The sequence below is a fragment of the Saccoglossus kowalevskii genome, chromosome 6 (assembly GCF_978046115.1).
Source record: "Saccoglossus kowalevskii chromosome 6, keSacKowa6.1, whole genome shotgun sequence".
In the NCBI taxonomy this organism is placed as follows: Eukaryota; Metazoa; Hemichordata; class Enteropneusta; family Harrimaniidae; genus Saccoglossus; species Saccoglossus kowalevskii.
Genome location: NC_140646.1, coordinates 34,240,796 through 34,312,884, shown reverse-complemented (window position 1 = coordinate 34,312,884; position 72,089 = coordinate 34,240,796). Strand labels below are relative to the sequence as shown.

The window sequence follows — 72,089 nt, the reverse complement described above, 5'->3', positions numbered from 1 at the left end:
CTACTTTAAACTTTCAAGATTGGTACATAATTTAACACACGCTTAGTTTGGCTTATAAGAGCACGTCTATTTCATAACATTTGGGCACTTCAATACAACTATTTACCGATTTTGAAAATTATATTGCGGCGCTGATTTACTCATAAAAATATAAATTCAAATTGTCAACATTCTTAAAACCACTTCCTGTCATCATTTTACTGAATACAGTGACTGAGGTGTGTTTTGATTCCAGCTGGTGTTACGGTACATTTATACAACTATTGTTTTATTTATTGCAGAACTATTTACAATTATATTTGTGATGGAGCTTCAAGAGTTAGATGAAGATCAGGATACTCACCTTTGCCTGAATTGTAAAACAACCATTCCTGGCTTGTTAAACTATGTGAAACACAAACAACAAGAGTGCTCATCGCTAAAGAAGGCACTCGTTTCCTTAAGCATGGATGGACCGACAATTGTTAGTAAAAATGTCTCTGAAAATGCAGAGTTCAGTCACTTTGGAAAGAAGAAATCCGAAAAAGCAAAGACTACTATTCAGCTTTACCCGCCAAGTACAAGTCTCACTGAAGTTGGGAATATTTTTGAATCCAGCTCTGATGAAGAGGTCTGGGGAATGAATGTTGACTATGTGGATGATGCAGAGGAGGAAAGGCGTAGCTATGGTGATTCATGTGATGTTAGGACAGGGAAGAATAGAGACATTCTGGAGTTTGTAACCAAGAACACAACAGGAAAGAAAGCTACTGAACAAAATGAAATAGTAGAAGATTCAACAAACCTGCGGAACTGTTTAAAAATAGAGGAGGATACTGTTTCAGACTTGTGTCAAAATTCCAAGGGAGAACCATTGACACTGCAGTATACAGACATGCATTGTGCAACACATACAGGACTAATTAAAAGAAAACAAGACAAGCCAATGAAGAGAAAGAGGAATAAAAGCAAGCGTCACAGGTTTAAAATTTCACAGAAATTTGTCAACTCTATTCATGATGATCCTGAATCTTGTAAGAAATCCCCCAAATCTGGCTTGTTTAAACAAAAACCAAAACAAATGCAGAAAAAGATTACAACCGCTAAAGACCCTTTCAAATGTGAATACTGTACCCAGTCATTTATTGATATGGCTGGCTATATGAAACACAAGGAAAATGAACACCTTGACGAGGTGGAGAATGGACGAAGCTATGGGGGTATGAAATTGCGGAGATTGAAAAAGAAGATTAACAAAATGGATGAATTAACTTCAGTGGTTTATGAAAGCGAAGCGATGCGAGAGAGGGACACGCCTGGCAGTGATCAAGAGACCTCTGCCTATATGGGAGCACTGGGATTACAGTCGTCAAAGACACAAGAAAAAACACAAACATCTCCGAAAAGCAACAAGTCAGAGGATAACAAGTTGGTGGAAGATATTTCTAAGTCTATTGATGAGCAGAACCCCGAAAATGAAGAATCTGAAATGGAAGTTGGGACAACACAAGTTGGTGGAAAAATCTCTTCGTTGATTCACTGTAGTGAATGTGAATACTCGTCAGAGAGTATATACAGCGTACAAAATCATATAAAGGAGAAACACGATGATGATCAAATGGACAGTCTGTTGCAGTGGCGTCAAAACGAGGACGTCTCAAAATGCGATGTATGCAATTCTTTAATCTTGTCGTGTCGTTTGCAGCATCATTACAAAAGTAAAATACACCGAAAACGGGTGTTGAAGCAAAGCGGTGCAGGTCCTCTGGAGAAATGCACGACTTGTTCGAAGGCGTTCTATTTACCTGAGGATGTGACAATACACATGAAACAGCATGTCGGTAAAAATGTAATAAAATGTCTCATCTGTAAGATGAAGTTTCGCAACAAGGATGAGTTGAGTACTCATCAAGCGACTGATGATCACATCCAGTTGCAGAAATGGGAGGCAAAATCACATGAATTGCAGGTGACCAGTAGGAAAGAGTGTATGAACAAAGTTACCAAGCTGGTGATGGTTGATGGTAAATGCCGATATCGATGTAACATATGTCAGAGTGTTTTGGGATCCAAAGGCGTGCAAGCGCACATTTACTCACACACAGGTGATAGACCCTTTAAGTGCCCTATGTGTGAGCAGACGTACAAACTGCGAGAGGATCTTAACTTGCATATTAAGTGCCATTTAGGGATAAAAGAAAAAAAATGCCCACACTGCGATTTCAGCACAGTGCGATCAGGCTGTTTGAAGCGGCATATTGACGCCATACACAATAAGGGACAGGAAAAAAATTTCATATGCGAGATTTGTGGGGCACGTTTTTATTCAAGTTCGCTTCTGAAAACTCATACACAAAGCCACACAGGTGTTAGGCCGTTCACTTGTCCGTACAAAGGCTGTATATATGCTGGTCGTCATAAAGTTGAACTTCGTTACCATATGGATACTCACACTGGGGAACGTTTGTTTCTATGTGATATGTGTGGTTATGGCGGTAAGACGAAACACGCGCTAACAAAACACAGGAGGACACATAGTGGTGAAAAACCATTCAAATGTGACTTCACCGGTTGCGACTATGCAAGTACTGTGTGTTCGCATCTGAAGCGTCATAAGCGCAAGCACATGGGATCCAAACCATACAAGTGTCCCTACTGTGACCATCGCACAGCGAATATTGAAAACATGCATAAGCATATAAGTAAGACGAACAAGCACCAGGGCAAGAAACTTTTCAATTGTCCGTACTGTAAGGAATACTCTACAAACGTGTCTGTGGAGTTTAGGTCACATGTGCACTGGAATCATAAACCCATTTGTACGACTGATGTTATGTCTATCATAGCAGGGATATACAACCCAGAAGATGATTGTCTTCCTTCTGAGAACAGTACGGTTACAGCAGAGAAAATGAAACAGTCTAAAGTCAGACAAGATGCATCACCGAGTGCTGCCAGCAACAAAGAGGTGGCATTTGTACCGCCAAACGTGATGGAAACTGATGCAGCTACAGCATCTTCTGGAGTGCGGGATATTTCTGGGGACCGAGTAAACGATAAAAATTCTCTTCCTGTAACAGTTTTCAAAACCGTTGAAGTGGTGACAGAAAATGATCATCAAAGCAATGTTGAGAATGACGACTACAGCATGTGCAGTCAGGAAATGACGCGTCCAGATGCACTATGTAACGGTGACGGTTTCCAAACCAAAGAACAAATGGCCTTTTTAGAAATAATGCAGCTCACCACTTCAACCCAACCGACAACCACAAGTACCAGTAACTTGAGCATTAGCAATCCGAATGTAACAGTGCAAAATCTCCCAACTGTCACTTTGAGCACGTTGAACAGAGTTGAAAACTCTTGTTACATGTCACTACCTTCTTCACACACTGGAGACGATGAAGTTTCTGTCATTCAAGAATTACATGCCAACGTACCGCCAATTGTACACACAATGAAAGAGTCAACACGGGTTAACCAACAGCAGTCCTTGTCGCAAAATGATAGATTAAACCAGACACAGATCACAGTGGATGATGATGATAATGATTTATTTCTTTCACCATTTACAATGACTCCTGAGAAATAACCCACTTAAATTTAGTGACAAATAACTAAAATTCCTGGTGAGAAATAACCACTAAAACTCAAGTGAGAAATAACTCGCTAAAACCCTTGTGAGAAATAACTCCTAGTTTACAGCCAGCATTATGTAATTATGATGAAGTATTATTTTTCCTTTTGAAGCCCAGATTATTAAAATAACTTAAAAGTACCCTGATAGTTACAATTAGTAACGCTCCCTGTGTTAAAAGGCACATTTGTGATGCAGCCCACATTTGTATTTTATGTGAACACATAATAAAATTTAACATGCACTGTATAAGTTGCAGAGGACTACTATCAAACACAACTTGTTCAATAACTTGGGCACTTTAAGCCATGGAGCTGCAATCTCTCTGTACTACTGCATGATGGGATAAATAATTTGACATTGACAGTGTATGCGGACATTACCTGATATGGTTGCTAAACATCTTACGAACACCTGCGTCTGCCTTGAAAGGACACATTGTCACAAAAAAAATTGGACTAATAATTCGAATGCATCTATGATTGACAGATAATTTGAAGACTTCCTTGATCGTTTAAATTGTGTCTTCTCGTCAACTTTTAGATGAGAATTATGCTTAAATTACGCATGATTGTATATGACAGAAAAATACATTATTCTATGGATACTTAGATATTTTCTGGAGCACTCTGACCACATGCATCACTCTATAGTCTGATTTGCCTATTGAAATCTGGCTGTTATCTTTGCATACACCATCACCTTAGTTTGGCACATTGATGACCTTAACGCTGTATGCTGCCCAAATTACGTGGAGTATAATTTGTGTACCGCTCAATTGATGTTTATTCACACAATTTTGAGAAACTGGAAAATTCAGTCTGTTGGATTGCAGAAATGAAAAACCAATCACCATTTTCCCCCCGAAGCTTGAACCTTGAAGATACTTGCACTACTGATAATGAGATGTTAGTAGTGTACTTGCCCTTCCTTTTTCCAATCTAGCTACATGTATTATTTTATGTTAATGCACTATTATTTGAGAACTTTTATACAATTCATGTTACTGTAAAATACTTTATTTTTTATTGGGAATTCATTTTTGCTGAAGGATTAGGTAGAAATTTACGTCAAAAATCAGTGAAAATAAAATTCATATAAAACACCCAAAAGTCTTTTCAGCGAAAATTAACTCCTGCAGAAATGAAGTATCTTACAGTAACATGAATTGTATAAAGATTATTGCAGTAAATGTATTAATTGAAGAACACATTGGCTAGTATTTTCCTTGGATATGTTGCTGTACTATTACTTTTTTATGAACTTTTATATTATATTCTATAAGAGACATTTAGATTAATACACTACATTTTTATTAGTAAAACATGAATATTAATTTTTTAGTAATTATGACTTTGGTTAAAAAAGTTCACCCCTGAAGTCGGCCAATATTTTTCGCACTGTCGACTTTGTCGAGCGAAGTTTATTATGAGTGATTGCCCGTTGTTCGTTTCAACTTTTTACTTTTTCGACTTCTTCTTGAAAACTACAACTTTTATTAAATTGATACTTGGTTTATATGTACTTTGGGCAGACCTCTCTTAGATTTGTTAATTTCATAATACCTTCAATACTCTAATTTTGATAAATATTTTTGGTAAAAAGTGATATTTTCAACTTCTTGTTGAAAACTGCAAGTCAGATTGCTTTGATAATATATATATATATATATAGGTACTACATGTGGACCTCTCTCAGATTTGTTCATTTCAATATATCTTCAATTCTCTAATTTTGATGAATATTTTTGTCATTTTTTGTAAAAAGTGATATTTTCGAATTCTTGTTAAAAACCGCAAGTCCAATTGCTTTGATATTACATATATAGGTACTACATGTGGACCTCTTTCAGATTTGTTAATTTCGTGGTGATATCTTCAATTATCTAATTTTGATGATTATTTTTGATGAAAAGTGATATTTTTGAATCCTTGTTGAAAATAGCAAGTCCCATTGCTTTGATACTATACATATTGTTCATTTTCTAATGATATCTTCTGTTCTTAAATTGAAATGTGCATTGCTAACAGCGGAGCTATCTCAGCCGACCGACAGCTTGTTAACATTTTTAATATTTTTCATGATATTTTCTCTCAACTTCTGAGGATTGCTGAAATTTATCTCTGGTGATAGAAAATTTATTTAAAAATTTTTGGTAAAAAGTGATATTTTCAACTTCTTGTTGAAAACTGCAAGTTCGATTGCTTTGATAATATATATATATATAGGTACTACATGTGGACCTCTCTCAGATTTGTTCATTTCAATATATCTTCAATTCTCTAATTTTGATGAATATTTTTGTCATTTTTTGTAAAAAGTGATATTTTCGAATTCTTGTTAAAAACGATCAAGTCCGATTGCTTGATACTATAGGTACCTCAGGTAGTCCTCTCTCAGATAAGTTCCATTTCTAATGATATCTCATGTGTTCAATACATCATGATTTATCTTTTTTTGTGTTCAATACATCATGGTTTATCCCTTAATGTGTTCAATACATCATGGTTTATCCCTTTATGTATTCAATACATCATGGTTTATCTTTATGTGTTCAATACATCATGGTTTATCTTTATGTGTTCAATACATCATGGTTTATCTTCTTTATGTATTCAATACATCATGGTTTATCTCATGGTTTATCTCCTTTATGTGTTCAATACATCATGGTTTATCCCTTAATGTGTTCAATACATCATGGTTTATCTCCTTTATGTATTCAATACATCATGGTTTATCTTTGTGTTCAATACATCATGGTTTATCTCATGGTTTATCTCCTTTATGTGTTCAATACATCATGGTTTATCTTTATGTGTTCAATACATCATGGTTTATCCCTTAATGTGTTCAATACATCATGGTTTAACTCTTTTATGTGTTCAATACATCATGGTTTATCCCTTAATGTGTTCAATACATCATGGTTTATCTCCTTTATGTGTTCAATACATCATGGTTTATCCCTTAATGTGTTCAATACATCATGGTTTATCTCTTTTTATGTCTTCAATATATCATGGTTTATCCCTTAATGTGTTCAATACATCATGGTTTATCTTCTTTATGTGTTCAATACATCATGGTTTATCTTCTTTATGTGTTCAATACATCATGGTTTATCCCTTAATGTGTTCAATACATCATGGTTTATCCCTTAATGTGTTCAATACATCATGGTTTATCCCTTAATGTGTTCAATACATCATGGTTTATTTCCTTTATGTGTTCAATACATCATGGTTTATCCCTTAATGTGTTCAATACATCATGGTTTATCCCTTAATGTGTTCAATACATCATGGTTTATCTCTTTTTATGTCTTCAATATATCATGGTTTATCCCTTAATGTGTTCAATACATCATGGTTTATCTTCTTTATGTGTTCAATACATCATGGTTTATCTTCTTTATGTGTTCAATACATCATGGTTTATCCCTCAATGTGTTCAATACATCATGGTTTATCCCTTAATGTGTTCAATACATCATGGTTTATCTCCTTTATGTGTTCAATACATCATGGTTTATCTCTTTTATGTGTTCAATACATCATGGTTTATCTTCTTTATGTGTTCAATACATCATGGTTTATCTTCTTTATGTGTTCAATACATCATGGTTTATCCCTCAATGTGTTCAATACATCATGGTTTATCCCTTAATGTGTTCAATACATCATGGTTTATCTTTGTGTTCAATACATCATGGTTTATCTCATGGTTTATCTCCTTTATGTGTTCAATACATCATGGTTTATCTTTATGTGTTCAATACATCATGGTTTATCCCTTAATGTGTTCAATACATCATGGTTTAACTCTTTTATGTGTTCAATACATCATGGTTTATCCCTTAATGTGTTCAATACATCATGGTTTATCTCCTTTATGTGTTCAATACATCATGGTTTATCCCTTAATGTGTTCAATACATCATGGTTTATCTCTTTTTATGTCTTCAATATATCATGGTTTATCCCTTAATGTGTTCAATACATCATGGTTTATCTTCTTTATGTGTTCAATACATCATGGTTTATCCCTTAATGTGTTCAATACATCATGGTTTATCCCTTAATGTGTTCAATACATCATGGTTTATCCCTTAATGTGTTCAATACATCATGGTTTATTTCCTTTATGTGTTCAATACATCATGGTTTATCCCTTAATGTGTTCAATACATCATGGTTTATCCCTTAATGTGTTCAATACATCATGGTTTATCTCTTTTTATGTCTTCAATATATCATGGTTTATCCCTTAATGTGTTCAATACATCATGGTTTATCTTCTTTATGTGTTCAATACATCATGGTTTATCTTCTTTATGTGTTCAATACATCATGGTTTATCCCTCAATGTGTTCAATACATCATGGTTTCTTCCTTAATGTGTTCAATACATCATGGTTTATCCCTTAATGTGTTCAATACATCATGGTTTATCTTCTTTATGTGTTCAATACATCATGGTTTATCCTTTAATGTGTTCAATACATCATGGTTTACCCCTTAATGTGTTCAATACATCATGGTTTATCTTCTTTATGTGTTCAATACATCATGGTTTATCCTTTAATGTGTTCAATACATCATGGTTTACCCCTTAATGTGTTCAATACATCATGGTTTATCTTCTTTATGTGTTCAATACATCATGGTTTATCCTTTAATGTGTTCAATACATCATGGTTTACCCCTTAATGTGTTCAATACATCATGGTTTATCCCTTAATGTGTTCAATACATCATGGTTTATCCCTTAATGTGTTCAATACATCATGGTTTATCCCTTAATGTGTTCAATACATCATGGTTTATCCCTTAATGTGTTCAATACATCATGGTTTATCCCTTAATGTATTCAATACATCATGGTTTATCCCTTAATGTGTTCAATACATCATGGTTTATTTCCTTTATGTGTTCAATACATCATGGTTTATCCCTTAATGTGTTCAATACATCATGGTTTATCCTTTAATGTGTTCAATACATCATGGTTTACCCCTTAATGTGTTCAATACATCATGGTTTATCTTCTTTATGTGTTCAATACATCATGGTTTATCCTTTAATGTGTTCAATACATCATGGTTTACCCCTTAATGTGTTCAATACATCATGGTTTATCCCTTAATGTGTTCAATACATCATGGTTTATCCCTTAATGTGTTCAATACATCATGGTTTATCCCTTAATGTGTTCAATACATCATGGTTTATCCCTTAATGTGTTCAATACATCATGGTTTATCCCTTAATGTATTCAATACATCATGGTTTATCCCTTAATGTGTTCAATACATCATGGTTTATTTCCTTTATGTGTTCAATACATCATGGTTTATCCCTTAATGTGTTCAATACATCATGGTTTATCCCTTAATGTGTTCAATACATCATGGTTTATCTCCTTTATGTATTCAATACATCGTGGTTTATCCCTTAATGTGTTCAATACATCATGGTTTATTTCCTTTATGTGTTCAATACATCATGGTTTATCCCTTAATGTGTTCAATACATCATGGTTTATCCCTTAATGTGTTCAATACATCATGGTTTATCCCTTAATGTGTTCAATACATCATTGTTTATCCCTTAATGTATTCAATATATCATGGTTTATCCCTTAATGTGTTCAATACATCATGGTTTATCCCTTAATGTGTTCAATACATCATGGTTTATCCCTTAATGTGTTCAATACATCATGGTTTATCTCTTAATGTATTCAATATATCATGGTTTATCCCTTAATGTGTTCAATACATCATGGTTTATCCCTTAATGTATTCAATATATCATGGTTTATCCCTTAATGTGTTCAATACATCATGGTTTATTTCCTTTATGTGTTCACTACATCATGGTTTATCCCTTAATGTGTTCAATACATCATGGTTTATCTACTTTATGTGTTCAATACATCATGGTTTATCTCCTTTATGTGTTCAATACATCATGGTTTATCTCCTTTATGTGTTCAATACATCATGGTTTATCTCTTTTATGTGTTCACTACATCATGGTTTATCCCTTAATGTGTTCAATACATCATGGTTTATCTTCTTCATGTGTTCAATACATCATGGTTTATCCCTTAATGTGTTCAATACATCATAGTTTATCTCTTTTATGTGTTCAATACATCATGGTTTATCCCTTTATGTGTTCAATACATCATAGTTTATCTCTTTTATGTGTTCAATACATCATGGTTTATCCCTTTATGTGTTCAATACATCATAGTTTATCTTTATGTGTTCAATGCATTGTGATTTATCTTTTAATCTGCATTCTCCACAAATAGATATGAAGAATAATTTTACTGATTTACTAGTGAAATTAAAGTAATTATCTTTCTATGTTCTCAGAAAAATGTTTGTGTGTATACATTGTAAAGATGTAAAGTAAAGATGTAAAGTGTTATTTTTGGGGAAGATTTCTGGGAAATCAAACTAAAACTGCACCAGGAAATCCAAATTCCATTAAAAATCAATGGATGCATACACACAACCAATATCCATGGCATAGAGCGCATATACTTTCATACACGGGCATAGACCAAGGGTGATAGTTATTTCAGTATTAAGGACGGTCGTGCCGCTTCAGTTGGGTACCACTTGTCACATTACTAAGTATCCAATTACCATTTCCTACACGCATTCTAGTTGCCGGTACGTGCCTTCTGTTGATGAATTCTGGAAGTTGTCTTGATACGTTCACAAAGTGTGTAAAATATCTTGCATTATAGCATGTGCAATATTTGTTCTTCTCACCTCAAAAGCTAAGCCGGACAAATGCAGAAAAAAACTGGTATGGTAAGAAACTCCGTATTTGCAGCTAAATTAGCCATTTATGCACATCTTAGCTCGTTCAGACTCAACACTTTGATATCTTTCTCTCCATTCATGCCAATGGAACTACCACCCTGTTTACGGTGTAAATATAGTTTGTTCTCTTAATTTACAAAAATCATCTATATTCTCTGAGAGGGCAGATCTTTAGTCGGTATGATCTGTAGGACGCCCTCTATAGGCATCATTATGTGATTCTTGCATTTGCCGCATGATCCGTACAGGTTTCGAAACTTTTTTATGTTTCGTATAAACCAGCGTAGTCCATTCCAAAATTGTGATAATCTGCGCCGCCATCGGGGATATTGTTGGAAATTTGTGGCAAAACGCGGGAATTTCTGTTTCATTTAGCCATATGTGTTGCTGATGCCGTTGCCATAGCAAACCCGTCGAACATTAGACCACTTCGACACTTCTATGCGTTTGTCCCATAGAACGAAAAAGTTGCACATTTTTCGAATGCCAGCCGTGCAACAACCATCGCCCTTTGATAATCCCTTTAAACAGTTCTTGAAGTAATATGATGGTAGAATTTAGTTTCATGTAAATACCAATCTGATTAAAATTTGATGTAGTGCACGGGATTTAATTATTTTGGCTATAAACTTATTTTAATTTTAATTTTTATCACTTTTGTATTTTATTATTTTACTTTGATTTTGATTTTGTATTTTTTTTTAATTTCGCCCTACATACATCTGACGTATGTAGGGCGGAATTGAAAAAAAAATCACAAAATCAAATTCAAAGTAAAATAATAAAATAAAAAGGCATTAATAACAAAAGTAATAAACAAATAAAATTAAAATAAGTTTATAGCCAAAATAATTAAAGCCCGTGCACTACATAAGATTTTAATCAGATTGATGTAAATACATATTGAAATAACTCGTTTTAGTTCATATTATTCTTTATCTATTTACTGCATCATTCTATCATTCTATCATTAGTGACGTACATTTAGTGTTTGTAACCTATACCATCAGTTCGGCAAGAATGTTTAAAGGGCGGTGGTCGTCGCGCTGCGCAAATGCGACATTTGTGTTGATCATCAGTGATTTTCCCACAATCAAATGCGCTCTTCTAATGAAATCACAAGTATGAGGTTTGACCTGGGCGCGACTTGCCCTTATTACTGACAATGACTCCTTCGACACCTTCCAATCACCTAAAAAATACATAATTAAATCTTTGTAGAGTCTCAGTTTGTACTCGGTGATCTGCGCAACAGTCAAAAAGGCCATCTTTTTTAGATGAGACCCATATATATCGCGCATGCGCGGCGCGACAACTACCGCCCTTTAAGTATAGTAAATTTGTGTTGCTAAAGGTGGCGCTCTTCAGCCTTACATTCTCAATGCCGCTTCGAAGGGGAGCCGGGAAGCAGTGAACGTCGAAGGCTGGCATGCCGGTCACGCAGTTGTCACCTTGGGTTATTCCCCCGGGTCATTTCCCGCAGACCACGTAATAATACGGTGTCCCAAGGCTACTATAATTTGTTGAGTTTTTTTCCGAAACATTTCTGAAATTAACAATACACACAAGCAAACCATTATCATCATAGATTGCCACCGTGATTATGACATCAAGAAATATAATAAGCTGTGTTGGTTACAACATAATAATGAGAGGTGTTACGCTCCCATTGATTGTAGATCAAACAATTGCCACCTTCGTACGCACGTGCTGATTGTGTTGTATTGTGCGTTTATTTATTAGTCAGTAGAAGTTTTAGTAGAAATCCTCGTTGGAAGGCAGTGGTAGCTGTGATATTAGTTGTAAGCTTTGGACAAGTTCAAAATTTTTCAAATAAAACTAAAACGAACAATTCGAGGACGATGACATCGGATGCAGTTTTGTAACTTGAAAGAGCTGGAAACACGTGAAACTAGACGTTTATCGCCAGTGGTTTCCAACCCAGTACCTGAGCATGCGAGTACTCTTTTCTCTACCCACGCTCATAGCTGTGTTTTCCAATGAGGATGGTTATTATGGATTATTAAACAGCATTTATTATAAAGCCACATGTGACAGAGACAGCTGGGACTGTGATGAGAGATTTTGGAGCCATTGCTTGCTCAAGTTATTCGGTTACTCGTCAACTGTCACCTATAAAGGGTACCACCACTACAACTAACACCGACATAATAATATTACTGGTACAGGTGGCGTCTATAATACCGTATGTTTTTGTCTGACTGTACAAGTTTATCTGTCACCCCTTCTTGTTAACGTTTTAACAGCACACGATAAAAAGTGAGAGCACAGCTGCGGGGGGACGCGTCACGACTGTGAATGGCACTCCTGTAACGAACCAAAGGTTCGTCCAATGGCCGGCAAGAATGTTAAATGGCAAACAGTCCCGAAATTTACGGTCGGTAATAAATAACAGCTCCATTCAATGACATTTGCTAAATTAAGTTGTCATGTTGAACACTCGCTGATCGTGTTTTGAATATGCAACTCAGTCCTGCGAGGTTTTTGACGGGGACGTGTGATTTGATCTGTCACTTCACGTAAATCCAGACACGATCAAAGGCAGTGCAGCGGGAGAATGTGATCGACACGGGGCATACTAAATCATTGTCTTCAGCTTAATGAATTGTCTCTGACTGGTGAGTGTATTCTGACTTATGGTCCCGGGTGACGACTCAAACTAACCCGGAATAAATCGCGGTTAAACGGGCCGCGTTATTTTGTGTATGCTAAATCGATGCATATTATAAGAATGCAATAGACTGTGAGAGAAGAGAAAACCGCTATAATCAAGTAATAGAGCAAAAAGTATACCCACGACGCAGTGTTTGTTTGTCGTATGTTTCCACAACTGTATTCGATGGCTTAATGTCAGCCTGTATAACGATTTGCTTACTTAAAAACGTATTTTAGAAGAAATGACATATATGCGTATTATTGATCGACAAACTCGTCACGAAATTTGTGAATAAACGGACGAAACCAATACCGCTGTCGGTGATGATAGCTTATACCAGGGGGTGCTCTTACCCAGATCGCATGATGCAAAAAGTATGCGTTTTTAGCGTGGGTGGGTGGTTGTTTGGTTGATTAATTTATAGTAAATATATGCGACAAGGACACGCATGTGCAAATCCCCAGGAACGTAGGAATGACGAGAAGAATCGGCTAAAATTTAAATCAACACGACCTTGCCCCCAGACCAATGCCAAGAACCTCTACAATATTCTATTATGTGTTAATATTTAATTATTTTGTTCTGTAGTAAAAAAAATGAATTAAATTAATACATAATGTATTGTAATTTTATATTAATGACAATCCGCTATATAACCCACGGAAGGACGTTCAGAGCCAGGTATAGCCCGAGATTTAAGGAGTTTTATCAGATATATCAGGAATTAGCAAGTTTAGCCACGTATACCCAGAGATTAAGACGAGCATCGCTAAATATATCGGGGATATAACAACTGTAGGCAGATATAAAGAAAATTCCAGTCATTCATATCTGATTTTTATACATATACGTGTATATATTACTAGTATACACTGCGTACACCACTTAGTTATATCATGGCTATATCATCATAGAATCCTGTGTTCTATCTTATAATCAGCTGTCTGATTGATTGTCCCGTACAGCTGGTGTCAATAAAATTACAAAAGATGTCAGCATATTTATCTCAAATGTGAATTCTAGACAATTGCCAACTGGGTTACATCTGGAGGTTACATAGAGAAGTTTACATGATCTGTGTAACGCTTTATTGAGGCACGCACGAACGCAGACACGACGTAACGCACAGACACACCGCGGGGGTCTACACTAAACTCAACGTGTATCCAGGTGTATTTGAAAAAAATGTTTCCGCTCATCAAAAAAAGATTTTCAAATTTATTTTCAAATACTCGTTTTACTGTGATGATGCGACCCCCCCCCCCCATAATCACGCCACGTAATATTCAGCAGATTCGATTTTTGGCATAAGCATGATTGCAACTCGCGACAGGGCAGCTGACGTAGGTAGAATATTTGCAAAATTTCGCAACTTGAGCTCGTAGAAGCAACGCTAACGGTGTAAACGATGAGCAGCATTTCCTCTTAAAATAAATATACATAATATATTTGCCCTCTCGTCCACTGGGAGTGGGGGGGGGATAACTATTAAAAGACAAATGTCAACCGGAACTTTCTTTTTACAATGTACATTTTGTCGTGTATTTGTGAAGGGCACAGCGACAAATTGATATAAATCATATGTGTATATACAGTATACAGTGAAGGACACAATACTGTGGTCGTTACATTTTACATATACATTTCCATAAAACAAAATGGATGTTAGTATTCAAATTGACCAATCCAGAAATGTTGTCGTGACATCATCGTTAATATTAATGAGATAGTACCACATTATCCAATTAGCAAGCGCCTCATTTTGAATACTTGGCAGCCGCAGTTGCTATGTCACGCAAAAACAAGCGCGCGCATTATGGGTACGGGGTAGAAAATGTTCAGCTTTTAAATGGTACAGAGGGTATAATCACTATTAAATATTTGAATGTAAATGAAGGCCGATGATCGGCATTTACACTATTATATGTATGCTTACATGTAATTCTCAGTTATTTATGATGGCTTACAAGTGTTCGATACATGTAACTCAGTTATATATGGTGGCTTACAAGTGTTCGATACATGTAACTCAGTTATATATGGTGGCTTACAAGTGTTCGATACATGTAACTCAGTTATGTATGGTGGCTTACAAGTGTTCGATACATGTAACTCAGTTATGTATGGTGGCTTACAAGTGTTCGATACATGTAACTCAGATATGTATGGTGGCTTACAAGTGTTCGATACATGTAACTCAGTTATGTATGGTGGCTTACAAGTGTTCGATACATGTAACTCTCAATTATTTATGATGGCTTACAAGTGTTCGATACATGTAACTCAGTTATATATGGTGGCTTACAAGTGTTCGATACATGTAACTCAGTTATATATGGTGGCTTACAAGTGTTCGATACATGTAACTCAGATATGTATGGTGGCTTACAAGTGTTCAATACATGTAACTCAGTTATGTAAGGTGGCTTACAAGTGTTCGATACATGTAACTCTCAGTTATGTATGGTGGCTTACTTGTGTTCGATACATGTAACTATCAGTTATATATGGTGGCTTACAAGTGTACAGTGGAGTGTGAGAAGGATACTGAGACAGTGATGTGTGAGAAAGAACTGGAGACAGTGGTGTGTGACAAAAATACTGATACAGTGGTGTGTGAGAAAGAACCTGAGACAGTGGTGTGTGAGAATGAATCTGAGACAGTGGTGTGTGAGAAAGAAACCGAGACATCGGTGTGTGATAAAGATACTGATACAATGGTGTGTGAGAAGGATATTGAAATATTGATGTGTGAAAAAGATACAGATTAGAAAATGAACAAACTGCAACTAAGTTTCACGATTCAAAAGAAAAAATCCCAGTATCTAGGAAAATATTAGCAAAAGTGGTAAATAATACAGCTCAGGACATTACGATAATTTGTGGAATTGAGCACACTGATTAATTTCCATCGGTGTTCAACGTTTGCAAACCCACTCCGCCGTGGTGCGGGTTTCCCGACAGTCACAGTTGTGTTCAGTGGTCGTTAGTTGTCGGACATTATTAGCATTGAATAAGTTTGCAGTGACTTATTGAAATTATACTTGTTGTCTGAATATTATGTGAGCTCGGAGAATGTGTATCGATACAGAGTTTAACGAAGAGTGACGTAAACTTTTTCAATAAGGCAATTGCATGTATAATCCGTCCATCACTGTCATGGTGTGTGGTCAGTATGTTACATTCGTTGAACAGTGTGCCATACGTACGTATTTGTACATAATGTAATATAGTGAGTATAAACAACCCAAGCATGACATGCAATCGCAATACACATGGGTGAAAGACGATTGGGTCTACGGTGAACTATAGACGCACTCAACTAAAACATATGATGACCCAGATAATCATGAACCAGCGATAACAATCTAGTTAGATCTTCAAACTAATTCAACAGTGGTGTGAGAAAATACAGAAAAGCGTCCGTAATATTAGGCCATTATTAAAAGGGTCGTGCGGCAGTCTTCTGTTTACAGCATTCAGTTATAAGATCAGCGATATGTTGCACTTTGGTATTGAGTGTGGATTATTTCCCTGATCACGGTGCTCGAAAAACTATACTACCCATAGTATAATACCTCAATGATCATATATAATATATATTTACATATATCTGGCCCTCTGGTCAAATCCGGGGTCAAATCGCATGGCATTTGGACTACCACGGGCCCGGAGAGGCATTGACCATCGATGTTCAGTCGTAGACTAGAGGTTGTCGCCTAGCAACCTGAGCTATCTATCATCTGAGAGTAGTGAGTGGTGTTAAGCGTCTTGTGCTCGTCTCGCACCAAGGATCGACATCAACACCGGGCTGTTCAGTCAACGGTATAAATAATATTATCAACCTAATATGTTGGTTCTATTGAAAGGGACGTGTGTTTAAAGAGTAAGATGTGCCCGTGGAATAAATATCTCCAATCTATAATATGGGTTTTACACTGGGTCGGGCCTACCTTATGGGATTTCTAGAATGAGTAGCGTATTCCAGCCACAACTATATAAACTACGTTCCTTCTGCCAGTATTCACGCGCGGATTTATGGGGAGGCGCGCCGTGCCAAGAAAAAAATGACAAATCAATTGACAAACCCAGCCCACCGGAGGTCAACTTCGGCCACGTCAATAGGAGCGCCCCCCTTACCGAATGTCTGGATCCGCTAGTGGTATTTACTAAAACTCATGATGAGTTTACTAAAGATTACATTAATATGTAGATCGAAAACGAATAGCATTTCTGGCTTTCTTTTCCTTATTTTGAAGTTTGTTAACACGCAGTAAAATAAGAGAGGGTCCAGACTGTGATAAGAATTCCTCGTACATTTATGATGGATACATTGAATTTTATATAGTTTTAGTAGTGTTACTGAGTTCCGTGTTTGCCATCTTGACCATCACTGTGACACTGATTACTTCAAACGACTGCACACTAGGACAGAATTATGTCCAGGTAGCAGGTTGCTTAAAAAAATCGGGAGCTTAATCACTTAGATTCCAGAAAACTATTGTTTTGTTTATACAGTGTACGTTTATTACATTGTCTCGTAGCAAGCTACATCAAATGCCAACAACATTGTCGCAAATAGACTTAATTGCAGTCTGTTGCGATTCCGATGAAACATTCTTGAAAAATAAATATAAATTGCGCAAACGAGGGGTGAACCGCATAGAAACTGATGAGTTATAGAAAATGTGGTTGAAAAATACATGAACTAACAAATGAATTTTCGGACAGTGACCTACACACCTACATCCGCCAAACACATCCACTAAACAGATTCAAGAAATTAGCTAGGTGATATAACAAAAAGCAATAAACTGATGGCCAATCTCTTGATATTCAACTTGACAAGGTTTCATAATTTTCACTAGCACCGCTGTTCATATTTTGCGAAAATAATTGTTGGATTCAACAACGATTTTCTCGATATATCAGACTGTTCCATTTTTAGGTACTAATTGTACGATGAAAATTACAAATGCTGTTGCATTAATAATTCCGTTGATAAACATATTTTTGGTGGTTACGTATTACGACAAAACTCTTGATATTGGGTTGCACCTAGCACACGTTGTGAACTATAAATAATATGATGGTAGATTATTTGATAATCATTCTGATATTAGTATAAACCGATGTTTCAAGAACAAGTTTTACGTCAAATGGGTGAATGCAAAAATGTAAATCAGCGTATCAATGTTTGTATCCGCTGTTACGAGATACGGCGCTCAACATTTTTCTTCACATTTTTTACATTACATTACAATTAAACGTAATAAAGACAATACAATAATGTGGGTGAAGATTGGTTCCAACTACTAAACACTATCTATTGTGGCGTTTATAGGTAAACTTGCGCGCTTTCGCGCAGTTCGAAAATTGAACGAGAACTAAATATTCAACGGTTCCATTGGTAAATAATGTGTCTGCAAATATAATGTAACTATCATTTCCAAATCAAATACATGACAAGATGAGTTCTATAAAAACAAATAAATTTGAATTGAAGTTGGTGAATAGCCAAAATATTACCTTATTAATGTTAATAATGAGTGCACGTAAATTTTGTCCAGCCTCAGGCTTTCTACTACCCGATGGGAACTTGCAAATTTGAAAGTGCTGTTGTAGCATGGCAATATGCACTGTAAATCACCATGTTGTCGTGTACCAACATGTCGCACTTATGGGCATCTGTGAATTGAACCTACACAAATACCATCCTGATTTAAGAGCATTTATACAACTTCTTGGTTATAATTAAGTGTTGAATGTGCTGAGTACGTTGTCGCGAATACGTTGCGTTACAAGACACATTACAATTATCGCTTATATTTTGGTACTTATAATAATGTGTGTTCATCTGAAGCGTACGTGAGAATTATTGTTTTCATTGTACCCGCATCTTATCCCTTTTTTGTCAAACTGGTAAACTCAAAATATGTACCATGGGCATGAAAGAGAATGCTCACCACGCCACGCCCTCAACGATTGAAACGACGGATTTTCAGCGCTCTTCTTTCCCGTGATGCTTCTGTCCGCCATAATGGTTGTGGTCGAGACCAGACGTTTGTTTCTCAACAGTTACCATTTGTGACCGCTCAACTTGATCCGTGAACTATAGGTTTTATAATCACCGGCGATTACCAATGGCCTGATCCTAATAATGCCTCGACGTAAACAGCAGAGTCCAAAACGTTTGAAAAGTAAGTACCCACGATCCCCAAATCGTCCGATCGTGTCTTGCTTGTTTTGTGTTTGTGTGTGTGACAACTTTGCCACTTTACTACCACTGAGATCATTCGTCGCATTGTCTTCTGTCCCGGCAAAGTGTCTCCGAATTGCTTCCCACACCATGTGATTCGGCGGTTTGTTACAGGCATGTGTACACCAGTGTCTCGTATACGTGTTATTTCGAAGATGACAAGGGGAAATCCGTTGTTTTTGGCGAGTCGTAAAAATGGAATAGACCTCGTTTTAGTAGTTACAAGCCGCACGATCTAGTTACTTCAACAGAATCCTCACCCTTACCCCATATTCTTGTAACTTGTATTATTTCAAAGCTTTATTTCTTGACCTTTTCATAGGTGACCATAGGGAAAACAAATTGAGTACCTTATGTTCATTTAACCCGGGGAAAATTCGATTTTCGTCGGTGCCCTTTGATGTTCAGACGCGGAAGTAAAGGGGTGATTTACATGTAAACAGAGCGCTCGCCTGTGAGTCTGTATAGGGTTCTTGAAGGTGAACTTCACGTGGTCCCTAAAACTGGGTCTCATCGGCGGGGGGAAGCGGGGAATCGAGAATTCCTTTGTCTGACGCAGCAACTGGGCGGAATTTTCCAGGGGCAGTCAGTCAGACATCTGCCTGTAAAACAAATGACGTTTCATGAGAGCCGTCACATCACCACTGATAGATTGATGTGGCGAACTGCGTGTGATTGATGGCTATTGACGAAGCTAGCATTTATGGATGCAAGGCCTGCCAGTTTGACAAATGGCTTGCTCGTTAAATGTGACAGTTTCATGCTCCCACCTATCTTTCCAGTGGCCCTGTTTCAGGAATATATTTGAAAAAAAAACTTGAATTCCGTTTTTTGTCTTCCAGTAGTAAATATGTGAAAGGCTGGGACTGACTTTACGTGACATGTCAATTCAATCACATGCTCCAAAGAAGATGGAGCCTACGTTTGTCATTGGGCTGATATTATTTAAATCACTGACAATTTATTCTGACCTGTCTGCCCTCTGTACAGGCTGCAAATGACATTTATCATAGTGGCTACTCTAATATTCACCATGTACCTCTGATGTTTTTGACCCTTGGTGTCAAGTCTGTGTATCATTATTCTGGGTACCCAAAATGAATGTTTTCTATTTTGTGAAACTTCCTGCTCGTATATCTTGTTTACTGACTTTTTTAAAACTGAATTATTTACACTGCGTCTTGGAGAACTGTCCTTTCCTTTCTTGATTGATGGCTCATGATAAGTTCATCCTGTTAAAAAAAAAGATTGACCTTTCTTTAGTTTAAAAGGATAGGGTCACAGATTTTTCATTGGCAGGATGTGTAAAAAAAACAAATTATTTTACTTTTTTTTTTGACAATTGACACACTTCAGATTGATATTCTTCAGGTCATCGTCTGGAGGGTGAGGGGGTACTTGAGGTCGTGTCCAGATAGCATCCTTGGTCAGTAATGGTCCCATTGTAAACATCTTGAATGATTGATTTTTTTCATTGGTTAAACTATTTGCTCTTTTTTTTTCTTTCTGTTAAAATACAAAACCAACTATACTAACTGACCCTCCTCCCAAATGGGTCGTCGTCATTGCAAAAACTATTGAGAATCAGATAGGTAGTAAATTCCAGGTTTCGCAACATTGTATTAAGGTATCAGTCAACCTCATCAGTTCTGCTGAAGGGATGATTTATTTATGCGACAACACAGACTGACAGGCGCTTTTTGAAAAAAAAAGCTTTCCTTTTATGGTATTAGACTGAGAAACTGAGTATATTTGATCCCTATCAGGACTGTACAGGCTGATGGATAGCTTCGTAATTAGTAAAATGAGCTATTGGCTACTGTGTATGGCTGGTTTAATAAGTAAAAGCCATCTGTCTTAGGCGTTGCTTTTCATGTCAATTTTCCTCTCCATGGCAGTGCCTGGCACAATTATTATTCAAACAATGTATGCCAATCAATCACCAATGCACCTGTCAATCAATCCCACTTTAATAAAAAATGAACAAAAAAAAAGGCAGTTGATACTTCGGCTGCATCTGTGCTTTTTTTCCCATGTAATGCCACATTTGCACGAACAAAAACAAAAATGTATTCAAATGTAAAGTTGTCAATCACAAAATCAGGTGTCAATCATCTTCAGCAGATCTGAGAGCTTAAATAAAAATAAATTAAATACATTATTTGACCTTATGCTGGAGCCCAGTACATGTTTCATGGATTGTTGAAAACATTTAAATTTTTTTTTGGGTATTATTTGGCTTAATATTTCAAGATTAATTTTTATACTGGTTGCTATTAATATATCATTGATTGACATTTTGGATGTAAATATATCGTAAATACTTTTCAATTTCTACAATTTGTAGATATGCAAATAATAATCTTGTTTTTGTTTGAGTTATATTTATTAAGCACAAACAATATTCTTGGTGGGAAAAAAAAATGTTTTTGACTCTCATTGCATGATAATGAATCATAGTTTTATTATTCAATACTGGGGGATATCTTTACCATATTGCGTAGACAAATATTCACTTCCAATTCCCGTTACCGTAGTTAAAATCGTAAATCCTTCTGTATTTGCAATTTGTTAAAGCAGTCCTTGAATACTATTTTAATGTTATTTAAGTGTCTTAGTGCTGAATAAAAAAAAAAATTAAATTAAATGTGACTGGAGTGTTTTGACAGGTGGTGGAACCATTCAGATCTATTAAACAATTATGCACTGACTGCCGGCTGCTTGTGTGTAGAACAAAGCATCATGGTATAGAACTCTGTGAACGGTTTGTTTATATGTCTGTGATTTTTCAGTACTGATTTGTTTATAATAATTGGGTCATTATATTTCTTTCAAGGTTAATAATTTGATGTACTTGCACTTGACAACAAGTGGTTCAGAATCTAATGATGCATGCTATGTAAATAATTCTTGAACAATCCCCTGGCTGATTGTTTGTCAAGAGAACATTGTGTAAATCAGTAAATTTTGGCTGCTAAAAATGTTTGTCTTTTGATAATTTTGATAGGAGAAGATAACATTTAATGAAAGTAGCTGTGACTCCCTAGGACCCTGGTGAAAATCACTGTGATCCTTTGTTTTAAGTGAGGGGTTGTGTATTAGAAAATTTTCAGTTGATTTTCTTTTTGGATTAAAAATACAATGCGAAAGACCCTTGTCTAATCTTCACTCCTATTCTTAAATTTTGTCTTACATTTCTATCTTGACTTGCAGAATTTGTGAATTTCTTGTGAAAATTAGTTCGTTTTCAGTACAAATGTTTCCACCAGAAAAGAAAAAATTTGGGTATGCAGCATCCTTTCAAATAAAAGACGTGAATGCGCTGTCAAAATACTGTTACATACTGTAGTATTATTACTGTTCAAGTGTACCTATTGTTGACCTTTCACCAGTGAACTTGAACTTGAGTATTAAAGTTCAATGGCTTTTGAAATTCTTGACCTCTGTGCTATAAATCTAGGTCACTTTGTCAGTTTAACAGTGCAAGCTTTAGAACATGAGTAGATGTGAATAAAATATTCTTTTTATGAAAGTTTTGATTTAATTACTTGCAGGAATATATTTGTCCTGACTTTGAAACCTTATGGCCTTTTGTTAACTCAATTTACAATTCTTGTTCAACTCTTGATACCTGAGCAGATTTCTTGGCCAATTAAAAAATATCTTTCAAGTGGGATTTCATTTGTACATTTTAATGTCAGAAGACAGAAATGAATTGAAATCCCTTGCAGCCTTTCTTTTTCATTCCCTAAAATTACTTTATGAAATTTATAAACACAGTGTGTGACATTATTATTAGTATTTTGGACCACAGGCCTTTGATTGCAATAAAGACATTATATTATAAAAATTATACATTTTTCCATGCAGGTGTGTCAAGCCATTTGATTGGTTACTGGTTTTGTTTTTGTGGCTTCCATGATCAGTCACTGAATGTGCCACCAAAAAAATTATAATAATAATTATAAATAAATAACATAAAATAAGATAAATAACAAAAATAACATTTGATTAATATTGAAGGTTCCTTAGATATTGACCACAGTATTCTTCTGCAATATGAAATACCACAGATGTCTTTAATTATTAAGGAATGTCAGTAAAAATGAAGTAGACCATTCAGAATCTTTAATGCATGAACTTTTGAGAACAGTCTATTTCAATATCATAATAAAATTAGTGGTCACCAGTCTTGGGTGTGTCCCTAAAGTTCACCGTTTGACCCAGTTTTGTACAAAGTGGCCACTTTTTCTGGCATAGCCATATTTGTGCTTAGCATAGAAAACTTAGTGCTCATAGGAATAAATCTGGCTACCCCTTGAAAACTAATTTGTAGTCTGTACAAAATGGCAGGAAAAATTAAGCTTAGAAATAATTTATTTTGTGAATGTTACAGTGTTCGGTTCAGCAAAAGGATGGTTGGTTGGGTGGGTGGGTGTGTATTATTTACATGTATGAAACAAACATACTTTGAATTAAACCTTATTCCCTGTGATTAGCTGTTTGAAAGTTTGAAGGAAAAAAACTTATTAATTTTATGACCTATTTTCAATTCAGAAGTCCACAAGAGTACTTTTTAATGTTATAGAGTAATCGCAAAGCATAAGTTTGGGTACCCCCAATTTTTATTTGCTTTTTGTCATTCAATTGATGCAACATATCACTCACTGACGAGTTTACGATGATTTCTATTGCATTATGGTTGTGGACGAGATGTGGAATGATGTCAAAACAGTGAATGCACCTCGAGTTCAGGTTCATGCACATGCCAGGTGAATGAAAACTTCAATTCAACAAAAATGTTTGGCTGTTCAATGATTTACTTTTGAGTCGAGTTTTTACGCACCATGCCATGCTTGTCTGTCGTTTGTAGTAATGTACACTATGAATGGTGCTGTATTACTACTGACGTAACATACACAAGCTGTGCCTTATTTGTTTTACTGACAATCCCTAAAAGTCACACATGGTCGTGGTAATTTTTTTTATTTAGGCAAATTCAGTATGTCCCTAAAACTGCATGTAGTTGTCATTGATGTTTATAAATCATAGCCATAATAATATAAGTGTCCTTAATAATGTCCTTAACAGTGTCAGAATGTGTGACCTTGGAGAAGGGGAGGGGGGTCCATGCATAAGGCCTATAGAAACACTAATGTAGGCTACAAAACAGATATTTTGTAAGCTAGGGTCATCAAAAACATTTTAACATGTCATCAATCATTTCTCTGGCATGCCTGGGTTGATTTCATTTAAAACTATGTATTAATACCACTCAAGGTTAGTACACAATTTGTTTCATGATGGCTGACTGGTGGCCATTTTGGTGTTTACTCCTGTTTTCCTGGACATTTTTTGGTTTAAATTTTTCTACAGAGGTTTCCAAATACATGTCAATTTTTGTTTGATTTCGACAGACTTTAAACTTCATTTTTAAGAATCACAAAACAGATAAGAATGAATGATTTTCACACTTCAACTGTGATTGTTCCAAGAAAAATAACGTCCAGGAGCTCGCTGCCAAAGTCAACTTTTGTCCCCCTTTGCATAGTAAATGCATAATTTAAAAAAAAAAAAATCTTAGACTGTTGTAATTTATATCCATTTAGTTCAAATTAATAAACAAATTATAGAAAAATACATAAACATGTGAAAAATTTAAAACTGGGGCAATCAGAAACGGCAACAGGTGGATAATTTAGTCGGCTGTTCATATTCCCAAATGACAGGTTCAGCCACCTACTTTTCCAAAATCTCTGAGTTAAAATAATTTTACTACCTAAAGTAGAACAACACCCCTCTTTCCCATGCTGGATATGTGACAGCATACATTTTCCTGTATATGTTAGATGATTGTTAATAACATAGAACGCTATACAAATAGGTTTTGAAACAAAATTGAAGTAAGTTCAGAAAGAAAAAGCCTTCTTTGATAAAGACAAAGATTAATTGTTTACAAAATATCCTTAAATTATTCCTGAATATTAAAAAAAATAAGAAACTGTTTGGCAACTAATGTCGTTTTTGTAACTTGCATGGCATCAATTATGTAGCTGTCAATCATACCTGTACTGTAAAAAAAAAAAAAAATGATACCAAACAAATATAAAAGCTTTGAGAACATGCAGAAGTTTCTGCTTCATTTATATTGAATGTAAGTGAAAGCACAACACTGTGAATGAAGCCCAGCCAGGGTATTGAATACAAGCCAGCGTTTGTTCGTCAATCAATCATCCAGTCTGCTGTCAATCATCGGGTGTTCATTTCTTATGCAAATTGGATCGCCATTGTGGGAATGTCAACGTTTTAGAGCTGTTGAACATCGTTGACGTCACCACGGCACGGCCCGGGCTGGTTCCGTAGCAAGCAGACTTGTATGGCTCTTCCCTATATTGGCAACTACTTTAAGGTCACATAAATGCTGCATCCGCCTGTTTTTTTTTTTAAATACTTACAGGAGGGAGGACCCTATCTCCTTGGTTGTTTAATTGGGCATGAAATTGATGACTGTTGGTTCTTGTTTTCATATCATTTGCACCACACAGGAAGTAATTAATTATCAATGGGAGCGAGTCATGCAATTGTTGTTTTTAATCATTTCTATTAGGAATTGTAGAAAATTATTCCTGCGGAAGATTTAATAATTATATTAATTCAAAATTAATTAATGGTAATTTTAATTCAAATTTTAATGTTGACTTGAAGCTTCAGAGCGATTGGTTACTTCTGGAATTCCTGTTATTATCAAATGATGGATTATGTGCTATTGTACATGTATGTGTTCCAAACATGCTGTTTTAAACAAACATTCCACCTCTTTGTAAAAATCCATACAATATGGAATTATAATCGAATAATAAACACAGTTACTGAGAAAATTATTATCGTAGACCAGCTTAGAGAAATATTAAAAATGTTGGGTACACGTACACGACACAAGCACATTTTTTTTTTGCATTTTTACTAACAGGTTACTGCCATTTATTTGCAGCATAAATGTTATTTTGTGATGTATTTTTTTGGTGTCATTTGGACATTAAAATGGTGAATCTCGGGAAAGTTGATTTCCTTTCCTCCAATTACGCTATTAAACACGGATTGAATAAAAAAACCGCAAAAGACCTGAAAGTGATCTGTTTAATTGAATAAAGGCAGTTGTAAGGTATACTGGTTGAGATGATAGCCAACACAATAATAGCACTCTCTTCCTCAAGTAGTGTTTTAAATACTTGTCTTTAAAAAACACCTGGTTCGTCTGACACATTTATAAATTCTGACGTAGTTCAAAGACCTGAACGATATATGTATATACAAAATGTATGAGGGATTTATGTGTGATGTGTTGGCACGATAGTTTTTTTGTGCAGGAAAAAAAACATGACAGTCGCTTTTACTCAATTCTGCTGAACCTTCTCCATAGTCTGATTAATTATTAATCAATTAATTTATTAATATTTTTGGTTTTAAAATTATAATACCCTACTTTCAGTGACCACTTTGAATACTTTGTGGGTTAGTCTGTCTTCTTATCTGCTTTAATATGGTCTTTTTGTCTAAGTTCATAACAATTGTCGGGAAGTACAAACGCATGTCGCAGTTCGGATCCCGCCCCTCAATAAAACCATTTACGAGTATTCAACAATTTTTTTTCACCCAAGAGATCTACATACTATTTAATGTTTTTATGTAAATTCATATGTGTACAAACATTGTAAACCTGGCTGTCAATTCCCGTCTGTGGATTTACCTGATGCTTTCAGAACATTTACTGGTATAATATTTTCATCTATGATGTCATCTGATATGCTAATTACCTGTATAATTAATTGACAGTTCATGTCATTAATTGTCTGTTGTTTGTCAGGACCATGGCGGTATTGAATGTATTTTTATCTGCCCAAGACTAATTACTTTAATCATTTAATGATTAATCGTGAAAACTCTAAAATTTCGACTACATTTAAATAATTGGTTGGGTTTTCAGAAATTATGCTTGCACTTTTGATCAGTTTAATTTTCCCGAATACTAATAAATGATTACAAAAATGGTGGAAAACTTTAATGTTGCATTATTTGTTGGAAAAGCAACAATTACATTTCCGTCAAAACTCAATGACTGGCGACGTTTCATTGCCAAAACAAAATGAGGCTGGCTGAGTTAGCCTCTAGGTAAAGACACTATTTATTGCACAAGCTGTTAAAACATTGTACCGTAATACATCTATAACCATCATCATAGCTCTGTCTCGTTTCACCTTTTAAAAAGTGATAATCTTTTCTTAAAAAAAAAACATGCAGCAAAATCACTGCCAAGAGATTGTACCATCCCTCAACAGTGTTTGTTCTCGTTAAATCTTTAAAGACTAAATTAGTGTTGAACCATATGCCCAAAAATAAATATCTAAGATGAAAAAATTGTTGGAGAACCAAAAAAGTACAATTCTTTCCTCCCACCCTCCCCCAAATAATTGTTAAGGCCAATTCAACTTTTGCAAACCAGACAGTGCAATGCCGGTAAAAATCGTATCCCACAAATATCTAATTGAAAAACAAATAAGAAGTGCTCGATTTGATCTAGCAAGAACTATCTGTCTTGTACTAGAAATTAATTTTAAAAGGGGCAACAGTTGGCTTTTGATGCCTATTCCCTCTAATGGTAGAGCCGTAGAATAAAAAGGGAGTTTAAAAGGATAGATCCTGCTTCTTTTAATATAAAACAAAACATAAATATTATTTTTTCGTACATGTATTCTTCAGTGGCTGTACGTTAACTGATTGCTACACTAGCCTGCAGGGAAAAAAAGAAAGAAATGCATCTAACATATATGCATTAATGACACATTTTGAGAGCCTCACTTCAACGGATGATTTATTTGATTTTGTAATAATGCCTCTTTTTTTACCATATTGTGTGTCACTTGCGACCTTACAGTGCTGGATAAACTCACGAATATTAACAGCTGATGCTAGAAACTTATCACCAAGGGAGAATTTTCACAAATGCTCCCTGCTCCGCGTTCTTGATATGCAGACCTTTTTTTTTTTTTAGTGTGAAATCGATGCTTTCCATTTATAATAATCTAAAATGGGGGGAAAATGTTTTACGACCATTATGGAAATATATTGCCGTTGTGTTATCGTATGTAAGTGTCACACTCGCAAAGATGTCAGCGGTGGTCACATAAATAACGTGTTCACCTGCGCTGCAGAAGTAACAGTTCATCATCAGGAAGAAAGGAAAGGATAAAAAACAAAACTTGTTCACATGTCATGAATCTTTTTAGTTCAAATTTTCTAACAGTATTCACACATGTAGTTAGTCTGTCTGATTGTTAGTATATTTGAGAATAATCCTAATCCATTTTTAAACTCATCTCTAAATGTTAAAATGAGCCTTGTGGGCAATAAGACTAATAAACTTTGATCTAAACCAAAATTACTAATCTCTATTTAGAAAAACATTGGAGAAAAACTAATATCAACTCTATGCGTGGAATAAGAAATTGAATGACCTGGCCAGGGCTAGATACAAAAGTCCCTCTGATTGGCCCTTGTCTAGGGTAACACGAAGAGTCAAAAGCTCTTTGTTACTTTTGTGTGAAATACTGTTTGAACTGAATGGTGGTCTATTTAAAGCCATAGCTCGAACAAAATAAAATCTAGATTGGCAACAAAACATATCGAATTGATAAAAAGTATCGGTTTCTGGGTGAATGTGTAATTAAGTAAATTTTATACCTTATACAGATGGGACTTATTCGTGTCTCGATAAATAATTGCTTTAAAATGCAATAAAAGTGGCCTAGTGTACCAAATACCATGCCAGCGAGTCTGCCAGTCAGTATTTGTTCCTTCTAATGTCTTATCAATAATTGCAATGCTAAAAGAATAAAATTTTAGGAGAAAGTGCACTTTCTCTCATTCGTAAACTGTTAACGCTATAATATTTTGCACCAAATTGTTCTATATTTTCCTATAATTTTAATTTTAATTTTGGACAAAATAGGAAATTATTCGCATTGATGATACGTCTTGATGGAATCAAATTTTACAGATTATTTTCATACATGGTGGCTGTTGAAAGGGTTAATAACTGAATTGGTATTGTATTTCCTCTATCATAAATGCATTTCCAATGCATGTATACCTTAGTTCAATACTCTATTAGTGGTGCATGCGATTTATGTTGATTACCCATGTACATAATAACAGTTTACTTTGTTACCATATTTGACTCCTCTTTGGCAAAGCATCAATAATTCAGCGTGCTTAAGTTTCAAGTATTTTTATTTTGTTTTTAATTCTATTACAGTAATTCATCTAATCTGAGATTGTCACAAGAAGTGAAAACTGTGAACTGCCTAAATTTTGAGTGACATAATTTCATGAGTTGGTAACAAACTTGTAGCAGTGGAAATTACTCAAGGATTCTCCAACACCGAGCGTCAGTTACTCGTGAAATTATTTCTTCATAAATGCCACAAAATTATCAAAATGCAAAAATTCCAAGGAACTGTTTACAGTATTGTCAAGACAAATTTTCAGATAATTTAAAAGTCACAAGAATTTTTCGGTTACAAACTTTAATCCTGACTTCAAAAATTCTTCAAGGTAGTCTGTCATGTAGTGTCATGTCACTGTCTGATGCTAGGAAGCAACGTATGTTACACTCCCCCTCAACACCAGGAAATGACAAGAATTGACACGAGAAAGATGAAATCACTATCAAATTATAAATTTATCACTGGATTGTACAGCATGCCAGGCATACACAAATATTAACTGTAAACACCAAAATTATCTGATATACAAAAAATTTGTGCGAATTTTCGAACTCCCGGACAAGTCCCCGCTGATATATGTGACTATATATAAATAAGCGTATTATTGAAGATGAAAATCATTTAAAAAACTAAACAGATGCAGCAACTTCAGTTTGCTTCTTGTTTTTCGGTTTTGTGAATGACAATCTTGTCTCGTTTGCTCTTAAGTTGTCTCGCACTGACATGCGATACCAGCCGTTTCCCAAATGGATGAGAATATTGATTCCTCATTAAAGATAGGGGCTGCTCCCCAGAGGGTTATATTCTCCAAAACTCATCCCTCTTGAAATAATTTTAACGTGACTGCTATAAAGAAAGACAGTTTAAACAGAGAATTCTATTTTGTGAAATTTACAATGCATGTTGTGCTTCATAAGTCCTCAGCTAAAAAATCATGGTTAAAAAAATTCAATTAACACAAAATCAACAACACTTTGGGAAACAGTATTTTGAAAACGTATATTTTACCTACAAGTACTAATATTCCATGGAAATTATTGAAATGTTATTCCCCACTGTCATTTATAATTCGTTAGTTCGCCCAACAATTTTTCATGGCATGTTTTTTTTCCTTCGTAGAAAAATGCATTGAACTGTTTCTTCTTGTCAACATAATAAATTGGGATGATTTCAGTTTTTATGACCATATTGCCTCCAATAGAAGCTAATTATTATGTTTATTTCACTGAACGGATGGTTCAGTGAAAATGAAAACCAGCGAATATAACTTTGTTAGTCCCCGTTCGGATGTAGTCCGAAAACGGGAACTTATGTTTTGCCCTGTGTGCGTCCGTCCGTGCGTGCGTCCGTGATCACCTGTATCTCGAACATGCATGGACCGATTAAGTTCAAACTTCACTCATACATCACACATTATATGGGACATATGCACATGCATTTTTTCATGATCTCATTAACGATAGCCGAATAGCGGCCATTTTAAGGCCGAAAATGCATCAAAATCGCACATTTTCACCATTCCGGACCCGGATCTCAGTTATGCATGGACGGATTTTGTTCAAATTTGGTACATACATTAAACATAATAGGACCTTGATGCACGTCATTTTTTTTTGGGGATCTGGTTTGAAATGGTCGACTGGCAGCCATTTTGTTTTAAAAAATTCAGTTCTGGATCCGTATCTGAGACATGCTTGGATTGATCGAGTTCAAACTTCACACACACAAGGTACATCATGTCACAAATATGTATGTGCATTTGTTTCATGATCTCATTAACGATAGCCGAATGGCGGCCGCTTTAAAGCCGAAAATGCATTGAAATCGCTCATTTTCAGCATTCCGGACCCGGATCTCAGTTATGCATGGACGGATTTCGTTCAAATTTGGTACATACATTAAACATAATAGGACCTTGATGCACGTCATTTTTTTCCCCGGATCAAGTTCGAAATGGCCGACTGGCGGCCATTTAGTTTTAAAGAATTCAGTTCTGGATCCGTATCCGAGACAAGTCTGGATTGATCAAGTTCAAACTTCACACACACAAAGTACATCATGTCACAAATATGTATGTGCATTTGTTTCATGATCTCATTAACGATAGCCAAATGGCGGCCGTTTTAAGGCCGAAAATGCATTGAAATCGCACATTTTCAACATTCCGAACCCAGATCTCAGTTATGCATGGACGGATTTCGTTCAAATTTGGTACATACATTAAACATAATAGGACCTTGATGCACGTCATTTTTTTCCCCAGATCAAGTTCGAAATGGCCGACTGGCGGCCATTTAGTTTTAAAGAATTCAGTTCTGGATCCGTATCCGAGACATGTCTGGATTGATCAAGTTCAAGCTTCACACACACAAGGTACATCCAGGGTTCTCCCCAGAAAAATTGCATAGCGCCGGGGCTAATTTGCATAATAATTTGCATATCATTTACATATCTTTCCTTCATTGATTAACAGAACTTATTTACAATTATGAATATTAGTGAGCTCAGTCACAGGGCAAATATTTTTTTTAATGGAATCAATACACTATGTTTTTTCAATTTAGAAGAGTTTGAAACATTCTCGAAATACAAATGCTACAGACTAAAAACAAACACAAATACATTATTGTTGCAATTTAATTGTTTTGTAAAACGTTGAAGGAAACGCATTCAAAACGTTAAGCCAGATTTATGTTCACGAATCTCATAATTTTATTCACTCCAAAAACATTCTCCTTCAAAAAATCGATCACGTAATTAATTAACGTATTGTTGTAATTTATTATTCGTACCATCAACTTCTAAAACGTTTACAAGTACAGTAATGAGCGAACAAATAAAGCTTCAAAACTATCATCAAAGTTACGACGTGACATAACTTACTTGGCCATGTTATACACCAGTTATAGCAATAATTCCTCAACAAATTTTACTTCTTTTTTTTTTTGATATGAAATGTAAGTAAAATCCGACTTATTTTTATCGGGAGCAATTATTTTTGATCACTTGATCGCTTTGGTAAAAAAAAACAGACCCGCCATGATGTTTGTGAAACATTAGCATGTGTCCTTTGACCCGATGGGTCAAGAATTCCATTAACCAATCAAAATGCCGCATGGTAATGCCGGTAGAACCCAAAGTTTTCCGAATGGTAGTGATCATAAAAATTACATTGCGGAAGTAAAGCGATGTCGTAGCACGATGTGTTGGCATCGATTTCAATTGAAAACTGCATGACAGCTTTCGAAAGAGGTGATTTGCAATTTTTAAAAGGTAAAGTAGGTCTTGAAAGAAGAGTTTTTACATGATTCGCAATGATAACAGTTCAAATGTATTTTACCAAATCACGCAATACACATGTTGTTTTTTTCTTGAGTAGCGTGAACTGATCGTGAACTCCGATTTGACCATGTTATATCAAGGTGGAATTGATTTTGAAATAATTTTAGCTTTCAATCTAAAGACTGTGTCTATCGCAGAAAGTATTTACTTACAAACAAAGAGGTGCTAATTCCACAAATTTGACTAGCCGCTACATATCGTGCGACTAGGTTTATTGTTTATAAATTATAATCCACGACTGGCAGGATGCGTGTCGGTCGGTACGTAATTATACCAACAATCAGACAATAGTCCTCGTCGGAAGCATTTCCGTGGTGGTCACTAATTTTGAGTGACGGTCGAGGCCGACCGGCGTGGCGAACAAAGCTTTTTCACATCTGATATTGGCATGTCAAATATTAAATCAAGCGCCGAGGTGGGAACACATAGCGCCGAGGTCCCAAGTGAAGCACCGCGGACCTCGGCGCTAAAAAGCCCTGGGGAGAACCCTGACATCATGTCACAAATATGTATGTGCATTTGTTTCATGATCTCATTAACGATAGCCAAATGGCGGCCGCTTTAAGGCCGAAAATGCATTGAAATCGCTCATTTTCAGCATTCCGGACCCGGATCTCAGTTATGCATGGACGGATTTTGTTCAAATTTGGTACATACATTAAACATAATAGGACCTTGATGCACGTCTTTTTTTTCCCCGGATCAAATTCAAAATGGCCGACTGGCGGCCATTTTGTTAAAGAATTCAGTTCTGGATCCATATCCAAGACATGTCTGGATTGATCAAGTTCAAACTTCACACACACATGGTACATCATGTCACAAATAGATATGTGCATTTGTTTCATGATCCGCTTAACAATAGCTGAATGATGGCTATTATAAGGCCGAAAATGCATCAAAATCACGTATTTTCACAATTTCGGAACCAGATCTCAGTCATGCATGGATGGATTTTGTTCAGATTTAGAACAATGTGTTGTACATATGCAGGTGCATTTCGGTCATGATCTGCTTTGAATGTATATGTCACTCAAATATGAACGGAACGGGGATGTGTCATTGACAATGACTTGTTTTCTATATTTTACATTTAACTCATCAAGAATCTGAAAATAAACTCCATACAAAATGCTTTTTCAGCAAAAATTCATTCCAGCAAAAATAAAATATTTTACAGTATCAGAAATGCACTTCTAAAATAGCAAATACTAGTATGTGACATTGCAACCTGATGTCAGCCATGTACTGCTGTAACATGGAAACTTGACGTTCAGCGTTACTGTAGGACGCAGAAATTCGAAATGAGCAAGTTACCGTAACTATCGCATAATTTTGTACCCACAAATGAAGCCATCTTAAATATTTTATGAAAATTTATAGCAACAAAAATCAAATTATTTACAGTATTTTTGGTGACCATAGCCATCAACAACATGTGATCACATGAGACCAATCAAAAAGAAGTATATTTCCATAAACCGATTTTATTTCACAAGATAAAAATTTCACAAATGTAATGAAAATCAGTGATAATTGTATTCAAATTTTGAAATTTCAGTAAAAGATCGTCTTGTATAGTAATTTTACAGTGCAATGCTGCAATGTTTGACTAGACAGTTTACAGATGTTGAGTATCGCTGAACCAATTGTCAGTATTTTTGTTTCTTTTTTACATCTCAGCATTTGCTGATTTTGATTTTATGGGTTAGTGAGTAATCGCTTGTAATCTTGGTGCCGCCACATCCTTTTCTGAAGAACATGATAGAAAAAAAAAATCATTTTAAAATCACCAAACAAGTGATATACAAAATGTATGATACTTAATAGCAATCATTTTAACATAATGTATGTTACTAGTAAATATCACTGTATTTACTCTATTAGTAGCACATGAACTTAAGTAAATTACAAATGTGTTTTATGGTCAAAATAAATAATATTTTAATCATCTATTATACAACAAGTGAGTTATTCGGTTTATATATGTACAGCGTATCTGCTGTTGGAGATGCGCATCTAATAGAGCAAATACAGTAATATTTACTATTAATCTTCCGAAAAAGAAGCCATCTGTTTTTGTTTACCATCGTTCATATTTTGGATTTGCCATTATGCATAAAATTAATTATCTTAATTACCTTATTTCTACATATAAAAAAAAAAGACTTCTCAAAAAATGATCTGTATTAACTGAATTGTGTTACCGTATTTGCTCTATTATTAGTGCATACACTTACTAAATTATAGTGGTGTTTTTACTGTATGGTCTAAAAAAAGTAATAATTTAATGATCTAGTATACAACAAATTTAATTTGGAGTTAATTATGTATGCCTGTATTGAAAATTGCTTCTAATTGAGCGAATACAGTGTCCCCTGACTTGTTGTAACATGAATACGCAATTCTTGTACAACAGAGATCAATATTATCACCGTTGCCAATTTTTTTTTTTTTAAAAGAGCAAGTGTTATTACTGGTAGGCTCTTTGTTACCAATCGGATTAATTTTGTCATTACTTCCAAAACATGAAATTGATTAGGTAATCAGTAATATTGCCAAATCCAGATTGTTTTTGTATTATAATAAGTGTTTTTCAATTAAAGACGAAATTAAAAGTGGTATCTTTCGCTAGAAATCTTTTGCTACAGGTACATAAAATGAATAATTAAGTCATCCACCAAAAGTATACGATATCCTGAGTCGTGACTCTGTCAAATTTGTTAATTGATTTTTTTTCTTCATCAAATGTCAAGTTGGGTGAATTAAATATTAGTGTTTTGTACTATAAAAGCAGCCCATGTTTCTATCAAGCTTGTGACTCTTCGTACACAGTTACAGAGTCGTAGCTGTGTAATTCATTGATTAAATATTGGTTAACACGTACATAGTACGATACTGTATATCGTTATGGTAATCATAGTCTATTAATTTAATTAAAATGTACTGTTAGATCACCTGTGTAACCTGTAATGTCAGCAAAGATTACAGTAGAGGTAGGGGGTTCGGGAACGTGAGCAATTGCGTTTGTCACCCACCTGCTTACTATTAAATTAAAAGTTGTTAAATTTAGGTTAATAAAAAAAATGTCATCAGATATCTTTAAACAATACATTATGATGCCATTACTGTGTCTCAAAAGGTAGAGATCCCGGATGTCAGCTTAAGACTAAGAAATCCTGTATTGATTTCAACCCCCCTGCTCCATGTGTTTAATATATTCCATCTAATTCCCAAGGTCGCTGTGATTGGTTGGTGTTAGTCACATGTTTGGAGTGGTAAGCTGATAATGCTCTGTATCAACCCCACCTGCTAGCAAAACAGCGTTAGAGATTGAATATGCTGCGTGAGTGCTTAAATAAACAATGCCTTGTTAAGGTATTAAGAGAATATCGCTGGAATATTTTTTTATTTATAGTGAGTGACATGTGCATTGTTGTATTGAAGCATTGTTTTATATTCATTATAATCTGTTCACACATTGATTTCAAAATATGTTACTGTTATTATCTCTAGTGTGTGGGCCTTTCAGTACTTACATTCTATGATTGATGTTTTCCTTATCTGCAAAATACAGAATAGATTTTTACTGTGCCTTGAATATTGTCATACTGGTTCATGTGTAATCTGCTGATGAGTCTATGTGTATGTAGGCATATATGAAATGCAAGAAAAATGTTTAAACCAGCTCTCGATTTCTGAGAAAATATAAACATACATTTTTTGGGGGGATAACCTGCTTTAGATTTTTGTTGACAATTCTGAAGCCAACTAGACCGCATTTTCATCTTTTCTATGTATACCCTTCCTCATCAGCTGACTGACAATGTACATGGTAATTCAGATTGTCGGTGCCAACCTCCCATATCATACATGTACGATACACGACTGTCTATGTAGAAATCCCTAAAATAAAAAAACTAATGTCACCTCTTGTGGGTACACGCACATCCACCAAATTGTTGACTTGAATGTGAAATCTTTTATTTGGAAATTTGAAGGAAGAATATATATATAGCGTTTTTGGTTTCGCTGTTGGCTTAGTCAAGCAGAGCTTATCATATGAGTAATTGTCTACCGTCGTCCATGTCAACTTTTTACGTTTTCAACTTCTTCTTGAAAACTACAATTGTTATTGCTTTGATACTTGGTTTATAAGTACCATGGACAGACCTCTCTCAGATTTGTTCATTTCATTGTTATATCTACAAATTTCTACTTTTGGTGAATATTTTTTGGTGAAAAGTTATATTTTCGACATCTTGTTAAAAACTGCAAGTCCAATTCCTTTGATATTATACATATAGGTACATTTATACTACAGGTAGACCTTTCTCAGATTTGTTTATTTCATGATGATACAGTATCTTCAATTCTCTAATTTTGATGAATATTTTTGTCATTTTTGGTAAAAAGTGATATTCTCAATTTATTGTTAAAAACTACAAGGCTGATTGCTTTGATATTATACATATAGGTAACTCAGGTAGACCTCTCTCAGATTTGTTCATTTTGTAATGATATCTTCAATTCTCTAATTTTGATGAATATTTTTGTTAAAAAGTGATATTTTCGACTTCTTGTTAAAAAGTGATATTTTCGACTTCTTGTTAAAAACCGCAAATTTGATTGTTTTGATGTTATACATGTTGGTATCTCAGATAGACCTCTTTAAGGTTTGTTCATTTTCTAATGATATCTTTAGTTCTTTAATTGAAATGTGCATTGCTAACAGCGGAGCAAACTCAGCCAAGAGGCTGCTCATTTGATCTATCTTGCTTAACAGAAGATGCAAGTGTAAATACAACAGGTGTTATTTTGTTAATTATTTTTCTGGATCATGATTCTGCCTTCATACATAATTATAGACTGTTTTTCTGAGGGCATTTAAATGTTTTGTGTACATTGTGCAACCTCGTTAACCTAGGATCACCATAGTTACGCAAATCATTTTTTTCACCAATTTTTTTTCAAACACTTTGATCAGTTTTGCAGTTAATGGGTCTAAATCTTGGGCTTATGTAAATTACATAGCTGTTTCTATTGTCAAAACAAGTAATGTATTAATAATTCAGTATTGATTATACTGTATGTGCTTGTAATAGAACAAATACGATATTTGCAAAATGTTGCACCCAAATTTGGGAAGGAAAAAATATCATACTCAAAAGATTAATACAACAATGAAATATGCAACAATGTTCCTTTACAAATGTACATGTATTTTCGAAAACATCTGTGTTGGTGTAACTAGATGAAAGGGGGTGGAATCACGTAGCACATCTACATTGCTTAGCAGTATCACGCTGAGACACCATGTTAGTTTCAAGAAGAAAAATCTCACTAAGCGTAATTTTCAGTTCAGGACCGTTATCCTTCAGAGAAGTCTTTTGTGAAAAATGTGAATTTATAATTTATCGAAGAACGATTTTCAAAAACATGACCCCGAGTGTGCTGGTCTGCCGCTATTGTACATTTTTACACATATTTGGTCAATCAGTAAACATCTTTAGCAATTCAATTCATGAACTGCATTTCGTTTGGTGAGCAGATCTAGTCAGATTCAATATGGCTGATTGGCAGCCGCTTTTGTTGCTCAAACCTTTGAAAATAATAATTAAATTTTAAACATCTGAATCGCTTTCAAGGCATGCCAGAACTAATTTAAATCTAGTTTACGTTTATTTCATTAATTCATGTTTATCAGAAAAACTGATGTTGTTATTCCATAATTCTTATCAGAAACTGTTATGTCATTGTTTTGTGCCTGTCAGGAAAACTGATGTCATCATTTTAAACTTTTTTGTAATTGTGATGTCATCATATTAAACTCATCTGTAACTGTGATGTCATCATCTTAAACTCTTCTGTAACTGTGATGTCATCATTTCATCCTAATGATGCAATGTTGAATATGGTAGTGTCTTTTAAAACAGTGAAAGGATTGATTACAAAATATCATATGTTGAACAGAAGATTCATCAACTTTCAAAACAAAAGACCAAAAGGCTTTGCTTCTCGTTATTGCACACATCACTTTGAAACCTTTGCAATTTTTCACACCAGTAAAGTGTGCCACATACGATAAAAAAAGGAAATGCTTATTCTTTATTTGGAGGATGTTTTGTTAACCCAAATCAACCTTTAATGCTGCATGTATTCAAAAGCAAGTAGTTCACTGGCCGCACCAAGTAGTTCACTGACCACACCAAGTAGTTCACTGACCACACCAAGTAGTTCACTGACCGCACCAAGTAGCTCACTGACTGCACCACGTAGCTCACTGACTGCACCAAGTAGTTCAATGACTGCACCAAGTAGTTCACTGACTGCACCAAGTAGTTCACTGACTGCACCAAGTAGTTCACTGACTGCACCACGTAGTTCACTGACTGCACCACGTAGTTCACTGACTGCACCACGTAGTTCACTGACTGCACCACGTAGTTCACTGACTGCACCACGTAGTTCACTGACTGCACCACGTAGTTCACTGACTGCACCACGTAGTTCACTGATTGCACCACGTAGTTCACTGACTGCACCACGTAGTTCACTGACTGCACCAAGTAGTTCACTGACTGCACCAAGTAGTTCACTGACCGCACCAAGTAGTTCAATGACTGCACCAAGTAGTTCAATGACTGCACCAAGTAGTTCAATGACTGCACCAAGTAGTTCAATGACTGCACCAAGTAGTTCACTGACTGCACCACGTAGTTCACTGACTGCACCACGTAGTTCACTGACTGCACCACGTAGTTCACTGACTGCACCACGTAGTTCACTGACTGCATCACGTAGTTCACTGACTGCACCAAGTAGTTCACTGACCGCACCAAGTAGTTCACTGACCGCACCAAGTAGTTCACTGACCGCACCAAGTAGTCCACTGACCGCACCAAGTAGTTCACTGACCGCACCAAGTAGTTCACTGACCGCACCAAGTAGTTCACTGACCGCACCAAGTAGTTCACTGACCGCACCAAGTAGTTCACTGACTGCACCACGTAGTTCACTGACTGCACCACGTAGTTCTCTGACTGCAACCAAGTAGTTCACTGACTGCAACCAAGTAGTTCACTGACCGCACCTAGTACATGTAGTTCACTGACCGCACCAAGTAGTTCACTGACTGCACCAAGTAGTTCTCTGACCACACCAAGTTGTTCACTGACTACACCAAGTAGTTCTCTGACTGCTCCAAGTAGTTCACTGACTGCTCCAAGTAGTTCACTGACTGCACCAAGTAGTTCACTGACTGCACCAAGTAGTTCACTGACTGCACCAAGTAGTTCACTGACTGCACCAAGTAGTTCACTGACTGCACCAAGTAGTTCACTAACTGCACCAAGTAGTTCACTGACTGCACCAAGTAGTTCACTGACTGCACCAAGTAGTTCACTGACTGCACCAAGTAGTTCACTGACTGCACCAAGTAGTTCACTGACTGCACCAAGTAGTTCACTGACTGCACCAAGTAGTTCTCTGACCGCACCAAGTAGTTCTCTGACCGCACCAAGTAGTTCTCTGACCGCACCAAGTAGTTAACTGACCGCACCAAGTAGTTAACTGACCGCACCAAGTAGTTAACTGACCGCACCAAGTAGTTAACTGACCGCACCAAGTAGTTCACTGACCTCACCAAGTTGCTCAGTGACCTCACCAAGTTGCTCAGTGACCTCACCAAGTTGCTCAGTGACCTCACCAAGTTGCCCAGTGACCTCACCAAGTTGCTCAGTGACCTCAACAAGTTGCTCAGTGACCACACCAAGTTACTCAGTGAGCACACAGAGTTGCTCAGTGACCACAATAAGTGGTGCAGTGACCTCACAAAATAGCTCAGCGACCTCACTATGTTGCTCAGTGACCTTACCAAGTTGCTTAGTGACCTCACCCAATTTGCTTAGTAACCTCACAAGTTGCACAATGAAATTTTCCTCATTTGTACAATGTCATGCCATATGTTAATACAACAAAATTAATAGTTAAATTGCGTACTTTCTCAGTGCCAAATTTGATTTGGTGGAAGAATTTTAGAAATGTGTTAAAACAAAATTAGCCATGGTAGTATGACCATAATGAAGAAACATCCTAACCCATCCTGTACAAGTTTAGATTTACACTGACTACTCATAGTACATTTCCAGAGATGATGAATTACTGCAGAGTTGAATTAGGGACTATTAAACTACTATTAGACTACAACTGTAGTACTGTATTTACTCTTTTAGAAGCTCAACGCAAATAGAACCACACATGAACCAAACACCACAATCATGAATGGAAGGACATGCACTTCTAAAAAGGAAAAAGGCAAATATGATACATGTAGCACATGTGATGTGCTTCTGATAGAACAAATATGATAATGAGAATTTTGTTGCCAGTCGTGTTAGCTGTTGCATGATTAACTCTATTAACCTAGCAGATTTAGAGACTGTGCCATGGAATGAGGGCAAGCTTTCAATCTCTGGGACTTCACCATTGAATCATGGGATACTGTTGTCTATATGTGGTGGATAAGTTTATATCGCAAAACTAGGCGTTGGGGTGTTCTTTTCGTCACATAAAACGAACTGACTAATCATGCGGAATTGTTATTGAAACGGACATCGATTGCGTTGTGTTTTCTTGAGTTGAACAGACGTGAGATATAATTCAAATTGGTTTATTTGTACTCAACATGAACATCAATACGTTGTACAGCAAATACTTCTTGGTATGAAATATAGATCGCTAAATAATAGCTCCATGAGGAGTTGGCATCGTAGAGAGCATAGAAAGGAGGGTGTGCATAACGAGCATCAAGTTGCGAAGCTACCATAGAAGGAATTACAGCGACGGCCTGAATCGGACTTCTCACGACAGCGCTTTGCCTGGTTAATGTAATTGTCAACGTTAGAGCGGCATTTGTCTCGGTGACAGCTAATCGGAGAAGTGCCAAACACGTGTTTGTACTCTAGAATATATCATGCCAAAACGTTCCGAAAATAAAACAACGCTAATGATTGGCGCATACAAACGAAACATAACGCTGTCATTCCATATTAGGAGTGACACGCGACTAACACGAGGCAGAACTTTGGTGGGAATTTTGGGCGGTAAACAGACAAATACCGCGAGAACGCAATGGGAAACAATGTAGCGAACGTTTGGATATAGCGTCACGGTTGCTACAGAAACCGATCTAGTCTCTCAGGACTCAACTCGTGGTTATCAAAACAATGTCTGAAATTACAAACTAGCTTAGAGAACATCATACAGAAAGTAAAATTTGTTCATGTTAGATAACTGCGCGCGACATACTCCGGGGCGCAAAAATCACGAGAAGATCTCGGGATAACCTGAATCGAACATGATAAATTTTAAAATTAACTTGAATAAATCTCTGAAATTTAAATGACAGACTCTCAACAATAAACACATGTCAATCACATTGAACATCAGATATGAATTGTGAGTTTCAATCTTAGCTAAACAGCAAATAACACGATATATCATGAACACATTGCAGGTTTTGATTTACTGCACGGAACAAATGATTCTCATTGAAAACTTGAAATAAAGTTACAGTGCAATACAAAGTTCAAAATTCTACAAAGTTATACAACACCATCACGGCACATTTGCCGTATACTTTCGCTCGCTTTGAGCGCTGAAGCCCTTGGTTCGGGCCGACTAGAAAAGTCGTGGATTTGACTAGAAAATTCATTTTCAACGGAGGGACTACCAATAACTTCCTCGGGAATTGAGAGTGTATTCTCTTGTGTTTCTGCATTAAGTTCGAGTGGATAAAGATGGTGTATAGAACGATTTGTTGAGCCGTTTTTGGTCTGTATTTCTACTACTCGGACGATACCGTCCTTGCCTGGAAGCAATTTAGTTACACGACCTAGTAACCAATGACATCGTTTTTTGATGTCCTGGTGTAATTGGACAATATCCCCCACCTTTATACAATTATTGGTTGTCCCTTTGATTTGATTCAAGTGACGCTCAGTAAGTGACGTCAAATATTCTCTTTGCCATCTCTTACTAAAAGCATTGTGAAGGGAGGATAAATACATAGCTCTTTTATTTGCAGTAATATTATCAATCTCAAAATTGGGTTCAGAAACACTAGGAATAGCTGGGGGTAACATTCTAATCTGACGTCCATTTAACAAGTGGGATGGAGTCAGTGGAGCTAAATCTTCGACACTTGCGGAGAGATGAGTTAATGGGCGGTCATTTATTGACGACTCGACTTCGACTAAAATTGTGGATAGTTCGGTAAAAGTCACGTTGGCACGACCTAGAATTTTCTTCAAGCAATTTTTTGTTATGGCTATCATTCTCTCGAATAGGCCTCCGGCCCGCGCCATTCGTTTAGGATTAAAACGCCACGATATACGATTTTTGGTAAGATAGTTTTGTACCTCAGGACTGGACTCGAGTCCTTTCAAAATCTTAGCGGCGGCTATAAATGTGGAACCGTTATCTGAGATCATTTTCCGGGGCGTTGACCGTCGAGCAGTGAAACGTCGCATAGCCAAAATGAATGATGCGGCGGTCAAATCTTGAGTTAATTCTAAGTGAATACATCGAGTTGAGGCGCACGTAAAAATTAGTACATAAACTTTACTAGAAAGACCAGTGTGTTGGTCCCTAACGAACAAATGTCCCGTGTAATCTGTTCCGCAGAATTCGAATGGGACTGCTTTCTTCACTCGAAAATCAGGAAGTGGAGCTTGAGTAGGAAGGGGAAATGGAGTTCCATCGACCTTCTTACAAACGACACAAGATCTCAATGTAGAATTCACATGTCTGCGAATCGCGGTGATCCAATATTTTTCCCGAATTTTGTTAACTGTGGTTAACGGCCCACCGTGGTTTAATAAATGATGAGCATCAAGAATTATGAGCGTAGTAAACCGATGTTTACCAGGAAGGAGTATTGGATGCATGGTTTCGAAAGGAAAGTCGGTATTCTGAAGCCGACCACCAATTCGCAGTATTGACTTATCGTCAAGAAATAGTTTAAGTTGTTTTTGAAGTACGCCATGTTTAAATTGTTGTCTTCTAATAGAACTGACAACGTCTCCGAAATGTGTTGACTGAATCGATGTCAACCAAGCGTGTTCCGCGTCGTATATCTCCTGTGTTGAGAGAGCAAGTCTACTTGACAAATTACTCGGAGTGTGGTTCAATTTGGATTTGAGTTTCGAAATGAAACGAAATATATAAGCAGTTGCTTTCAACAGACGATGTAGATCGTTGAAACGGCGAATATCGATAATCTTTTCAAGACTAGGTTCTGAGTTTGATTCAGTTGCGTGAATAATCTCCTTCGGTGCGATGTTTGGCTCATTGTGAAGTTCAAAATGGTGGCCGAGTAAATTGTCAGATTCAGAGGCGACATGTAACGAAACGATCTGATCATTAATTTTGGAGTTTTGTAGCTCAGGAGGTTCGCGGTTTGTATCGATGATATCTCCTGACACTGTTTCAGCAGTTTTTATGAAATCTTCTGCTGATTTATGGAAATGAGGACTAATTTCGTTCTCCGAATTGACATGTCCTCTGGATTGACTTGGGGGCGTACAAAGTAGCGGTCGATCGCTAACGGTGTCACTCGTACCAGTGGTCGGACACTGGGCACATTTCTCGGACACTTTTGGGGTCGAAATATTATTTTCAATTTTGGATTTTTCGGTATATTCTTTGTATTGTTGTTCATGTGTAATGTTGAGTGCCTGCTGTCTTGTAATCGTATCTTTAACACCCACTGACTCCAGGTCCCAGTAACTAGCAATCATTTTATCCATTACACTGTCATGTGCTCGGATAGAAGCAATGGTGAATGAATTTGTTTTGTTTGTCCTGTTGTGTGTAGTGAAAGGCCCTGACAATAGGTACCCAAAGACAGTCGGTATAGCGTTTGGTTTGCCCCTAACTATGCGTGAGTTGTGTGTAACAAAATCCCAATAGTGATCGGCGCCTATCAAAATATCGATGTTTAATGTGGATCGATTTGACGGCGGATAGGCCAACGATAGACCTCTCAAATGTGGCAAACGTGCAATATCGTAAGTTACAGTGTTCTCCAATCCCTCGGAAATACAGTCGACCATCAGTACATCGATCGTGGATTTAATGCCATCTTTGCTTTGTAGTGACAGCGTGGTTCTCGGTATGGACTGCACACCGGAACGCGGATTGGAGAACGAATTCAGACTCAATAATTCGTTATAATTTGGGATTACACCTAGTTTACGTGCGAAAGAGTTTGTGACAAAGCTTCTATCACTGCCATTGTCAAATAGGAGGGTAGCAACACAGTTAGTACCTCGAAAATGCGTACTAACTCGTGCGGTTTGAAGCATTGCGCGTCGCGGACTGTCAGAGTTAATTTTTGAGTCACTCCCGGTAAAACGCGATTGTTCACCAGTATTTGCTGAATGTGAAAAATGCGAGTTTGCCGTGCTAGAATTCGTTGAATTTGTTTGCGCAGTTCCAGATTTATCAAAATGAATTGACGTATGATGTTTACTCTTACAAACACGGCAAGTGAAATGAGACTTACATTGAGACAACATGTGCTTTCCCAAACAATTAAAGCATCGTTTATTTTGGGTAATAAATTCGACTCGATGCTTCCTAGTTGAAATATTTGTACAATTTGTGGTGTAATGCTTGCCTTTGCAGTATATGCAATGTGGGGTTCTGTCACCAATTTGTGTTCTACCATGAGTGTGATCAGTTTGTGTGACATGGTTTTGTTTCTGTTGATCAGAATATGTGGTACCACTGTAAGATTTGTCAGTATTATTGTAATTACGACGCCCATATCGTTTGGACTTGAACTGTGTTGAGTCATGTGTACTCTGGGTGAAAGCATGTATTGCTGAAGGGTTTGTGTCGTAATTTACCTGACCTATGGCGAGGATTTTAACCTCGTGTAACATGTGCTGACTGAGTGTGACTAATGTCCATTCCCCGCTTGGGTTGGATCGCGCTAAACTTTGTTGAAATTGAACTGGGAATGTATCCAGTATCATGGGTATGAGGAGTTTCTCATAGCCCGCCTCTGGTACACCTAATAAACGAAGTGCCCTGATGTGCTTTTCCAGGGTATCATGATATTTCCGTAAAGAATTGGCATCATAATTGGGTGCGTCTGCTGTGCGTAATGCACGCATGTGAGCAGCGATAATTTGATGTGGCTGGCCGAATCGTTCGGTCAAAAGCTGGAGTGCCAAACTGTAATTTACTATAGTAAGATCTAAGCCGGTTATTATTTCTAGAGCCTCCCCCTCTAACGACCTTTTCAAATAAGCAAATTTGATTATAGGACTAAGTTGTGGATTTAAACCTACAGCAGCATTGAACATATCCCAAAATTCAGCCCACCCCGTATACTCGCCTGAATAGACGGGCAAATCAATACGTGGCAATTGAACAGAATTAAATTGAGTGTATTGTGGATTCATACCTGAAATATGAGCTGTTGGAATTGAATTGTTCAAAAAGTTATTTTGTGTAACTTCTACTTGAGGCACTGGTGCATTAGCGGGTTGATCGAACTGTTGTACAGGTGGTTGAAACGCGACTTGAAACGTCGGTACTGGGGGCGCGACTTGAGGTGTCGACGGCGGTACGACTTGAGGTGTCGGCGGCAGCACGATTTGAGGTGTCGGCGGCAGTGCGACTTGAGGTGTCGGCGGCAGTGCGACTTGAGGTGTCGGCGGCAGTGCGACTTGAGGTGTCGGCGGCAGTGCGACTTGAGGTGTCGGCGGCGGTACGACTTGAGGTGTCGGCGGCGGTACGACTTGAGATGTCGGCGGCGGTACGACTTGAGGTGTCGGCGGCGGTACGACTTGAGGTGTCGGCGGTGGTACGACTTGAGGTGTCGGCGGCAGTGCGACTTGAGGTGTCGGCGGCGGTACGAGCTGTTGGACCGGTGCTTGTTGATCATCTGGAGGGATTGGTTGTTGATTTACTTCGTGTTGACCAAGTTGTGGGACTGGATGTATTTCTTGCTTCGCTGGCTTGTTTTCTGTCAGGAATAAATTGATCGAACTAAACCTCTCTAGTAATTTGAGTTCGATTTCTTCAGTTTCCGTAAACTCTGCGTCCAGAACATCGGCATAATTTCTGACTTCGTCGCAGGCCTTTTGTAAGTTTGAGATACGATTGTCAAGTGCTAGTATGCTTACTTTGATCAGCCGATATACTTCAGATTTGTTGTCAGTGACTTCAAAGTCTTGGATTCTATCCTCAGCAAGTGTCAACGCGATATTTAATTGAGTCACAACTTTGTTCAGTCTATCTATTGCTTTGTTCAGGATTCTTCGAGGCATGATGAATCAGTATTGGATATCCTGGTCTCGGCACCAAATTTATGTGGTGGATAAGTTTATATCGCAAAACTAGGCGTTGGGGTGTTCTTTTCGTCACATAAAACGAACTGACTAATCATGCGGAATTGTTATTGAAACGGACATCGATTGCGTTGTGTTTTCTTGAGTTGAACAGACGTGAGATATAATTCAAATTGGTTTATTTGTACTCAACATGAACATCAATACGTTGTACAGCAAATACTTCTTGGTATGAAATATAGATCGCTAAATAATAGCTCCATGAGGAGTTGGCATCGTAGAGAGCATAGAAAGGAGGGTGTGCATAACGAGCATCAAGTTGCGAAGCTACCATAGAAGGAATTACAGCGACGGCCTGAATCGGACTTCTCACGACAGCGCTTTGCCTGGTTAATGTAATTGTCAACGTTAGAGCGGCATTTGTCTCGGTGACAGCTAATCGGAGAAGTGCCAAACACGTGTTTGTACTCTAGAATATATCATGCCAAAACGTTCCGAAAATAAAACAACGCTAATGATTGGCGCATACAAACGAAACATAACGCTGTCATTCCATATTAGGAGTGACACGCGACTAACACGAGGCAGAACTTTGGTGGGAATTTTGGGCGGTAAACAGACAAATACCGCGAGAACGCAATGGGAAACAATGTAGCGAACGTTTGGATATAGCGTCACGGTTGCTACAGAAACCGATCTAGTCTCTCAGGACTCAACTCGTGGTTATCAAAACAATGTCTGAAATTACAAACTAGCTTAGAGAACATCATACAGAAAGTAAAATTTGTTCATGTTAGATAACTGCGCGCGACACTATATTGTTTACTGCTACTTACTTCTAAAAAGGAAAAAGGCAAATATGATACATGTAGCACATGTGATGTGCTTCTGATAGAACAAATATGATAATGAGAATTTTGTTGCCAGTCGTGTTAGCTGTTGCATGATTAACTCTATTAACCTAGCAGATTTAGAGACTGTGCCATGGAATGAGGGCAAGCTTTCAATCTCTGGGACTTCACCATTGAATCATGGAATACTGTTGTCTATATTGTTTACTGCTACTTACTTCTAAAAAGGAAAAAGGCAAATATGATACATGTAGCACATGTGATGTGCTTCTGATAGAACAAATATGATAATGAGAATATTGTTGCCAGTCGTGTTAGCTGTTGCATGATTAACTCTATTAACCTAGCAGATTTAGAGACTTTGCCATGGAATGAGGGCAAGCTTTCAATCTCTGGGACTTCACCATTGAATCATGGGATACTGTTGTCTATATTGTTTACTGCTACTTACTTCTAAAAAGGAAAAAGGCAAATATGATACATGTAGCACATGTGATGTGCTTCTGATAGAACAAATATGATAATGAGAATTTTGTTGCCAGTCGTGTTAGCTGTTGCATGATTAACTCTATTAACCTAGCAGATTTAGAGACTGTGCCATGGAATGAGGGCAAGCTTTCAATCTCTGGGACTTCACCATTGAATCATGGGATACTGTTATCTATATTGTTTACTGCTGTTAGTCTGTTTCCTGCTTTCATTGCTCAGTAATCTGAATCTGTAAATTTGTAATGAGATTAGGCTTACCAGCAAGATGAGCCCTTTAAACCAGTCTTGTCTGGTATAACCCCTAATCCCTCATTTGTAATTTCACTGACAAAACGTTCTCTTGTAAAGTAATTAAAGTATATTTCATGTGGGTACTTTGCCCAGACATTGATCTTTGCCAGTATAGCTCTTAGCTTTTCTCTCCCTTATGACAAATGTGTTAAGATTCTTATCCTTGTTTCGTGTAACTTTTTAACCTCACCATGCATACGTTTAGGTATTTCATCAACAGTCTTGACATTGTCGCATATATTGTCGGGAGATAAAATCTTGATGCCGTGTCTGCTGTTTTTTTTTCTTGCTCATGCTCATATATGTGACGTGCATATCAATTAGGTATTACTCACTTCAATTAAAAATAGAATTGTCGATATTCTGAACTCCGGCAGGATCTTAATTCTTTGGGCTTTATCGTCTTAATGCTGTAGACGACACTTCCGTGGCTATGGTTTAATTGAAAAATTATACGTTGTTGTTTGGTTAAAGGAGAGCATGCTTTTGTAGTTTTAATTTGACTCCCTTTTATGTTACATATTATACTATACAAATATAAGACGCCTTATCGACGTAAGAGATTTCTTTTTGAGATTGAATAATGGAATTGTGATCGCACACATGAATCCTGTATTCTTTGCTTAAGTTCAAAGACAATTGATTTATCTCCTTGTGAGCTTAAGTTACATTAATTGGTTGATTGCGCTCTGTACTGTAATCTGATTGGTTGAATGACTCAAGTGACAATCCTCTCATTGGTTGAATGACTCTAGTGACAATCCTCTCATTGGTTGAATGACTCTAGTGACAACCCTCTCATTGGTTGAATGACTCTAGTGACAACCCTCTCATTGGTTGAATGACTCCAGTGACAATCCTCTCATTGGTTGAATGACTCTCGTGACAATCCCCTCATTGGTTGAATGACTCTAGTGACAATCCTCTTATTGGTTGAGTGACTCTAGTGACAACCCTCTCATTGATTGAATGACTCCAGTGGCTATCTTCTCATTGGTTGTATGACTCCAGTGCCAATCCTCTCATTGGTGGAATGACTCTAATGACAACCCTCTCATTGGTTGAATGACTCTAGTGACAACCCTCTCATTGGTTGAATGACTCTAGTGACAATCCTCTCATTGGTGGAATGACTCTAATGACAACCTTCTCATTAGTTGAATGACTCTAGTGACAACCCTCTCATTGGTTGAGTGACTCTAGTGACAATCCTCTCATTGGTTGAATGACTCGAGTGACAACCCTCTCATTGGTTGAATGACTCCAGTGACTATCTTCTCATTGGTTGTATGACTCCAGTGCCAGTCCTCTCATTGGTGGAATGACTCTAATGACAACCCTCTCATTGGTTGAATGACTCTAGTGACAACCCTCTCATTGGTTGAGTTACTCTAGTGACAACCCTCTCATTGGTTGAATGACTCTAGTGACAACCCTCTCATTGGTTGAATGACTCCAGTGACTATCTTCTCATTGGTTGAATGACTCCAGTGACTATCTTCTCATTGGTTGAATGACTCTAGTGACAATTCTCTCATTGGTTGAATGACTCTAATGACAACCCTCTCATTGGTTGATTGACTCTAGTGACAATCCTCTGATTGGTTGAATGACTCCAGTGACTATCTTCTCATTGGTGGAATGACTCTAATGACAACCCTCTCATTGGTTGAATGACTCTAGTGACTATCTTCTCATTGGTTGAATTACTCTAGTGACAATCCTCTCATTGGTTGAATGACTCTAGTGACAATCCTCTCATTGGTTGAATGACTCCAATGACTATCTTCTCATTGGTTCAAACTTCTGTGTATCTCGTACATATTAGTGAACATCTGTTGGATTCAAAACAGTTTTGTTTTCAATATATGTTAATTAAGATTTGAAATCTGTAAAAGTCACGATTGAATTGCTTTCAACTAAATTATTCAAGATGACCTTGATACGTGTAGGAAGTCTGATACACTTTCAAGCCATGCATACAAATGTTTATTGCAACATAGTAGCAGGTGCCTATTTTGCATATCATTAGCATATATTTAAATATAGATATCATCTTATTTTTGGCTCAGTACAATTATAATATAAATGCAAATCAATTTATCATTTGTGCAACATTCACAAAAATATTAGAAGTTCTATTGGTGTTTGGTTATTGGTCCAAATACATCATGTGATTATTGGAATTACTTTTCCCCAGCCAATGAATGGAATAATTCAGTATTGCAAGATGGGGTAATCACACTATCAAACCTAGAATCAATTCCAAGTCCATGGCACTGTGAGAAGGTTATTTGTTATTATGATGTACATGTATCATTAGTACATGTACATGTTGGATGTAGTAATTATTTTATTTCATGGTGATATTGCTGTTCCGGGTTTGTTTCATGCTGAAAAACACACCTACCGGTAGTACACTGGCCAGTGCTTGTGTTAAATACCATGGCCCTGGTGAAACATACAAGCGGCACGCTGAGTTGCTACTGTAAAAGCTGAGTTGCGATTGTATACAAATGTTTAAAGTTTGGTGTACATGCGTGATTTGGCTGAATGTCCAAATATGGTCAATGGCATGTTATAATATTGTTTCCAAATAGTTTGCTTTTTTGTTGGTTTTAATGTCAGATATTTGTGAATCTGTACGTCCTTATGGTAGGAGAAAGTATTGCCAATGCTTAGTAGGATAAATGACTGATAAAAAAAATAATTGTGGTAAAAATGAATGAATGAGTCTTGGCCAGCTGGATTGATTGTGGCTACTCACCTAGAATACAGGTATACACACTTTACAATGTACAGATGTGGCAATGCTGCAAAGATCATATTAGGATTATTCATCAGTAAAAATAGAATAAATCCAACCCCCTTTTCTTTTTATGAACTTTTGCTGACCTTTATGTTGAGCAATCTTTGGTGTAGCATGGAGGTGTTTTGGTGCTGGTGGGATTTAAATGTTTGGTTATATGTTTTGACGCTACTGGGATTTAAAGGAAACATCAATAGAGAATGAAAACTGATATAAAAAAACTGTAAAATCCATTCTCCTACATTTGTGGAGCTTTTTCTTTAGGGGTCATTATGTTGTTTGGATTGATGTTTCCTTTAAATGTTCTGTACCGGTATTCAGCTTGTACAGTGGTTTGTGAGCAGATTGTGGACTGGTTAACATTAATGAACATTAATCTGAATTTAATAATCCCAGCATGTCATGTTGCATCATATTATGTTTTGTTACTATTTTTTACTAATCCTTCTTTAAATTTATTGGGCCACTCTTTTGCTCTTGTTTTTATTAAACTATGAAATTATATATACAGGGGTTACGGACTCTACTAGTTCTGATGAACTATATCTGTAATCCCCACCAAAAAAGGAAAGTACTCTGAGTAGAATTCGTTATTTATTTATACTACCTGTACAATTTCTACCTTTAATGTTGTTTTGTTTTTGGTGAAATAAATTTCATTTATTCATTCAAATACTACGGTAAGAACCTACCAACAGAAGAAATAATAAAATATACCATACAAGTATTTGAGTTCATCTCCAATAGAACATTTGTTATCTACTGAATCATTAAAATATTAATTATTTTGAACATGGAAACCGGAGCATAAGGTACATTGTAATAGAGCAAATATGGTATATGCATGTATTTTTCTATAGATCTATAATTAACTTTGGACTCTGTAATTCCTACTAACTGTACAGTACAGTACCAATTCTGGGGAAATCAAAATAATGCATGTTTGCCTGGTCTGTTTTTACAACTGGATTACCAACAGGAGCACCTGTTACTTATGGCAGATTTACCTCTGTGCATTTATGGTGTGTGTGACTTTGGAGTAGCTTTGTTTATTAGTGTCAGTGTTGTATGAAAATATATACAATTGTATGACAAAATAGAAAACTATGTATGGATCTTAATCTATCAATACTATGCAACTTTTTGTTTTGTTTAGAAAGATCCCAGTGTGACACCCTAGAACCCCAGTAAAAGTCACTGAATTCCTTGGATCCTAATAAAAGTCACTTTGACTCCCTAAGGCCTCAGTAAAAGTCACTATGACTCCACAGGACCCCCGTTGAAATGTTCCAATACTTCATGATTTTAACATGTCTGGAAAATGTTCTCTTGTGATGATTAAAACAGTTTAAGGTAGAAGCCTACTCATAAATTAAAAAAACCAGAATTTATTCATTTTGCAAAAAATTGTACTCCAAGGCAATATAAGGATATTGACCTAAAAAAAGTTGGGTGTCACCAGCCCTTTTTTCGAGAAATTGATGGTTTTATTTTAGTGAAAAATCGCCATTTTGATACTACTTATAACGTTTTACCACAGGTTTCTATGGCAGAGATATTATGCAATATCTCAAAATCTAGCCTGGTGATGTTAATGATGGAGTACTTTTTGTTGTTCTGAATTATTTAAAAAATCTGGGTTTTAAAAAGTGTCAAAAAATGCAGTTTTTCTGCAACATTGTGTTCTATGGAATTGTTCTAAAAATAGCAATTTTCAAGAAATATTAGGACGTGTTTCTCAAAAAACTTAACTGTAACACACAAAATAATGCTATTACATTGTACCATGAGACATTAGCTTCATGATTGTACATAATAAACTTATGAACATTGTCATGAGATTTATGACCTATTTTGTCAAAAATTATGACTAGGCTTCTACCTTAAGCGTAACCTAATTACTATGTAAATGACCCGACAAAGGTAGGTCATGGTCAAGTAAGTCATATTTCAATGATCTTGTATGCAAAAAGTCCAATTTTTGGTTTATGTGTGTTTCTATAGAGATGCACATCTAGAGGGTTGCTTCTGATTGCCCCCCCCCCCCCACGTATTTTCTCTATTAGTGTCACATATGCTTGCGTAAATGACAATGATATGTCAGTGGTCAAGATAGTTTTAATATTTTAATGATCCAGAATGCAACAGTTGTTCCTGCTGTATGGTTTATCAGAGAAGCGCTTCTATTAGACCTAATATGGTGAAACAACACTGTTATGCACAAAACTCAATGAAATTGAATTTTCATAGAAAATGGCATCTTCTTTTTTGGATTGGTTTCTATAGTAAAAGTATTTTTCATATCTAGTTATATTGGCTGAAAAAATTCATATATTATTGATACAAATCATAAGTTTAGTCTTCTAATAATTTAATTAATTTGTTCCCTATATGATATCCCCCCCCCCCCAGTCTCTCCCATAATGCATTGCCCTATACTCATGAGAAAATTGAAGGTAAATCTTTCGTGAAGTGATTTGTTAAGACTCCGTGTTGTAAAATAATTATCAATTTGTTTCTCGTTAAAAGGATTTCAAATTACTATTTTTTTTACATATTTTTCTCACTTGTAACTACTTTGCTGTCACTTATGAAGTAATCTCCCTCACGCTCCATGTCAGTGACGTACATATATTGAGTTTTGTGTGAATAAAATCATTTTTGATGATGTTTAGATATAAGAATGTTCCATCTCGTTTGCATACAGGATCAAACACAGATTACTATCAGTTCAATGCCATTAATAACAGATTTTGTTCATTTTGTTGGGATATCAATAATATTACTGTTTAACACATTGATAACGTTCAAAGTAATTTTTCTAATGAGAATCTGGCAACTGGTACATTTGGGTGAGAAACAAATCATGTGCTGTGTCAAGTTGAAAGAATTAGATACAGTGATGTGTAGATATACAACTTGGTGCATGTCTGAAACTATTGGTATTTAGCAGAAACAATTTTAAACACCTAGTGAAAATGATTATTGCCATTTTGTCAAATGAACCACAGTTTACAGATGTCTCAAGTTGAAACATTTCTATTCAATTTATTAGTAACTTATTAGATTAGTAGTAGATTTGTTCATGACATACGCACGCACACATGCATGGTAATCAACTCATACGCAAAAAGAATTGTACTTCAAAAAACGCTTTGAGACAGAACTGAATAGAATTCATGACCTACCCGACATGAATACTGCAACAAGTCTTCGGTTTAAATGGATCTACCCTCAATGGTACAGAGATGTACACTTATGTGATCGGGTGGGTTACAGATTGTATAGAACTAAACAGCCTCTAGAACCTGATGGGTACCCATCGTAGGACGCAATACTTCAATACAGGCAGGCGATTGTGAAATCAAAAATATTAGTTTTAGCTGGATTAAAAGTATGTGTATATTACGTCAGTGTGTATTACAGAGTACTACTTGGATCATTATAGAGTTGGTTATGCTTACCCAGCATAACATGTTACGCAAATCAGCTGCAATGCTACACTGCGTCATACTGTCAACCGTTAACAAAAAATACAATTGATTGCATGTGCTTCTGATCGAGCAAACCATAAAAATAAGAGTAAACCATAAAAAATTGACTGAGCCATTCCCCTGCTACATCGGTTGCCGTGATGTCTGAGACAAAGTCACAACTTGTGTATTACACATGAGCAGAGAGATTAGTTTCGGTTGTGGTTTGATACCATATATTCATATTGTGTACATGTGCGTGTCCATTTTGTATGTTGTATATGCGTTAGGCTGTACAGGTGCCTCATGTTTCGATGCGACAGTTTACAAAGTTACAAAATAAAATATATGCTTAATTTCTCTAAAACTGTTGATATGTGGCTTCCAGGGTATACTTAAGATAAAAATACACAACAATGTAAAATCCATATTCATTTTGCAGTAAAAAATTATTTATGTTTTTTGGTGAATAATTGATGACTTAATATATTTGATCATTCAACTGCAAGCATATTAAAATTTTGACCTCAAACATTTTACATACAGTATTTGCTCTATTGAAACATATACTATACCTATTTATACTATTTTTACTTCATAAACAATGGACTTACTGGTCTCCCTGTATTCCAGGATTTCACATTTTAGAGTTTCTGAGTTCAGCATTGCTGTTGTTACATCATCTTCTAATGTAACTACATATTGGTAGTCATAAAGACTAACAAAGTGAGCAGACAGAGTAGATCCGTGTTATTTGCTCGTGTAATGGATGACATTTGGTGCTATAGCATGCACCAAGAATTAGGGTTAATCCTGCCAGGTTTACTGAGAGATTTAAAGTCTATCGTGTTCATACTCTGTGAACTTTGCTGAAATCTCCATGTCATACGACTATCAAAATGGTTGCTGAGACTGGCAGCCATTTCGGTTTAAAGAATACAGTTCCAAATTCATATATTGGACATGATTGGAGCAATCAAGGTCAAACTTTGAAGTTCAAACACATACATCAGACAAACAGGCATTTTTGTCATCATCAAAACTGTAATGGCCGACTGCCATCTTGTTTAAATAAATTCCGTTCCATTTATTTCTGGACCAATCAAGTTTAAGATTCACACATACATCACAAATGAGGTTATACATCTACAAAACAACTACAAACGAAATACAGATGGGAGCTATGTCATTGAGAATGACCTATTTTCTTTGATTTCTTGGCTTAACCTTTTCACTACCAGACTCTCTCGTGCACATTTTCTTATATTCTTCAATATTTCTGGAAATACACCCTAATTTTGGAGCCAACAGACAAAATATTCAATTTTTACCCAAAAAATTTAACTATTTTTGTCCCAATCTTCTGAAGGAAAGTGCAAACTATAAACAGGACTATTTTTTGATGAAAAGAGAGAACTGGTGGTGAAAGGGTTCAGTGACGTGAATTACTATAAACTGCTTTTATTTTGTGTGAGGCAAATTTTTGCGAGTCTGGGAAGCAGTAAACTATTAGCGTTGCTTGTGATATTTTATTTTTGTGAACTCCCGTAAATCATCACAGATATTTATAACCTCCAGAATTTCAAGGTTTGCAGTATATCACTTGTAAATCAGAAACTAATTATCATAAAGGCTACAGTACTCTAAGGTTGGCATTGGATATCAAGCTAATTAGCATAAAGTCTTGGTACACTGAGGTTGGCACATGATTTCCCATGATGCATCTCACCTTTTGAAAAGAGCAACTTCCTGTTTTCTCAAGACAAACTAATGATCGCATGCAAATGAGACTCCAATGTTACCGGTGTGTTTTGCTTGTCATCAGGAAACTGAAGTCATCATTTGGTTCCTAAATACCCAAAGTGTCGCTGACTCTTCCTCATTAAATGTCTGCAAAACAGGTGCTCTTTCATCATCATTGTGAGACTTATGGCGACAAAGCCACAAGTTCCTGTACGACCAGATTCTGAGTGTGATATACTAATAAAAATATGAAAAATTTGCATTTGAAGTCTGATAACTATAAGAAAACTCTTCTGCGATGTGAACGAATAGTATCCAAGGCTGGTCAGACATGGATTATGCAGATTGTGTATGTATTCTGATAATGATAAGTTTGTTTGGAGACTGCACCATGATCTTTTTAGTCATTAAACATATTATAATTAAACTTACGTGTAATTGTCTTCTCAGTTCAATATGGTGAACAATTTTGTTGTTTCTGTAAAAATTCTTTGACATGTCCTAAACTTTGTTACAATACTACCGTAGTCTTCAATATATGATTACCTGTGTAGGTAATCAGATACAATATTGATGGTCATTTCAATATTTGAAAATAACAAAACAAACAAATTTGTTCAGTGACTAGCATATAAAAGATAAATTAACAAAGAAATTGCAGATCAAACTTGTGATTAGCAAACCTGAGTTCAGATCCTACCTAGGGTTGACCGCTACCCTGGATAAGTGTGCCAATGAGGAGGCTAAATCCACTAGCTGAGATTCATTTACTACTGGTAATACTTTTGGTAAACCTTGGTTAACGTCCGCATGTGTTCACCCGGACCTGGTTGATGCCAGATAGCCCATGAAATTGTCATAATGCCATTGTGTTAGGAAGATAGTGTCACAGCCCTGTCACAAACTGGAATATGGTTTTTGTGACAAAAAGTCAGCACTCGCACTTGTACTTACCACATGAATAAAAAACAAAAGTCAGGTGAGACAGCAGTAACATTCAATGTCACCTGGCACAAAAATAGTTGACCATGTTAGTAGTTGGGGGGAAAAAAACTTGTCTATGGCTGACTAGCTTGTGAAACTAAAATTAACATAGAAATGGCAGAAAAATATGTTCAATGATTTAATAATTCAGTAAAACACAGGTTTAGCTTTAATTATTTATGTGTGTATGTCATGTCCAGATATTCTGTGATAGATCTAGAAATGTATCAATCTTTTTGTTCACTGCATTATTAAAATGTCCTTCCTTAAAATTGTCACCACGAAAAACTGTTGGAAAGAAACATCTACTAGTACCCCTGGTATTTTCATTGCGGTTGTACATGTATGATTACTTGCATGAGAACTTGCGGGAGATTTTCTGGGAGCTTAGTTTAGTTTATAAGTTTCAACATGTGTGAACAGTTTTGAATCAAAACATGTCTGTACCTGTGTGAACTGGAAAACGTCGACAAATTATACAGGATATGATGCATTGTCTGCAGCATATCATTGCAAAAAGAATAAAACAATGTCAGTATATATTTAATGACCCTCCCACTGTATGATTAAAAAAATTAATAAAAAAAAAAAAAAAGACGCCATTCTTGCTATGTGCTTAACCATAGCAATGTTGACGATAGAATCGCTGCTAAAACCATGTACGTCGAATGTCTTTGTGTTTTTATTGAAATACTGCATTCTTGCCTAGATATCAATGCTGGGGATAGTTTCAAATATGCTATTAATAATAATTTGTAATTTTAACATTTATTTTTTTCGAGTCAACAAAGTCAACATACGTTAATATGCATGAAAGTACATATAAAATCTTTGCTGGTATTTTAATACAAGGAGTATTGGGAAACTATTTTGTTGATAATATTTAAAAATACTCTCTAATTTTGGAGCAAGTATTATTTTTGGTTAGAGACTAAAAGCGCATCTACATGTACTGTTGTGGATGAAACGCTATGATTGAATCAGGAACAGATTTTGCTGCAGGGATGGAGTAATGAGGATGAAACGAGACATGGGTTATACTACAGACTATGGATAGTGTGATTTCCCAATAGATGTACACTTGATCGTAATTTCAATCGTATTGTCATTTGTTGCGGTGACAGTCCGTCTTGACAGGACATTTACATAAAGACAGGGAATTCACGGTTAATTGAGCAATTGCGGTAGTCACAATGTGTAACATTGAACATGAAAAGAATGTTCATGTTCGAAAGCTATTGGCTTTTTAAAATATAAATCCAAAACCTTAATGGGGGAAGGGGGGGGGCGACTGTCACCTGCGTAAGTTTTTTTTCACAGATTGCATTTTAAAATGAAAGAGTATATAAACCTATTGAAAAGCTTCCATGTGACACATGCCTGTCCATTTACAAAGGTGTAAACATTCTAGTGCACAAAGCACCTCTCTGTACCTTGAAAATAAGCGGCTCTCATTGTGATTTGTATACATGTATATGTATGTAAAGATCATCACATTTGATGATGACCATTGTCTCCACTCTACTTAAAAACATACAGACAACTCAACTTTTGATTTAGTTCAAATAAAAAAAGAAAACAAGTCAAATTTGAAACGGTATTTTCCTTATTAGTAGCATGTGTACAAAATATATTAAGTGTCAAAGTAAGTTTTATTTTAATGATCCGGTATGATAAATGCAATATTTAGTTTATATATGTGCTTCTATTATATTTGCACATCAAATAGAGTAATTACGGTGTATATGTTTTGTTTTGCATGAGGTTTGAGCATCGTTTGGGCATATAAGAATCTGTGCAGTCTTGTAAAAGATGCAACAGATAATAGAAGTTAAAACAAAAAAGAAACCTGTGTCAGGAACATACATTACACAAATAATGATGTATCGTTATTTTATTCATTAATGTACAAAGCATCATTATTCATAGTCTCAACTTTTATCTTAGAATTTTATCTTGATCATTAAAATTAACACAAAATGATAGAATAAAAAATACTCTGAATATTTTTCTTCGTTTATTTATCTAATCTGAGTAAACTAAACTTTTGTTTATTTATAATTTATAATTTTTTTTCGAGTATCTGATATTGTGTTTCTTTTCTTATTTTTCTGATTGAATTTTGATATCATGTAAATTTCTCTACCAAGTTTGATGGATGTTTAGTGTGTCTCTTGCTGTCGGTAATTTAATATGTGCACTCCATTGCATAAGGGGAATTTTATTATTCGCTGATTTATGACTCCTTTCCAGGGACTGTATTTGAAAAGCGGGAACACATAAATCACTGAATGTAAATTGGCATTAATGTCTTTGAACGCGGTATCTGTTATGCGGCTGAAATTTGTAAAGCCAGACAAACTTTACACTGCAGACTATATTGTTTTTTGATATTAATTGGGGTGAGATTTAATTTTGCTAATTGTATTCATAAACTTTTGTGTGGATTTAAAAAACAAGCTTGATATGGTGGTTTCCTTTAATTTATATTGGACACAAATATATATAAATATATATATTTATACCGTGAAACCATTTATTTTCACCAGAATTTAATTTTCGCTATTTTGATATTTTGGGTTTGAAGTTCAGAAACTTCGCAGGAAAACGTGGAATTCTATTGTTATTGCAAATTTTTACTTATCAACGAAAATTCTGATTTTAAAAACTAGTGAATAATTAGTGCATTCAAAATCATGAAATGATTTACCAGTTCTCAGTTTTTGATTTTTTTAAATAAAAACAACAGTATTAAAATTTAAATCAAAATATCTACCCAGCTGTTTGACAGATTTGTGATTGTAAAGCTCACATTGAAAATGAGCATATTCCCTTTATCAGGTTTATTTCAATATTTGCACTGCTTTCTGTTAATGTATTGCCATAAATTTGTAACATCGAAGTATATTGACTTACCAGTGACTCGCCCAATGAAGGTGAAGATATATCTTAGTAGAATTGCCTTCTGATGTCATTTGTGAAGTCAAAAGGGAAAATTGATATCTATATTCATCATTTGAAATATCCACTTACTGTAGACAATTTTCTATTACCATGTTACTGAAAGAATGCTCACAGGGAATTTAAAAACTACAGTAAAACCAAACTGTGTGTAAACTGGAAAGCTATATAAATGCAATGAAAGCTTGGAAAAAATCTGTCTGACTCTGTCGGGTGTACATTGCACATGTAAAGTCATTTCCTTTGGTGTGCAATTTTGACAAGTTTCAGTGTATGACCTTTGACAAGTTAAAGTAGTTTTATTTCTCTAAATAGAGGAAAAGGCTGTATCTTCTTAGTTTGTCTTCTCAATACTTAGGAAATTATCAGTCTAGGTATTCCCAGTAAGTTGTTACGCGAGGTGTCTTTGATAAATGGTCTTCCAATAATTAATATTATTATCAGTAAATCCAAATCATTTCCCCCATTTCCTTTGAGTGTTCAGTGAGACATGTTTCAGTCTTTGACCTTTGACCATTCAAAGTAGTTTTACTTCTTAGAATAGAGGAAAAGGCTAGACCTTTTCTGTACGTCTGTCTGAGGAAATCATCAGTTTAGGTGTTCCATGTAAGTTTTAATGTGAGATGTCTTTGATCAATGTTCTGTTTCAAAGATTAATATTAATGATCTGTATTGCTCCTGCCAGAGCTCTGTCCCATGCATTTCTCCGAGATGACCTAATTTATAATTCAGTGGTACATTTACATGGACACTAATATATGTATGTCAGCATTTGAAAAATTTTAAAAATATGTTGAAATATTTTTCTTTCATTAGATTTTGATCAACATTTGTTGAAAAATAATGAAGGCTCGTTTTTTAAAAATCATGTCTTACTTTAGAAAGTTAAATATTTATTAATATACATTTTGTTTTTTTGCAGCCTGTTTGGAAACAGGGCAGGAGATGGACGTAGATGACGATAAACTGGACGACGACGATGTTTGTAATGTTTCCATGGATGCAGAAGATGCAGACGATGAAGGTGATGGAGAAAAGTATGGCATTAGAAAATATATTAAAAGGAAGAAGAATTATGAAAGAGGAAATGGCGGAAGACAGGAATCTTATCGGGATGAGAGAGACACTTTAAGTGATTATAGTGATGAGGAAGATAGGCCACTTAATCTTAGTGGATTGATGGGATTAAAAGCAACAGTGGAACCCCATCATATCGTCCACTATCTACCGAGTACTCCGCCAAATGGAGTTCAGGAGAGAGACTCTGATGAAGCGAACGCGCAGGCTGCAGCTGTTGCAGCATCAATTGCGCTGAAATCAGGTGAACAGACTAATTTATCGGCCGCCCATGCCACGTGGGTGCAGTCAGTACAGGAAATGATGTCAGCTGAGAACATGGGAGAAGAAACTATTTCCCACTGTTTGGAATGTAACAGCAGGTTTGTGAGTAACGATGAACTCCTGGTACACCTGCAAGAGACTGGTCATATTACGGGGCGGCCACTTGATCCATCAGTTAATGACGTCAGTACATGTAAAGGATACGATTTATGTATCGGCCCTAATGGTCAATTGTTTAGTAAATGTTTTTTGCGTAGACAGCAAAAACGATCAACTGAGACTGGGACGAATGTGTGTAACTTGCGCTGTAAGCAGTGCTCAAAAACTTTTCCTACTTTGCTTGCCCTCACCCTACATATGAAAGAATTAAAGCATTTTAATCCAAACCGGGGAAACCGTAGAAAAAAGCCGAAAACGCATCATTTGGATTATGAGGAGGAGATTCAGGTGGACAAAGTCATGAAATGTATGGTGTGTAACCGTTCCTTTGATAACCTGCAGGACCTGACAATGCACATGATGGAAACGGAGCACTTCAGTCGTGTTCCCGGCTACAAGACTGAAACACTGTTACAGCAGCAGCAAGAACAACTACAACAAGAGCAAGAGGCTGAGGAGCTCATTCCTGAGGAAAAGGAGGAAAACCCACTGGTTGAGTCAGAGAAGAAAATGCGAGTCATTGTATCTGATCCTCCAGTGATCGCGGCGGCCAGGGCGATAAGAAAGGTAGCGTCTGAAGCAAAGACTCATTCAAGTACAGTAAACATGTCTCCCATCACTACCCATAGGACTGTGTTAGATGGTTTGTCTACACCCATGCCCCCCAATCATTCCAACCACAGAGGTATGACAGTTCGTGCACGTCTTCAAAATAAGACTAATAATTCTCGGGTGCTAAGATGCCTTGCATGTGACCATTCCTTTGATAATATCCACTCACTGACGAAACACATGACAATAACGGGACATTATCAAAAGACGAGTGATGATGGCTTGCTCTCACAGTCTACCATGCCCTTGGAAGCAAATGGCAACATGGTGAAGTGGGAACTTGTTTCAACGGTACCGACAAGTAACGGTATTTATACACATGTGAAATCAAAGGTTATTTCGCATTCTATCAAACGTGAAGCCGAAACACCTGATCACTCAGAGGGGAGAAGTGAATCCCCTCAGCTAAAGCAGAGACTAAGAAACACACCACCATTGACGGACGAAATCGCAGCAAAGAATCCTACTTCTACTCATAATGTCCCAGAACCTGACATTCGGATTCCCACAAATAGGAGTAGGGAAGTTAAATACCTTAATCCTGATCATTTTGAATTCCAAATGCGGAACAATTTGAATCCTCTAGGAAACTTGGAAGCACTGGTTCACGGAGCTACTATGGGGAGGTTTTCTATGAGAACTGCCAATAACATTCCAATGTCAATGAAACTCCCAGAGAGGGCACATACAGTACACTGGACACATTTGCCAATGAATTTAAATAACCCCTCGTATGATTGCCCGGTTCCCCTCAAGAGTTCACATGCCTCTGGTCAGTGTAACCGCAGCAACAATTGCAACGACCGAAATTGCAATTTTTTTGCCACTATGGCAAGTGAAGATAAACCGCTGGATTTCTCCATGCCAAAACAGCCCAGGAACAACAAAAATGAAAGCAACAGTAGGGATAATAATAATAGGACTTACAACGCAGCACCACTTGTTACCATTAAAGCAGAACCCAGGGACACAATGGAGGTACAGGCTGAACCGCTAGCATTAACGGTGAAAAAGAAAAAAACTGATACAGAAAATAAGGCCAAAGTTGAGTCACGGTATGAAGGCCTTGCTAGTAAAATTAAAACTGAGCAAACAAGTAGTGAGTCGGTTAGGCGATCTCCGAGAGTTCACAGCATATCAAATAAAAAAGTCAAGCAAGAGTACATGATTACCCCACTGGAAGCCTCCTCTGAGGGGAGAGTCAGAGATAGAAATAAAACTAAAAACTGTTCTCCCGAAAGGTTGACAAAATCAAAACACAGCGTGACCTCCTGTGATGCAGTAGATGCACCGAGGACAGTGTATCCACAGGTCAATCAAAACGGTTACCTAGCAACAACCAAGGGTGGGGTGTTGCCCATGGGAACAGGTGCATATGAAGGACAGAATGATGACCCTTTGAAGGCCATGAATAAACTGGTGCAAAACGCTGTAGTTGGGAGGCAGTCTCCAGGAAGTAGGCAGTCCAGTAGGATAGACAATACAGGGACACCTGATGGAGAGACAGAGTGTGGACTGAAAATTGCTTTGTTTGGCCCGATTATGGGCAATGACGATGTGGCCTCAAATCCGCTTGAAGAAATTGATAAACTTGTCAATGCCGCGATTTGATTGCTATTCAATTTGTTTTTTTATTTAAAAAGTGACTTTATAACAAATGTTTGCTATGGGTGTGTATGAAAGAAACCCATAAGTTATAGCAGGGACAGAAACATGTGTTACAATATGTGACGTGCTTTTTGTTTTTTGAATTATAATCTTGTTACTTAAATTGATATATGTTCTAAGTATAAGGACAAGCAGACATGACAGAGCAGTTTGTTTTGTCTGTAAGTACTTCAGTCTTTTATGTCAAAAATATTTTTTTGAAAATAATTTTGCAATTTTTCTGTATCTGTAAGTTTGAATGAATTTTTAACCAAGCATTATTGAAATTTTTTCCCCCTGGGATGGTGTAGTACTAATCACCAGGAACTAAAGTACACACAAACATTTGCATACGGGATTAGTAAGTTACATATAATAATTGTAGAAAAGAAATTTTCTTACCCATTCATAGAAGAATGCAAGGTTATAAAATAAGTCGCGGTGAGAGGACGAATGAATCTGGGTTTGCACTCACTTTTAACAAATTCTGCAATTTCTTGGCTGATAAGATATCAGCCCCTTCGTAAATCCAGCTATCCCACCTTTTCATATTTTGGTATGATCCTATAATTTGTGGGACACATTCACAAAATGTACAAGCAATAGATTCACTGAACATTCTTTTTTTTTTTTAAGAAAGTTTATAAAACATTTTCTATTATATGACTTCGTCAATATCGAATTGACATCTTTTAACTTATTTTAGGGTCAGTGTTTTTATCAATATGGTTCCTCCGTACTTGTATAATACGTACAACAGTACTCCATATGTATTTACGCTTTTAAAATCACGCATGAAACATAGCATGTGATATTGGTAGAGCGAATACAGTATCACATCATGATTTCTGTTGAATTTCAGACACTGCATTGGAGACAATGATTGGATATTTTGCTGAATTTCTCGTACGCATTTATAGTGATTGCGATAGTTCTGTTGACGGGAGACAGTGGTCAGAGTGGGTCCGAGTCATTACAGCTATGAGTTTGTTGTTTTTTTTGCCAGTTATGTGTATGCTCCCAGGACTTTGGTGCTTACTGTAATTTCGATACTTTCTCTGCAATTATCAAGAATTTGCTACATATAATTCTTACATCATATTGATAAACAACATTGTTTAAAAATGAAGAAAATTAATTTCTTTATTTTCAACATTTTTTTGATGTTTAAAATAACCTCTCAACTTGAGAAAATCATTGGGTACACCACCTGTGAAACGCAGGTGTAGATTACACTTTGAATCTGTCGCTGATGAAGTGTTTTAATTCTAAAATCTTTGGTGATTTATAGTTTCAAATAACCTTTGACCTATATACCCAACTTTATGCAGTAACTGTATATTCTTATTCAATATTTTAAATGCTTTGCACATCGCCATACGTGGAACATCCAATGTCACATGCTCGTTTCATCTAATGGTGATATTTGATTCATGTTGAGCCCTTACCCCTTCCTCCCCCCAATTAATTACGTTTCTGGTAACATGATTTCCCTTCCTGTTTTAATCCAGCTTTAGTGTCTAGGAAGTAAAATAAGCCCAAAATAACAGCTGCAGAGCCAGATATAGAGGTCAATTATATTTGCACAGACTGGCCTCTTATCTTAGATTATATAACCAATCAACTGCTATGAATGCAAAATAGCCTAAACAGGGTCAAGAGAGGTCAACTGATATTGCTGTTGTGTTTGGAGCACAATTGAACATCGGGTAGATAATAACGTTTGTCTTCTATTTGAAGCGCATCACCAATAGAGGTGTATAAAAAAAAAAAGTTTGTTTTGGTAGGCTCCGTACTGAGATTCTAATAACACTGCTTTAAGGATGCTTTAGATTCTTATTTTGATAATAATGGTCATTTTATAGAATACATACATATATTGAGTTTCAGTGGTGTGTGCAAATTTGACTATTGTCAATTTTGATGAGAATATTTGCATGTATTTTAAATAATTAATTAGCCACACAAACAGGTATGAATTCCTCATAGAACATCTTTAGATGCTAAACTATCTATCATGTAGGGCTTAATTATTTTATTTTCATCACTAGCTAACTTACAATCCAGTAAATTGAACAATATTTTTTCCTTCCTAGTGAATATCCATGAAACGTCTGCTAAAATTGAACGTGCTGAATATTTCTCCCTACGCTCTACTTATTTTTATTGAATATCAAATCATTGTCCGCAGACAAATTCATGAGAATTTAAATAATCAGTATAGCAGTTCATCTGTTCATTTATTATTATGCAATTCGTGTAAATCTTTGTTCTAAATCTGCCATTAGAAATGTATTTTCAATGACAAACTCGCTAACATTTTTTTAAACGGAAAATTGGGTGTGCCCAAATTGGTTTCCTTGGAAACAATGACTTGGCGATTTGCATTTGCAACCCTACTTTGGCAGCTATTTTGAGTACATAATTAAAAAACTAGTTTGAGCACCTCAAGTTTTAAAAATTTAAAAACAGTGAATCACAAAGAATAATTTCGCAAAGTGTCAGAAAATTGTCGCAAAACCATCTTTAAGAGTTGTTATATCTGAAATGTTTCATTTTACTCACTTTGTAATTTGGAACCGTTAAACATTTTCAGAGTTGAATATGTGATTATGTAAATTGAACGTTGGTCTATCTTGCGATCATCTGATCATGCAGATCTTTAATTTAGTGAGTGTGAATGAAACAAGTTTTTTAAAAACAAAACAAAACAGGAATATTATTACCAAAAAACATCAAGAAGGTCTTCAGCATCCTTAATGCAATTTTTTTTTTTTTACAATACAGCATAAACGGTCCTACTTCAATCTTGCACACCAGCAACAAAATACAAATGCATTGTTTCAGTTTTGAGATGGTCATCATCTCGGTTTCTCTGACTTCAATATATGGCAATAGGACACAATACATTCCAAACCACAAAATGCATGTCACTAACATGCAACACACTGGTAATCTCAAGTCCCTTTTTTTTTATCCAACCATGGCTGAACAGTGTAGAATAGTTTATTTTTTCAGTTTTACTATTTATATTTATTACGTTTTATATTGTAGATTTTATTTATTGTATTATTTGACCACTATAATGTTTTTTTTAATACCTACCTGATACTGTACATTTTATAGTAGTTTTTCTTTCAATTTGAGTTGTCTCTTTTCAGCTTTTTTGTGTAGAATTCATTCAGTGGTTATGTTTTCACTATTTTAAAACATAGAATTTTGTGTAAACAAGCTATAAAACCCATGACGTGCAACGACTGGCGCTTTAATATACTGCCTGGTTCTGATTGGCTGCCTCATTGTTTCTGTCAACACACCAGTCCATTAAGTTGCGTACTTCAGTAAGGAATATCATCTATGTCATAATGGTGGGTGAAAGCACTCATTCTACTCTACTAGAGGGTCTATGTATGGTGAAAGCAATGTTACTCAAATTTAAAACTACGCTTGATTGTGTAGTTGTTGTATAATCACTTAAATACCTAATCGTAATTGATGAACGACAACAGACCAAAATGCTTTGAACGTTCTTCATGTTGTTCATTTACATGATAGAAGTGCTTTGCCACTAGAGGGCACAATTTATAGGAAAGGTGTATTCCACAGAGTTGGGGTTTAACTGGGCACATATGAATTATATGTATATATAATTGTTTTCTAATGCTTATTTTTTCTGTGTAGTCATACTCAACAGAATTTGTGATGATTGACACAAACAGAATGACAATAATGTCTGTTGAGATAAGGTTTTAAATGAGCATGTGCTCTTTTTGATATCCTTTGTTTGTAGGTTATGTGCTGCACAACATTTAAGCCGCTACAGTTGTTGCATCGTTTGTTGTAAGGGCGACAAAATAATCTCTTTAATGTGGGATCAAATCGACTATATCGATACCGTGGAGATATAAATGTGTCATGAAACTGTGTGTCCTTGAGGTTTGGTCAATCGGATGTGTGTGTTCTCATAATATTGTATGTAAATTTTAAAACTGCAAAATTGCCAAAATAATACTTTCATACTGATTGCTTTTTCCAGAAATGGAGACAATTATTTAACAAATTGTTAAATCATTGGAAAAAAAATCTTTTTTATGCCTGCAGGGAACAGCATGTGTACTACTGTGGAATACTTTATTTTCTCTGAAAAGGCTTTTTGGGCGTGTTGTATGGAATTTATTTTCACTTATTTTTGACGAGTTTGAATGTGAATTATAGGAAAAAAAGTGTTTTCGCTGGATTTTATTTTCACTGATTCATCCCTTCAGCGAAAATAAATTCCAAGCGAAAATAAAGTATTTTACAGTATTATCATGACTGATATGATCAGGAACTGGTGATTACCACACATAGCAATGGCTTGTTGTATAATCCTGCATTATATTGTCAAATTTTAAAATTTCCATAGAAACATTATTTTATGGATGCTAACTTTCAGGGGGAAAAAAACCAATAAAATTGATTGCATCATGTCACATATGTGCTGACGTTAATATAACAAAATTAATCTCTCTGACCTTAAAAGCATTGACAAGCCAATGACTGGGCATCATTCAAAATTACATAGCCAATCAAATCGCAGTATATGAAATCAAGACTAGTATCATTATTTTAACATTAATAGCTTATTAAAATTTTAAGATCTCAGTAAACTTATTCACAAAATGTTGGACACAATGTAGGAGTAGTGATCTGATCGATAAAGGTATGAGCAGGGGTGTGGTTTGCACAAATGCTGCAATACAATACTTTTCTCTTGTATTGCTGGGAGGTATGAGAAGTCATGCAAAAGTAATTTAAATGCGAACAATGTTTTACTTGTGCCAAGTACAGCGTATGGGGCGCGTTTAAATACAATGTAACAACTGTGGCGCCTTAAATTTATTTTTGCTTACTATGATCCAAAAAAAGTTTGCAATTGTGGTTATTATAAAGTGCTCCAGCAAACTGAATTTCAATCTTCCATGGCCAGTTTTATTTTCTTGCCACCATTTCAGTGCAAATGGGCTTGAGTTGTCTAATTTTTTTTTTTAAGAATTCCAACTTAATTTTGAAACAGAATACAATACTTTTTGTAAAATTTTATCTCAAAATATTATTTATTTAAACCAGCATTCTTTGAACTGGAATATTTTAAGTTGTGAAGTTGCTTGGTGATGTGCAGAGCTGCATATTTGAATCAATGTACCTTAAAACTGCTGTGGCACCAGACAATTCCATGTTTATACTTTTGAGACTTCCTGAAGATTTCAAAATGTTGTTGGCTTGTAAAATTGACTACTAGTAAACTTGATTCATATGATTGGACAAGGGATACTAAAGATGCATATGCAGATCGCCCAAATGTGCTTTTGAAAATCAAGTTTTTAATTGATGGGCATGCTATTGACGCTGGTGGAAACTGTTACCTTGAAGTAGATGCCCAATACAAACCTTGAAAATGAGAGGTCATCTTCATCTAATCAGAAACTTTCTCCCTTACATGGTGGTAGAACCCACTGTCTATGTAAATTCACAGATTAAGTATGTAGCAATTTAACTTAAAATTTGGGAAACAAATCTAGTGCACACAACTGGGATTATTGTGGCCATGGTAAAAAATGAAAACATGCCTGTTTGGGGAGAACTTATTTTGTACTAACTTTTTAAATTACTGTACTGTAATTATCAATGAATATATGGAATTTGTTTTTCTTTTCCATATTTTGAAGTGGTCTTTGTAATTAATTGAACCAACAATTTTTGGAGAAAGGTTTGCACACTCGTTCTTGCACAAAGTGCAGGTGCAAGTATTGTACAAATTCTAGTTTTAGTTATCTTACGATACATGGCAGTGAATTAAACTGTAGAATAAAGGAGAATTGAAATACATGTAATATATTACAAACATGATTTTTGTCTTGCACCGGATTCGGCTGATACCCCGCCCATCCTAAACCCCGCCCATGGGCGATGTTTCAAATAGTGGGCGATGTTTTGGTCCACACATTGCCTGACTGAACCAACAAACATTTTTACAGACCCCAATTTTCCCGTCCGACATCTTGTATCGAGCGCGCTATTTCAAATATGACGCTAAAATAATTCACTGTGAAGCCGAAAAGCATTAAAAACTTCAATAAAACCAATGCTGTAAACGAATTGTTGCGTATTATTACACTCGAATAAAGTCTACGCTTGAAAAGAATGTTATTTACGAAGTTTAAAATATCCAAGCCTTCCTGGTTCGAGCCTCTTGGTTGTTATCAGTAATGTTTAATCTTTGTCTGGTCTGTATCGCATTCCAGACAAAATGTCGGTAAACAAGAAATGGGCGAACTAAAATGTCTCCTGTGTTTCACATGCGACATGATTATTAAAAAACGCAGAGTTAAGCGATCATGTACGTTCTATAAAGCTAACCTTGTACACATAATCTTGTACTGACGTGTTTTTTCTCCAAAAAAGACGTTCTCTTTCAGTTAACCCCCAGTTAGCTCTTCGCGCTCATGGTATTTGTGAGAGTTGAAAGATTTTTTGAACACATGACAAGTAACTATATTGATTTACGTACGTTACGTCATGTACGTTCTATAAAGCTAACCTTGTACACATAATCTTGTACTGACGTGTTTTTTCTCCAAAAAAGACGTTCTCTTTCAGTTAACCCCCAGTTAGCTCTTCGCGTTCATGGTATTTGTGAGAGTTGAACGATTTTTTGAACACATGACAAGTAACTATATTGATTTGCGTCAAGCTGGGTGGCTCGAATTTAAATATCAGTGCGTGAACTCAAACGCGTGGTTATTAGAGTTCAGTCGAAATGTACGTGAATATTGCGATCGAAGTGCGCTGTCCAGAGTTTATTATATTATAGTAAAATTTAACTTGACGCATGGTATGGTTTATATTACATGTTCACTTCATTTCGAAAAAAAAAATCACCATTGGAACATTGGTGAATCACAAGTATTTAAAATATTTTCTCGACTTTCCGTAGATACCCGACTACTATCATTTTTAATGATTTAAATGCGCCGATGTTTATGTTTGCGTAATTATTACGAATGCAACGCATTATCAAGTCGGTAATATTGAAATATTCACAGACCCATTACCCCGGGTCAGTGCCCTAACAATAGTAAACATTAACTTGAGTTTGCGTAATTATCATGAAAGCAATACATTTAATACAAAGTTGAAATATTCAGAGCTGGTACAATATTGTAAACAAATTTGCGTAATTAGAAAAGCAGTGCACTAAGTAAACGACGTTGATATATTCAAAGCCAGTACAGAGTTGCATACAAGTTGCGTAATTACAGTACCGTCTGATATAATAAAAATTTTACTAGATCGACGC

General features: G+C 36.1%; 2 protein-coding genes across 2 annotated transcripts in view; both read left to right on the top strand.

Annotated features, from left to right (window-relative positions):
* The window catches only part of LOC102801975 (uncharacterized), a 7,730-nt gene extending 1,828 nt beyond the window's left edge, over positions 1–5,902 (top strand). Inside the window, exon 2 of the mRNA XM_006816867.3 lies at positions 282–5,902. Coding sequence (XP_006816930.2) covers positions 305–3,571 — 3,267 coding nt within the window. The 5' untranslated portion in view covers positions 282–304 and the 3' untranslated portion in view covers positions 3,572–5,902. The remainder of the gene's footprint in view (positions 1–281) is intronic.
* A 13,240-nt stretch (positions 5,903–19,142) lies between these two features.
* On the top strand, positions 19,143–70,618 carry LOC102801864 (uncharacterized). The gene is made up of 2 exons (XM_006816866.3): positions 19,143–19,340; positions 61,914–70,618. Exons 1-2 carry the CDS (start codon positions 19,301–19,303, stop codon positions 64,712–64,714), a joined length of 2,841 nt encoding a protein of 946 aa, XP_006816929.1. The 5' UTR covers positions 19,143–19,300; the 3' UTR covers positions 64,715–70,618.
* The last annotated feature ends 1,471 nt before the right edge of the window (positions 70,619–72,089 follow it).

What these genes read in the sequence shown, in the direction of transcription:
- LOC102801864 (XM_006816866.3), top strand. Translation starts at nt 19,301, where the DNA reads ATGCCTCGACGTAAACAGCAGAGTCCAAAACGTTTGAAAA. An exon ending in GAGTCCAAAACGTTTGAAAA is followed by an intron (nt 19,341 to 61,913) that starts GTAAGTACCCAC and finishes GTTTTTTTGCAG; the next exon opens with CCTGTTTGGAAACAGGGCAG.